The 72,089-nt window shown below is 39.1% G+C and overlaps 1 protein-coding gene across 1 annotated transcript; it reads right to left on the minus strand.

Annotated features, from left to right (window-relative positions):
• Positions 1-36,641: 36,641 nt before the first annotated feature.
• Positions 36,642-56,115, minus strand: MLYCD (malonyl-CoA decarboxylase). The gene is made up of 5 exons (XM_054389484.1): positions 55,567-56,115; positions 46,456-46,568; positions 46,182-46,338; positions 45,536-45,682; positions 36,642-37,199 (listed from the first exon to the last, which is right to left on the minus strand). The coding sequence occupies exons 1-5, from the start codon at positions 56,113-56,115 to the stop codon at positions 36,666-36,668; spliced, it is 1,500 nt and encodes a 499-aa protein (XP_054245459.1). The 3' UTR covers positions 36,642-36,665.
• Between the last annotated feature and the right edge of the window lie 15,974 nt (positions 56,116-72,089).

The following is a 72,089-nucleotide window of genomic DNA, read 5'->3' on the forward strand; positions in this document are numbered from 1 at the left end:
ATGAAGAGCTCAAAGAGGTCATTGAGACTTTCTGAGAACGTAAAGAAATTTTTCATCAAGTTCTTGAATGTTTTCCTTTGCTTTCTCCAAAATAAGGTCAAATTTTCTTCCAATGTTAAGTGATGAAGCTTCACTGAATCCTCTGGAAATGTACCATGTCATCTATAATGTTTCTACAGGAAGACCAGGCTGAAGCAAAATGTATCTATATGAAGGTTCCTCAGCTACATCACAAAAGAAATTTTATAATGATCATACTGATTTTTTTTCATCTTATGACATATCCAAGGTTCCATTCCATAGTAAATATCTTACATATAGCTGAAGATGCATTAATTATCCCTGCAGTTATTTGCTCTGTTTTAAAAGGAGTTTCAGCAAGGGCACCTTAGAAAATGGTTTAGAGATATTGTGAAATCTCTTGATTTAATGCATTACCACATCCCACTTGTGACTGCAACAGCTTTGTATCTTTGATTGTAAAGGAGACATGCAGCCTAATTGAATTCCTTTTAGAAAGAGTGTAGAACAAGCCAGATACAGTGGAGATGTTGTATTTTATAGTAGTATTGTAAAAATTTTTGAACAGTAGCTGAAACTAATTTCTACACTTTTGACTTAGCGAAAGAAAACACAGCCAAGGCTCCCAAGTATAATTAAATGGGTATTCATCATTCAGCAATAAAGAATACCATAGCACTGTGAAACAAAATTTCTTGCAGGGGGTCTTAACCCTTCTGCTGCAATTTCCTGAAGGCCAGGACAGTTGAAAGAAGATAAGCAAACATTTCTCCAGAAATGGGAAATAAGAATGTATTTCTGCCAAAAAAAAAAAAAAAAAAAAAAAGGGATAAGCAGTAGCATATCAATGAAATATTGAAATGCTTACTTTAGAGGGATGCTGTGAATTTTGGGAGATGAGGACCTTGCGTACAGGTGGATAAACTCCTTTTCTTTTGAGGAGCTAATCCAAATTCTACCAAAATACAGTAAAGGGACTGCAGTTCTGGGCATATAGATTTGATAACATTCCATGTGATCTGTGTCACCCAAACTATAGGACAACAGGCCACAAAAATCCTTGCAATATTTCCATATCATATATGGGAAAGCTTAAGCTACAGATATCTCTATGGGCCACAAGCACAACAGGAACTTCCTTGACACATTTAAATCATTGAAATAACTACAGAAGTGTTCCTCCAGAAAAACTCATGCCAGTAACAAAACCCTAGCAGTCTTAGAGCCAAGAAAGAGATCATATGACAAGGGAGTTGGCTTGTTTGCACAATCACTGTCATCCCTAAAAAGAAAAACAAACCACAAACCACTGCACTTCTTTGAGTAGAACTCCCTCATTAACAGGTAGGAGTTCTTACCGGATGGCTCCATATCACTGCACAATCTTGAGCCTAGTCTCTGAGCTTTAATAATGCTGAAGGCAGTGCTAGTAAGTGGTGTGTGTGCAGCATTATTACCTTCACTGCACCAAGTCTGCATGCATTAGCAAAGCAGAAGTTTTAATCATTCACGTAAATGTATGATGTAGCACTTTATGGCATATTAGTGTAGTATTGATTGCTGCTTGAGACTGGTGCTTAGGCATTCTGTGCTAATGAAATTTTGTACCAAAGACCGAATTGGACAGTGATGTCAATACACATACATATAAACAAGGGCTATTTTGCAATGGTTCAGTCTCCACAATTATTTTAAGTAGTTTTATGGGCATAAAAGCAGTAAGCAGTGAGCTAGTTCAACTATCCCCTAATGACCAATGAAAACAATCCAGATTTTCTCTTTTAAATGCTCATTTCACAACATAAGCATCAGCCAAGCTGCCTTTCCCAAATCTTTTCATTGTCAGAGTGTTTTGGCTCAAACTGAATGCACAAAGAGTGGCTCCTGAGACACACGCAAAGGCATCTGTTATACAGCATGTGGCATCCAAAAGCCACCTGTGTGTTCATAGATAATGCAAAGCATTCACATGTCAGAATGGATCCTTTGTGGGATTTTTCTGGTTATATCTAAATAAATTTCTTCTGCCAAGTACATTTGATGGGTTTTCCAACCAAATGATAACATGATTTTTCTGAGTCCCTATTAACTCGACTGCCTCAATGTGTGTTTTCCACCTGCCTATCTGCTTTGATTTGCATCACTGTTATTTTTTCCTTCTTGCTTCAGCCAGCCTATCTTATTTTGCTGACTCTCTTGCTGTTGCACAGAATTCACTTTCCAGTTCTCTCATGCTCACCTCTGAACAGGACCAGAATTCAGGTGGAGGAGATTCTCAGCTGATGCTGCTTTCACAGTCTGCATTACTCTTCAGTGTTGCCCCACAGTAAGACCAAAATAGCCAATACTTTGACATGACAGATGAAATTGTGGTTACTTTCCACCAGATTTAATAACAGAAGAGTTATGAGAATAAGGCTTCTAAAATTCTGGATTTCAGAGCTGAATTCAGTAACCATCCTTAGGTTTAAAAAAACCCAACCAACCAAACAAAAAAAAAAAAAAAAACCAACACCAAAAAACCCCACAATCCAACAGCAGTAAAAAATTCCAAGACAGAAATCCTGTGTCCTTGCTAACAAGGTACAGCCTTGTGACAAAGCTCAAGCATACTGCCAGACAGCATGTCGCAGTTCAGCATAAAGGACAATTTTCCAACAGAGCCATTTGCTTTCTGTGCTGACACTATTAATGATGATGCTAATGCCAATAACAGTTTTCATACAGTGGACACCTGTATGTTTGGAATAGGGTAGAGAATATCATCTCATTTCATTTTGGCTTGCAAATGGCTGCAGGTGACAAGGCTATTTGCTTGCTTGCAGCCCAGAATGGACTTCAAGTCCAAAGGAAAAGGCTTCGTTATTTCATGGCCCTCCTTCTGTCCCTTCCATATATGCTCATTTTGGATTTAAGAAGACCCATATATAAAATGCAATAGGTTCCTCAGAGAAAAAAGAAAATCCAAAGTGACTTTATACTATTCTGTAGATATTTTCAGGCCACAGAAATTGGAGGCCACGTGTTGTGTGTGTGTATGTGTACGACCACAGTCTGTCACAGCACAGTTCTAGAAATCACTGCACCAAATGTCACAGAGCCATCTTTACTGAAGCAGGAATGCTCCATTACTAATTAAATGGTAAAAGCATAGACAGGATCTGAATTCTGTTTCAGATTCATATGTGACTTCACAAAGATCAGTTAAACCCCCTATTATGATAGATTTGTTTGGCTACATTTCGTTTAAAAACTCGGGTGAAGAGTGGGGGTGGGAGGGAGTAGATATAGTTGGATTCTGATGGGAAGCTGAAAATGCTTTGAGGGTTTCAAGCATGGTGGGTGGGGAGATTTGCAGCACAGCCAAGAACCTGTGGCTCATGATAAGAATGTGAAGAGCAGATAATCACAACACAGAGAAAAAGGAAAAATATTTCTGGTGCCATAGGGAACAGAGTTTGCTGCATGTCAGAAACTCATTGAAGGAACCAAATGCAGGTTAATAGGAAAAAACACATCTGCCTGGACACAGTGGACAAAGAAGGCATCCTGTCTTCCCTCCATTTTTTAAAATGAGACAAACATATGAGTCTGAGAAAATAGGTGAAACACAGATTTTAAGAGGGGAAAAAAAAAGAAAAAAAAAGACAAACTCTAAAATTGAGCTATGTCCTAGGGAGGAAGGAAAAACAGCAAATTAAATTGAGTGGTAGGAATGAAAAAAGTGTCACAATATTCCTTTACAGTGATTTTCAGTGAATGGTCCCAGACAATATTCAAAATCATGGTTAGTGAAAATTTATCAGTCCAGGTTATTTCCTGATGCTTCATCTCAACCAACATTTTTGCAGCCACAACCAAATAGGCCTTTTATTTTATGACACACAGAGAAAAACAAGACAAGCAGGCTAAATGTAACAGAAACCCATTTTTGTCAATAAAGGAAGTAACTATGAACAGCAAGGCTTCCACTAGGACAGACACAACTCTACTCATCAACAATTACCTAACCTTGACTTTGAAGCTGCTATGGTCAATGAACATTTACTCCCCATTGTACTGTGCAGGCAGCTGCAAATGGAAGAAAAACAGGTTTGGAGAGGTGTCTGCAGTAAGACCCAGGAAAGCGCAATACAGCAAAAAGACACAGACAACACTCAGCATTTTCCATCTTAGCTCTAGGGGGCACAGTGGCAACTATAAAGAAAGCCTCAAGGACGCAAAGTGACAGTGGCACATGCAGAAATCAAGCATATGCTGAGGGAATCATCACAATACTGTCACTCAGCAAAGACAGAGACATCTACTTCTAAAAAGCAGTGAAGCAGAGATGCTGCCAGCCCTAAACCAACAACTTTACACAGTGCCTTTGCAAAAACCCAGGACAACATTTCACTCCAAACTGGGATTCTGGAGGGCAGCTTTCCACCCTGCAAACAGGTAATGCACCTGCTGAACTGTAGAAAATTTCTCAGAATAAGAGAAATTGATCTTCATATGTTAAATAATATGTTTTCTTTTTTGCTGTAAAGCTGGATGTCTCTAAAAATATCCTATTTTCTAAACAGTAGGCATGATTTTTCATGTCTTCCATATAATGAAGCCAAATCTCTAGAATGTTGTTCAACAAAATCATTATTTTGGCCCCTATTATTATGTAATCTTAATTAATTATACTTTCTAAGTTACTTTTCTCCTGCCTTATAACATGCAGAACTCTACTGTTTTTCTTGTTATATCTAAATTAACAGCATCCCCAAGCAGGTGGTACATTTGGAAAGCAGCATTTTGTAAGCAATTAGAGAATTGTATGTAAATACATAATTTGTCTGAGGAGAAGAAAGCTCTTTGGTGTGATTAAGTACCATTTAAAAATTTTGTGTTAAGAAAGGGTAAGCGACTTCCAGACTGGATGACTCAGGATTGGAAAACATGCTTCCCTGATGGATCAGCCCGAGGAGCGCACTGCTTGTCAGTCTCTAATCAGCTGGTAAAAGCTCAGGTCTGAGACGCATTTCAAAATCTTCATTCCCAAGAAAATCTACTCTTGAGGACCTAATTAATTACAACGTGATTATTTCTCCACTAGCTGCCCCTTAATAGAATGTGTATTTGTGGCACACACACATACACGTGTTCTTGGGATACTCTCACTGGATCAGGGTGAAGAAGACTGTGATAAGAAGCTTGAACAGACATGGAATGCACAAGCAAAGGTGGACAGACACATTCTGATTTTAGCTGAAACTCTACAGATGTTAAAACTGAGCCCATGTAGAGATACTTTTCCCAGTAAATTTTACCTAGAGTTTGGTCCTCTTATGGGATTTAAAACATCCTCAACTTGACAATACCCAGAAGGGAAAGTGACTTAGACTTTCAGAGTGTTGCAAACACCCAGTACCCACCTATGGATTTATATTTTAGATTATAGACTCTTCAGGATTATAAACTATTCAGAAAATATGTGAAGGGCCTTGTAAAACTCCTGCACTCCACAGCACTCCTGTGAGAATTAGTGAAATTATCCTTATTTTACGACCGGACAGACCATTATGAAGGAGATAAAAGGAGCAAGCATTCTCTCTGCCTGATTTTGGGTGTCCACTGCTTTCCAAATGAAGGAAAACACCCCCACCTTGATGGATCTCTCCTGTCAAATGGACACATTTTAACATGAAGCACAATGAGATAAGAGTGATTTTTATTCCTGTTTCTGCCACTAAGTATTGCAACATCACAGGGGCCGCGGAGAATTGCCACTTGCATTAGACCCTTGAGGCCCCAAGTGGTTGAAACCACTTACCAAGAATCCTGCACCAAATAAGCAGTAAAAGCAGAATAGTTGGTTTTTTTCCACCCCAGTTTTTATTGTCTATTAGGCATGCTGGTATACTGGTAACAATCTTCTTAATATCAGAACTTGAGACTTCCATCAGGGCTGAAGCTTCCCTCTCTCTGAAGTCAGAAATCTGTTAGGCTAGTGATCGCTACAGCTAACAACAGTGACCACAGCATAGCATAGCTATCAAAAAACATGACTACAGCTTGACCATAACCATAGCAGTAGAATGTGGCCTTGCATTGAAAGACTGACCACCCAACCAACGCAGCTCAGCCTGGGAGAATATCCTTCAAATCAATTTTACTTATTTTCAGGGCATATCGTTTAGATCAGTTTTCCTTTCTGTTTACCTGTCTTAAGTACAGATTGCCTCTTATAGAAAGAGTTGACATCCAAGAAGTGAGGTTTTCCTAGTGGAAAAGTATGAGATATGATTTCAGATCCATTTAAAATATGACATTTCAGGATTAAAAGTTCAATACTTGGTATTTTCATTACAGTGTGAGACAGAATAAGTTAGCTGAGGTTGTACACTATTGCAGCTGAAGTGCCTTTAGTATCTGACTTTATTCTTCTGAACTTAGCTTAGGTGTTTTTACTACACCACGCTTTGCAATGCAAATACACCCTGATCAGATTACATAGAAGTTGCTCTGCAAAGATATTCACTGACCCCATTAACAACAGGATTTGCACTTCTTTGCTGAAGGCAAAAATAAACCTACAAGTACTTCTATGGCCACCTCACAAGAAAATATAAATAATTCTACAGTAACTTAGGAGCAAATTGGTAAACTTGTAAAAGTCTCAGACATTCACACCTTCTCCCTGCCACCCATCACTTCAAGTGGTTTCTGCAACTAAGCTACAGCAGTGCTTCAGAGAGTATATAATGATATCACCTCAGTATTTGTGCTTGCCATGAAAACAGGCACTGGAAACTGTCACCTGCATGTCTGTTAAGAAGCTGGGGAGATGCAAGTCTGAAGAACTGCCAGCTCTGAACGTTGGCTGGAAAGGCTACTCTCCTACTCTCTCCTTGTACTTCGTAGCCCTAATTTTGCCTTGCCTTCATGGATTACAGTGTTGCACATGATGAATAGCATATAGCAAATTAATATTTAAGAATTCAGCACCAAGAGGTAATTACTCAGCTAGCACAGGCTCACATTATTGATGCTTGGCTCCTTAAGAGGTTTTTTTTTTTTTTTTGAGTGCCTATAAACTAAATTAAGACATTTAAAACATTATAGTAATACATATCATTAGTTTTCTGATCTGCATATTTTAGCAATTGTTTATGTTATGCAGCATGAAAAGCTGCTTACAAGTCATTTCTCAGAAAAGCTTGGATTCAATTAGCTGTTTGTAAATTTCTGATGAGAAAGTGTCCTCCATGTTACTGCAGTGGGTTGCAGGTTAAAGTAAACAGGACCTCCTTCATGTCCTCTAAAGATGCACACAAGCATAAATCTCTGAAGCTCTGGTTTTCCTATCACCACCACACCCAACTCCACCTCTCTTCAGCTCTTTAGAAAGCATCAGAGAATTTTTGTGGGATCTGTTACATGCACCAAAGGATAAGAACATGGTCCTGAATCAGGAACCTTTAGGCCTTAGCTTTAGTCAAAGACTGATTTGTCAAACTGCAGAATCTGAGGAGACCCAGAGTTTATCTTGCTAGGGCAAGAATGGAAGAAACCCATTACCATACTTCGGTTGATAGAGGAAGCTCACTATTATGGTCTAGTGTAAGACTTCAGACTTGTTTTCCACTGGATTTTTAGAAACACAGAAGTATGGATAAGTGTTTGAGGATTCCAGGAAGCAAGAATAGAGTCTGGTTAGACTGGAAGTATCTATGACATGTTCAATAGCCTGTGTCCAACATGAGTACCTGAGATTAAGCACCACAGTCAAACATCATTGCTTCTCTGACATTAAAAAAAATTGTTTATAATGATAACACATATCTTTGCAGAAAAATAAACTGTCCTAAAACCCTTGATTTTGCCTTCCTTCCTCCTCTCTCCCAAAGACCTAAAGAGCATGACAAATTCCAAGTCCTCCTCTGAGCAGTTTCATCCTGGCTTTCTCCACCTATGACATAATAGCTTCAAAATTATCAGGGGCCAAAATGGAGAAATAGTGTCACATAAAGACATTCAGGATTAGAGAACTTAAAAGTGTAAATCTCTGAAGAACTTGCACAATACAAGAGATTTGTACCAATTTTTGCAGAAGGCCACTGACAACTAGGAAAATGTTTGGATTTCCCTGCACGTACCATTGTATGTTGAACCAAAACCACACAGGCTCTGGTCATGGTTAGTTGAACAAGAGAATTGGGATCCTGAGGGCCTCATGTGGAGTGGTCTTGGGTTACAGCCAGGTAGATTTGGAATTACATTTGGGTCAATGCCACCGGGCAAGAGGACTGCACAAAAATAATTATACAAACAATATTTTGCACTGTTAAGCAACAAAGACATGGTTTTAAATGTATAATGTCCATTCACTTGTAATTGATCCAAATGGATCTCATTCTTCATAAAACAGGCTTGGAGAAGGGCCTGACAAATTGTCAGCTTTGTGCTGTACCTACATATGTTCCACAGCATACAGGGGTATAATCTTAAATTAATGCTTTTTATAACTTGGGAAAAATTCGTCTAGTTCTGTGGTGTAGAACTGAATGGCTGCACTTGGCAAGCATTTGTAAGCATTTAAGGCCTCTCTTTATAGGCAAAATAACAAGACTCATCAATCCCATATTGTGTTCTTTGCAAAAAAACAAAAAAACAAAAATTCTGGAATTGGAAATAACCATTTGTGAAGTAACCCTGCATTAAACAAAAGGCTTTAAATGGCCTTGTTAAATTTTATCTGAATAGCTGTGCAACCAATAATTCAGTACAAGTCTCTACATCAGCTATTAGACCTCACTCAGGCTATCAGTTTACCAAGTGCTGGTTTATTCTGTCTCCTGAGATTCAACTGAGAAAGTTTCTGTTGTCATGGTAGAGGGAAACTACTACTAATAAATTAGTCACCTACGCTTGACACTGGTGCTCAAACAAAAAGGTAAACGACCCGTGCGTCCGTTTGGTGTTAAAAGGTTTGCTGAAAGGCAGAGGCGGGTTCAGCGGGGAGAGGGGCAGGGGCTGCAGGACGGACTGGTGTATAACAGAGCCATCTACTGGAAAACCGCTGCTGGGTGCTCCTCTCCACAACCCTCACCTGCCTGCAGCCTCCTCAGAATTAACCCCGCAGCAATTACGACCATCTCTTATTTGCCGTCCTTCCTTGTGTGGTAAGGTACAAGTGAATGGAGCACCTCTGGTTTTAGCTGCCACCTATCTAGTACAGAAAAGAGTAAGAATCCCTGTGTTTCAGCTGTGTTTCCAGAGGAATAAGGTCCCTTGTCATTTGTGGCTTGTGGTTACTTCTCTACATGTCCTGCTGCTGGCCACACTTCAGTGAAGTTTAAGAAAAGGAAATCAAAGCAGGGTTTGTTGTATTGCAAAACTGTTGCTTGTTTCTACAGGGAAATGGAAAAGTTTACCTTGCTTTTACAACGCACTAAAACATTTTTCACAATGGTTTGATTCAACAGTGCTGAGAATCATTCTTCCTGCTTTGTCATAAGAAATACTGCGTCATCTGAGCTGCTTCTTTTTCCAGCCTTTTTTCCCCCCTTCTGTTATTTTTCGGGGCTTCTCCTCTTTTCTTTTTGAAAATTGTCTATCTAAATGAGAGCTCTTCCTGGGTACCACAGGATACTTTGTCCCCAGCAACTATTACATTTCCTGTACTAATTTTAAATGAGGTGTTAAATTAAGAGAGTTATGGTCAGCCACCATTTTAAAGATAGTCAAAGAGCTGCATTTGCTTCTGTCTTCATCAAGGTGCTTGCTAAATGAGCTGCATGCCTAATATGAAAGTGACTGCTTTTCATGTCCTGCAAAATTACTTGGACAGACACTAACTGAACAAATACTCTCTAATCTACTTTGGTAACACTTTTACATTTATATTTGAAGGAAAGTAAATGCCACCCCAGTATTCAAAAAGAGTAAGAAGGAGGACCTGGGTAACTATAGACTGGTCAGTCTCACCTCCAGACCTGGAAAGGTGATGGAGCAACTTAGTCTCAGTGCTATCTGTAGGCATATTGAGGACATAAGAAGGTTTAAACCAATACAAACAGAAAAAAAAAAAAAAAAGTGGAAGTTTCTCTAGATGAAACATAATTATTTATGTTCATTAGGAAGCTATTGTTGGACTCCACACTGACCATATGGACTTTGTGGGAGAGCACAAATCCAAAAGCCAGACTGGCATGAGCCCAGAGACTGAATTGATAATCCCAGGTACAGCTCAAATGACATCAAAACAAAGGAACACACACTATCAGTGAACACTTAATCTTTCTTTTTTGAAGATGCATCTTCAGAACAGTGTCAGTATCACACTGGAACTATACATACAAATCTCCTGACGGCTACCAATTGCCTGTGAAAGCTGTTTAATTTGCTAATTTCCTCTTGAATCTGACCCTTTTGAGTTGGCAAAACACTATCTGTCTTACCAAAACTATATGTGTTATCTTGTGCTTGAGGATTGGAGGCAGGACAGCCCTGCTATCAGATTTGCTTGTATGTCTTTGCCTCCAAGCAGCCATGAGAGCATGACAGTCAAACGGGTTGAAAACCAAGAGAACTAGGCTGAAAACTTAATTGCAGGAGTGGAGCAAGCTGTTCTGTGATGAGAGCCTGTCATTTGAGAAGTGGTAAGTGTTCCCCCACAGCACTGGGAAAGGGGGGTTACACTTCTGAGTATGGCTGACTATAAAGTTTAAAGAAATAGTAGCTGTCTTCCCTCCACTGAAGCAATGCTTCCCTCTGTCTTTTTGTCCTTCCTAAACTTGTTCTTCCCACAGATGATGTAGTTAGATAAAAGCTGTCAAACTTTCTAAATGAAAAATTCTTTTTTTCCCACCAAATCATTTCCTCTTCAAAAAAGCATGCTTACTTTCACTTCATAAAAGATTTTTCCTAAAACCATTTCACAAACATTGGGGGGGGGAGAAAAAAAAAAAGTATTTTATCTTTTTTTTTCTTCCCTTAAATCCTGAAATCATGATGAGCTTGTAATTAACCACAGTTTGTAGGGGATTTGTGAAACTATTATGCTGTAGTATAAGGACACACACTTTATCAAGGCTTGAGCATGGTCTAATTAATAGAGATCACATGCAGCCTATTAATTAACTCAACATGGTAATCAAACACCCAGAAGTACTGCCTAACTAACCTCTGGTGTACCCAAGGGCAGTGCATTTCCTGAAGATGTGGCATGTCCTATTGCTGCATGCAATACAACAGTGCTACCTCTGAGGGTGGGGTACTTGGGGTTAATTTGACAGAAACCACACAATAGCAAAGAATGTCTCTTTATGTGAATTTAAGTGCCCATGTTAAATACTGAATTAGCCTTAATGGAACATTAAAGATTTCCTGGGCAGCAACCTCTGCCTACTTGTCTTCTTGCTCTAATTATTCCCAACCATCTCCCTATCCTCCTGTCATGCCCTTGCAGCAGGGATTAGGGCAGTTCCCCAGTGATTCATGTCACAGCTCCACAAACAGCTGGTGCTGCTGAATAGGCAGCATGGAATGAGAAACCATAGGTAGAGAGAGAGGGCTGTTCATGCCAGCACTCAACACTTTCTTCTGTTGGAGTCTAAGAGTTAGGCACCTGTTTAGAACACCTCTGATAATATGTAGTAATACAGATATTTCTAGAAGTTATGTTAGCCCACCTGTCTCAGAAACTTATCTTAAGGATGATCATCTTTAGAAAGGCTTAATTCTTTCCACTGGACTGTAGAGAGAACCTATGTTCCTAAATTAGATCAGATTTGCCTCATGTGGGAAGATTCAATGATATAAATTCCTCCTGGAGTACCTAAATGTAACTCAACAGTGGCCACCTAGTAATCAAGAGGAACTATCATTATCTTCATGGAAATTACAGAAAAAAAAACGTTTTATGTTAATATTTAGGTCATCAATTTGTTGCCAAGTCCCTTGAATTTCCTTTGTCCCCTTAGCAGATTGCTGTTCCATTAATGATACATTTGAGTAAATCATGACTGTTTGCATAGGATCCCTTTCACTGGATGAAGGGCACCAGAAAGACAGAAGAAAACAAAAATAAGTGAGCTAATGAAAAAATTATTTCTAAAGCACTTTTTCCTGCCCTGATTCAATGTACTTATATTACTAAGCAAATCAAGTAGTAATAAAGCATTGTTCTCTGACATGAAATCACCATGCTGTAATTCTGCTTCCAATCATTTCTAGTGCTAGGAGACAGTGAATGCTATCTTTGCAGGCTCTGATCTCATTCAGCCTCATGGAATTTTTATACCAGAAGGGAATACTACATTTATCTGTTTGACTTTCAGTATAACCCAGGTCAGAATATGTCACTTGGTAACTCCTATACCTTGATCATATTTTGTGGTAGGAGTTAGGACAGATTTTTAGAAAGATAATAAAATGAAATAATGAAAACTCTTCTACAGCTTTCTGCAAATCATCCCAATGCTTGGTTACGTGCTGTGTGAAATTTTAGCACCTGAAGTCTGACCTGAATTGCTGCTGGCTCCAGCTGTCTGCCTCTTGGTCTCATCCTGGTTTCAGTTGCTAAGTTGTATTTTGGCTCAAAGTCAACACAGGTCAGATACTCTTCCACTGACCTACAGGGCATGATCTTCAGTTCAAATAAGTCACTACAATTTAAGCAAAGTTAACTGGATCTTATCCTGACTTTGCTTGCTAAATTAAGGAAATAAGTGCCTTATACAAACTGTTCCTTCACAAAGACTTTAATCAAAGTACATCAAAACCTTCATTTTAGTCAGATTAACACCTTGATTACCTTGAGTTTGTCCCATCAGATTCCTGTATGACTATTCTGAACCTTTCTAGAAAGGAAGTAGCTGTGGGTTGACCTCGGGCTGCATCCAGATACCTACCCAGACATGGTCTCACTCCCTGCCTCAGTGAGATGGAGAGGAGAAAATAATGACCTTGGGCTGCATCCCAAATGCCCACCCAGCCACATTCTCTCTCCCTGCCTCAGCAGGATGGGGAGGAGAAAATAAGACAGAAAACTCATTGGCCAGAGTAAAGACAGGCAGATCACTTACCAGTTACAAGCTAAAGAGAACTGACTTGGGGAAAACAAATTTATTGTCAATAAAAATAGATTTGGATGGTGAAAACGAGACAAAACTAAAACCTTACCTTCCATCTCTCTTTCTCTTTTGCCCAGGGTCCACCTCTCTCCTTCGCTTCCAGCTCCTCTGCCTTCTCTCCCCAAGCAGCACAAGGTGGGATAAAGAACACAGGTTATGGTCAGTACCTAATGGCTCTTCTCCACAGCTGCTTCCTCCTCATACTTCTCCCCTGTTCCAGCATGAGTCCTCTCCATGGGCTGCAGCTTTCTTCAGGACAGACCCACCTGCTCCTCTGTGGGGTCCTCTGAGGGCTGCTGGGAATCCCTGCTCCAGCATCTGGAGTCATTGGCCTCCTCCTCCTTCTTCTTCTTCTTCCTTCTCCTTCTTCTTCTTCTTCCTTCTCCTTCTTCTTCTTCTTCCTCCTCAGCCTCTGGGCCCACAGTACTCTCAGTTTTCCCCCTCAAGTCCAGAAATGTTTTGCCCCTTTCTCAGCTGTACCTCCACAGAGGCACCACCAGAGACGCTGATGGGCTCAGCTGTGCGCTGTGGTGGGGCAGGTGCAGAACCGGCTGGAACCGCCCAGAGTCACCCAGAACCAGCTGCGTCCAGCACGCGGCAGCCCTCCTCTCCTCACACAGCCCCTACAGCCCCACACACCATCAGCATGACCAGACTTTAAAGTGGAGAGGCATAGCTTCCAAGCACTGATAAGGTGTTCCCCTGCCAGCACACCAGCTCAGCCATTAGCACAGTAGTACAACCCACCTCAGCCTGCTTGTCTCCACTGTCACATAAGAGCCTTCTCCAATGCCACGTTACGCTGAGCAGTTGGGCACATGCAATGTTCCCCTGCCAGCAGACCAGCTCAGCCATTAGCACAGTAGTACAACCCACCTCAGCCTGCTTGTCTCCACTGTCACATAAGAGCCTTCTCCAATGCCATGTTACACTGAGCAGTTGGGCACATGCAATGTTCCCCTGCCAGCAGACCAGCTCAGCCATTAGCACAGTAGTACAACCCACCTCAGCCTGCTTGTCTCCACTGTCACATAAGAGCCTTCTCCACTGCCATGTTACACTGAGCAGTTGGGCACATGCAATGTCCTCCACACACCCAATTAATCCACTTCTGTTATGCAGCACTTATGGGAGAACTGCATCCTAAATTAGGAGCTTAGGTCTTCAGATAGATGTTGGACAACTTAAGAGCTACCACAAACCCCTGACTTCCTACTGAAATCAGCCCTTTGCCCAATCTATGCCAGCAGACCTTTGTTAGATGTTCTGTGCCAGACTCATGGCAAGACCCAGAAGAAGTGAAAACTTCCCCCAAGTGTTGATTCCTGATTCAAAGCTCCCATCTGCCAGCTACCGTCGAGACAGTTTGGGAGCCGTTTAATATGTACAACACCGATTTTGTATAGCGATAATTGTTTTTAATCAGAATGTTGTGCAGTACTAAGTCAAACACATTACAGAAGTCTAAATATATTATGTCAACACAGTGACTTTAAATTAAGCAGAGCTAGGCCCAGCTCAAAAGCTCCACGGAAAATCATGATTCATTAAGAAGGAATGTTGATTTAGTAGTAACTATCTTGCCCCAGAAGAACTGTTATCCTAATAATAGTTCTTGGGATGGAACTTCTGGGAAGGAAGGAGAAGAGGTTAAGGAACTGTAACCCCTCTATTCACTATGTGATGCAAGGTGCAGTCTTTCTGATGCAGTAAAAGATATAGCAGCATTTTGTGTGCATCGTAGCTACATCCAGTCCTCATGCTGTCAGTGTTATCTTTTCCATAGCATAGATAATCATCACCTTCAGTAATTAAACATCAAGGCACCTTTTCTAAGTGCAACCATGTTACTGGGGGAGAAAGTCTTAAAAGCTAGCCAGGAGTTAATTTTGTAGATATATTGCTTCTTAAAAAATGGTTCACAGAAACAGTTCGTAGAGACAATAATAGATTAATTTGTCAAGGGGCCTGATCGATGGAGGTAGTGTCAGAGCAGCAGAGATGGTACCAGCTTAAAAAAAATGGTCACCAAGCTGCTGCCTTCGCCTCTTCTCCTTGATGAGAAGCAACAGGACTAAAGAAAATGGTTACCAGCTGTGCCAGGGGAAGTTTAAGCTGGATGTTAGGAAATATTTCTTCACTGAAGGGGTTATCAAACATTGGAATGGTCTGCCCAGGGCAGTGGTGGAGTCACCATCCCTGGGGGTGTTCAAGAAATGTGTGGACCTGGCACTTAGGGACACAGTTTAGTGTTGATCCTTCAGTGATGGGTCGAGGGTTGGACTGGATGATCTTTGCAGTCTCTTCCAACCAGATATATTCTGTGATTCTGTTCCTCTGCCATGAAACAGTTCACTGCTTATACATTGCTGTGTCACTTCTGTGAAATCAATTCAAATGGGGCATTAAAAGTTGTAGATACTGTTCAGCATGCAGAAAACAGACACGGGGTAATGAAAAGGGGACATGGCATGAATAAACAGCTGCTGTCTCCAGCCCTTCCCTCTTCACAATGCCTTTTGTGGTCTCTTCAGGTAAAAAGTGAGGAAAAGAAAAGAAAGCCATTTTCTTCAGCTGGCAGGGGGGAATCAGGGACAAATTGTCCTTAAGCACCACTCTAAGTGAATTAAAGTAAGTAACTAACCTTAATGATTGCTTTGGAAGAGACAGAATCCTTCAGTGTTTTACAACTCCTTTAATTTTAAATGGAGGAACAAGCAAAATCTGCTTGTCCTCAGTGCCATCTTTTTCACTCTTTAGACCACAACTCTAATAATGCTGTATTTTAGCTCCCACATCCATGCCTGCGTGAGTCTGAAGCATGCATAGTCCATCACAATATGAGCATATTAAATATATCATTTTGGTTCCTAAGCATTTTAAAAGCTTTATATTTTCCCCTTTACAAAACCAATCCAAACCCTCCCCCAGCAAAATATACAATGTCTTTTTCAACAAAATAGAATAATGGGCATATTTAGACCACATAAATAATGGAAATGAACAAAAGAAATGGAAAATGGCAGCTTAAAAGCAATTTACAGATATTATTATGTTATACATTCATAAAGTAAAATTTCTCTTGGATTGTGAAGCCAAAGCCTAATGATATAGGTGTCTGAAAGAAATAGACCTACTAGAATGGAAAATTGTGTAGCTTGGCTCTAAAACAGAATTTTTACCTGTGATTAGCACTAATCTCCCAGAGCCAGCATCTCAATGGGAAGAACTCTCTCTAACCTTTCTCATACTTCCCACAGAGAACCTGATGATCCAAAAAGCGTAATGTAGTAAATTCCACGGCGTCCTTCATATAATGCTCTCTTTTCCTATTGCTACCTGCCCAAGGTGTCATTGCCCCTACCATGCCCAGCACTGGGCAGTGAAGGACAAGAGGACACTTTAGCAAAACGTGCACACACTGAGAGACAATCAGTGGCTGCTACATAAAGCTAACCACGTTACAGAAATGAACTTCCTTTAAGCCCAAGAGCATGTCTCCTTGCACAGTCATTTGCAGCCAGACCATTCAACATCATTATGGTTATGGTACATTTTCATTGAACTAGTATAGTTTTAAAGGAAAAAAAACAGAGGCTCCAAACAGTGTGAGAGGAGCTGACTCTCCATCACATTTACTCTCTGCAGAGGGAATCTTCATGGTTGGACTCAATGACCTTAACCAAAACAATCTATGATTCTGCGCATGAAAGAGAGACAAAAGAGAGTATTATATCCCACAGAGTTGCTCCCCCAACCACTCCTGGGTAGTGAAAGGCACAGTTTTAGCAAGCCAGTGGGTCCTACCTGCTGTACCACAGTCAACCTTTCAGAGAGGACTGTGGTTCATCAGGCAGGGAGCACTGTGAGCCTGCCAGCATCCTCTGTGCTCTCCTGCACAGAGCTGTGAAATCCAGCACACAAACCCCATTTCTCTCTGTGTCAGACCTTCCAGATCAGTAATCAAAAAACAGACTAGATTTGCCTGTTGTGTGACAACTGTTCAATATGCAAAGCTGGAGCTGTTAAAGGCTACTCACCATCATGTTCTCCCTATTCTCTGTGATCTTTTACAGTCTCTTTCTCTCATAGGCTCATATTTTTGGATGCAATCCAAGGTGCACTGTGTGTTGAGGCTTGTGCTGTTTTGAACAGTGAAGTAGAACCACCCACCACCCTGGCTAAAATTCAGATTAATTAGAACCCCTCCAGTCTCTTCTTTCTGATGATTAAAGGCTAGAGCTAGCCTGTAGAGAAGACACCTGTCAGCATGAGTTATGGAAATATATTAACCACACATTTAGTGTGGGCTGGTTTGTTTTTTAACTAAAAGAATCATTCTGTTTAATTCAAGAAGTTTAAGTACCACCAGCATAATTCTTCAGCATATGAAGTTATTACAAAGCTGTAACCCATTTTGAAAAAGGAAGACAGCAAGTCCAAATTAACTGGCAGATTCAGAAATTTAAATTCAGTGGCACTATACTTAGGTAAAAAAAACCCTTAATTCTGTTTTAAAGGCTCATTTTCCACAAAAGGCTGAGCTCTTTAAGTTAAAGTGAATAAATACCTAATGAGCCATTAGAGTCTATAAGACTGTATGGCCTCCAGGCACTGGTACCTGGCTTCAGCCAATTATAGTTCCATAAGATAAGATGAAGACATCAGGTTGTTATTGGAATATATAAAGGTTGAAGACATTGTTAATAAGTCACTACAGGATGTGATAAAAATTGTTTAAACTGTTTAAAACTCTCAATGTATTTTGCTAGACACATTTTTACTGCTAGCTTTTTTCCTCTTTTAAAGTCTAATCCTTTCTTTGCACAGCCTTGAGAACTACACTCTGCAATATTGCATTAATACCAAGAGGTGATTTGTTTCTACATTTCCATGTTTTTAGCACATACTCTAGAGGTTATGAAATATTAATGGTGGCAATTCCTCAACCATGGCATAGAGAAGGAAGGAAAAGAAATAAGGAAATACCATTAAAAAACCCCCAAACAAACAACAAAAAAACAATCCAACCCAAAGCAGCCATCCAAGAGAGGAGTCATAAATAGTGGAAGTTACATTTGCCTTTAAGCAATATCAGTCTTAGGAAAATTATTCATACATAACTCCTATACATCTTCTCTTAAATTTTTCCAAGCTGAAGAACTCAGCCTATTCATAATTAGAATTTACTACTGCTGAATCTGTTTATTAATCTTTAATTATTTCCCCCCACAGAGCTAAGAATATAAGATTGGACTATACAATCCACATACATAACAAGAAGCATGAAAAATCACCATGAACACACAGGCACCAGCCCTGCAAAGATTTGTGAGTATGCATAAATTTTTTCCCACTGGTTTAAGTTTGCCACAGGGAGCTTTAATTTGTCCTCCAACTGATTCAACCTTAAGACCTGTATTCTTCAAGTACCTCAGAAATAACTTATTTGTCTTCTTTTAAACCCTTCAGTAACAGTAAGCCTGCCAAAGACAGGCCTAGTTAGACTTTTGACTTTCAGAGTGACTATAATACTTTAGCACTTTAAATATGCTCTCTGAGTCTACTTCACTGGATCAGTCTGGTTTCTCTTGGCTTTATTTGGAAGACTTTTGGGGCAGATACTATCTTTTTTATTGCATGTCTATACAACATTTACTGCAATAGCATCCTGATTTCTCTCCAGGGCTCCTCGCTGTTACCAGCTTAACTAACTGATATTAAGGTAGGGTGTCAAGGGGGCTGTTAATGGGACAATTCACAGAGCCCAAGGTTAAGCATATGAATAAATACATACAGAGTAAGAGGCTGCCTGATGGAGGCTGAAACATTTCATTTGTTAAAGTCACAAAAGCTTTCAACATGAGAAAAATACCTCAGAACAATTTTCTTTATGACTTGCTCTCCCATGACTTAAGTATCAGTTATTTAAAAAATTGTGATTCAGTCCTAAGAACTACAACATAAAAGCCATAGACCATAGTATATTTTTACAAGCATGTAACAAACCTCCCAGACTGATCAAGGTTTCTGACAGACACATTTACACATTTTCATTACCCTACTATCTCACATAAATGTACTGAAGGTTAAAAGCACACAACATTGCTAGCAGAGCTTTATTTCCCAGCAGCATAACTTGCATAAAGACTTACATCCATGCCCTCAACTGGGAGCACCTCGCCTTATCCCCTCTTGTGCCCCGAGCAGAGCTTCAGGCCAGTGCTCCTGAATTATCACCTATGACTAATTCAGTTTCCCACTATCATAGTTCTATTCTGTTTTGACTCAAAGTCAGCAAAGAGGAATAATCTCTCCACTAACTTACAGGAGCAGATTCTGAGCTTGAGTAAGCTGTCATAATTCAAGTGACATCAACAGAAATAAGACATATTAACGCTACTTCAGGGGCCAGCCTGTGGGCCCTAAGGACAAAGCAGCACAGTTGTTGCACCTAATCATATAACTCTGCTGTTGCAGCATGAAATCTTGTTATTTATTTCCCACGCATGTCTTCCTTATCAGTTCTGCAAAAGGTGCCTAACTAAATTTACTCAAGCTTGCAGAACCTGGACTATCACAGTATAATAGAAATTCCAGGTCCCTCCGAGAGAGAACCTTTTCCTGCTCAGAGCTGTCTTGCCAAGGAATATATGTATATGGATGCCCCTGGTGGGAATTTAACGAAGCACTTTAGGAAGCATGCCACTCTTCATGGCTGTGCAAATGAAGGGTTTGATAGCACATCCTTGGAAAATACAGTGCCAATATTCGTCCTATAAGATGGCTTCATTGATTTGAAACTCCTGATTTTATACCTACCCCTCTCATTAATATCTTGTGAACTGAGTGTTTGACTTCACAGTGGGGTTTTACGACACTGCAGGCTTTCCTATAATGGCAGCTCACCAGCCTTGACTCTTCTATAGAACCAAAAAAAAAAAAAAAAAAAAGAGGAGGTGAAAAGAAGACATAGTTAAAGTTACACAACAAAGCAGACAAGGAAAGTGACTGTGTGAAAAATATATCCTAAAGTACAGCAATCATATCTCAGACAATAAAGAGAGGCTGAAATTTGGGGCATTTGACTACTTTCAAATGACTTTTGCACAAACTCTGCCTTTTTGTGTGTTAAAGATTCCTCAGAGCTGCAAATTAAATATTTCAGGTATTATGGATAATGGAGACCCAACACCTTAATGGCAATTGGAGTCATGACTATGTAATGCAATCTCCTTGAACTTATTTTCTTCTTTCTTGATTATATTTCGTGGTTATTTCTTTGCCTTTTATTTACTGTTATCATTGTATTTTATAAACATACTCTTAGCTAGAGGCCAAGAAAATAATTTAAAACCTTTTTTGAGCAGCTGTGTGCTTGTTGGCCTAAGACATAGTGTTTTATATGTCCCAGAGTATATTGAATATGTATAGGTGATGAGAAAAAAAGTCTGTCTTGGGTTTGGAACTGAATACTGGTAGGATGTGTAATTTTTTTTAAAGATGATTACAAGTATTTTTTTGTAATTTAAAGGGTAGATTACGCACAGGTCAGATGCAAGGGTAAATAAGATTTTATTATGATTATTTTTAGAAGGGTCTATGCTTTGCTTAGAACAAGTAGGATAACATAAGTGGCATTTAATAGCAACACAGTAAAATGCATGCTTAATGTTCCAAAAGAAAAGCAAGACTGTTTGTTTGTTTGTTTGCAGCTATGAGAAGAAATTCACAAGACTGCAAATGTAACAGTAATCTCATATAGTGTAAACTACAATTGCACCACCATCAGCAGAATGTAATGTGAGAACTACCTGGAAAGCCAAACTGAGCTGGCTAGGCAAAACTTCCCCATCTGGAATGGAAGCCAAAAGAAAATAAATACATAACTATCTGTACTAAACACTATACTGCAGATGAAGACCTCAAATTCTCATGCTTAAACTGTTACTCTGCTTGGATGAGGCACTGGAATATCATCAGGCTTGGAGCAATCTGCTAAGGCTTTAATACACCACCTCGACCTAGAATGCCTGAGTAAAACTCTTCTGTCTTCTGTCAGTCTCCAGCTTTAGTAGATTAATCCACACTTCATGATGCTGCTTCACTTTTAGCTTAACGACAATGTTTTGAAGTTATGTAGCAGCTTTCATCCCAGGATCGCAGTGTACCATCAAACAGCATTTATGTGAGTGAGAACAGAATGCTGCCCATTTTGCACAGGAGCCAAAACAGATTAACTTATTTCTGAAAAATCACTCAGCATATATTAGCCAGAAAGAATTGAGGAAATAAACACCCCCACACCAACCTGTGCCTGTAAGCCAAAGAACTCAGCAGTCATCATTTCCATGCTTATGTTCCTAAAACTGCATTTCACTGTTTAATATGTCCATGAAATGGGAGCTTCTGTTTGCTGGATGAAATGCCCAAGCAGCAATTTGGTGTTCATAGTGATTCTGTAGAACTGAGCCTTTAAGAATACCATGGGAAGAAAGGTCTTCAGTTATTTGCAGCATAATCAGGAGTGCCTGTCCTCAAATCCAGTACCACTGTAGAGCAAGCAGCTGTAAGTTTTCAAAGACCCAAAGGAATAGAAAATGACAACAGATTTAATCTCTTCAGATCTGAAGAGACACTGAAAAGACTTCTTAAGCTAACATTTTGATGTGTTATTTTGTGTTGTTTTGGGTTTTTTTCCTCTTTTTAAGACCCCCGAGAGAGCTCTCAAAGTATAATTTGTATTACTTGAAACCCTGTTTTCTTTAACATACACAAAAATTGGCCACTGTGTTTTGATGTTTACCAGATCGGGCAATGAGTAAGCCTAGATCTCAGCAGCAGGGTGGAATGGCTTGGGTGCCTAGAAGCAGGTAAAGTTCAGTGAGGTGTTACCTCACTGTGCCACTGACACACAGCACAAAAGATCAGTCTTGCACAGGAGTGTCACTTTAGCCTTGAATGAGGATGAATCATGTTCTGTGACTTCATTACTCACCTGGAGGAGCTCCCTGAGGGCTAAGAAGGATGGGGTAGCCTGCATTATCACTCTGTCCCTCCAACCTTCTGTTCAGTTGGACACAGACTATCTGCACAGACAAGGTTCCAGCAATTAGGATCTTGACAGTGCAGATCAAGATTCTCTGATCTCCATTTACCTGCCCTTAATTAATGAGACTCCCCAACTAACAACAAATAAAAGAGTTGGACCTACAGACCAAAAAACCAACACTGTATTTTCATATCATCTACACTTACAGAAGTCTTTCCTTCCAGCTAATGAACTAATGAAGAGGGTCACAAAGATATAGCTGAGGACTTTTCTTTTGTCCTTGGATTTGCTAAATTTGCTCAGATATGACAAAAGAATCTGCCCATCCAGCCATTTTTTCCAAATCTGTTTTAAGTAGAACCATCTCAGAAAGACAGAAAATAATATCATCATTTAACTTAGAGCCCATCAAATGCAATCCACTTAAAGCTGTGCAATGTTTCACAAGCTTTCAATAGACTGAACATTCCTTCTTTGGGAGTTAAATATTACAGCCATCTTACAAAAAGGTACATTGAGACATGCAGGGATTAAGACTAACAAAATGCTGATTTCTATGGCTCAGATGGTCTGCTTTTTGGGGACACCAAAAAAACACCTCTCTTCTTACACCAGTTTGAGTTATAGTCTCTCAGTGCTTTTGCTTTACAATCTGTTTGTTAAACTGGACATCTACAACTGGTTACTGGTGACTGAAGTTAATTGAGGAAGTGGGAGACTTCAGACTTGAATCTGATTTGGCTCCTACAATAATATCACAAAAAGGTCCGGGAGGCCCTCTGAACTTAAAATAAATAAGCCAAGGAGAAAAATTAATACACTTGAATTAAATATGGCAACAATAAATAAAAGAGCAGACAACTTGTTACATGCTCTGGATTGTGGAGGAAAGCATTATACCCGTTATTTCTTATTATTCTTCCAGGAAAGAAATTCATAGCCAAGGGAAAAAATGAAGTTAGCAATGATTTTTCACTCATGAACCAGTCTCCAAGGATGAGTTATAAAGGGGGGGGGGAAAGTCTAGAAGAAGAGAGAAAGCAGGGATTATCTGTGTTTATATATTTACTGAGACACTCTCGTGCAGATGTAGAAAAACAATTAAACAGCATTTGTTTGTGGTCCAAAATTTTGTCCTAATACATGAATGAACTCTTTAGTCAAGAAGTAGCAAGTTAACCTAAGTGTTATGGCTAAAAGTGCAGCAAGCAACAAGAGTATCCAGTGTGAGGTAATTCTTTCCAGAGTCTGAGCTTCTGCCATCTGCAAGCCAGGTGTTCATATCTGGGTTAATTCCTGGAGTGACTGTGCCTGCTCTGTGTATGACTTTCTCTTCCCAGGAGTTTATTTTTCCCACGCACAGTTTAAGGCAAATATCCAGGTAACCAGATTCTCTGTTGCTTGTATCTTATCTGGGGGAAGCTGAACACCAAGGCTTTCTAAACATATGCTGGTTCACAGAGGACCTGTAACACTAACTCCTATTATTTCTGTAATATGTGTATGGAACAGGCTGAGGTCTCCAAGAAAAGCAAGCAGATGGGAAGACAGACAGTAGTGAAGAGGTGTGCCATAATTAGAATAAGAGAAGTTTTCAAACACAGAGTGGCAGGGGAGGGAGTGCAATTAGAAAAGATTACAAAGTCTTGATTTTTAAATTAGTTCAGCAGTATTATAGAGTGGGAAGTCAAGAATGATGACAGCCTTTGGGGTGATAGATGTTAGATCAAAGGTAATATTACATGAAGTAAAGCATCATACACAAAAGTAGGTACTGAAATGCACATAATAAGTAAATAAAGACAAGGCCAGGGGAAATACAGAAAAGAAAGAATATGTGGAGTGAGGACACTACGCAGAGAGCAGAAGAACTAAAACCCCAACAGAAGCCAGTGCAAAATAAGGTTGCCATTTAATAAGTTTGCACCAGCTGTTCAGTGGAGGATGGAGGGATTATATTTGTTATTTTGTAAGCTCAATTGGCAAACCAAACCTTAGACTCTTCGGGTATGTTTGTCCACAGCAAACAAGGACTGTAGTAGATCTTTTGCAGAGGTACTGAAAATGAGCAAAATTCTGTTTTCTGCTTCTGAAGGTGTTTTTAAAAGGTGTGGATGAGAGGCCTTGGCACCTACCAGTGTAGAATCCTCTCAGTTTGCCAGCAGCCTAATCTTATACTTGGGTGACCAGTGTCAGCATATGTCCAGGTTATGCAAATGATGTGACACACAAACCTGAGCTCTTGCTTGAGTACACTTTGACTCTGGCTTGGTAGCTTGTCTCATCTGATCATCTTCCCTTTGCAGAGACAAGAGGAGCAGATATGCATTGCCTGTGTTATAATGGTGGAATGGTGGGCTTGAGCTCGCTCTGATCTGAAACTGTTCGCACACAAAGGTCCAAGCTTGTACCCAGGTTAGCTCATCACCAAAGCTTTTGAGCCTCAACCAATCATTTCATTTAATATGCCTGTATGGTTTCCAAAGTGGAGCTAGCTAACATCTGCCCAGCTTGGGGCACAGACAATAGAGGCTGGGTTTGTCTGATATGAGACAGAATGCTGATACGACCTGTAGTCCTAATTCATCAGGGTACATCAGTAATTGAGTCAAAAATAGAACCACTCACAGGCTTAAGCATCATCATACACTTACAGAGCTTCTTGCACAGAAACTGACAAAACAGACTCTGAAAGACTCTGTGACAGTGTGTTTAGTCTCACCTAGACCTCTTTGAGAGGTTTGTTTGGGAAATACCTTCTGTTGAATTATTGACCATATAAATAAACAGAGATGGAGAGAACTGGCATACTTCAAAGTGAAAATAAAATGAAAAAGAAGGAAATGGTATAGGAAAAGCTGAGGTGTGAGGCATAGGCATTAGCCATATTAAAGGATATTCATGTTGTTCTGTGACAGAATAACAACATTATGCCTTCTGGCTCCTGGGTAATATTTTGGTTAAATCCCTTAAATAGATTAAAAAGAATTACAGATCCTACTGGATGAAAAACCTACAAGCAGGTAGTGTGCATATTTTAGCACATAGAGCTTACAGAAAAGTACTGTCATGGTACAGAACTAAGAGGAGATAAAGACTGAGTTGGATTCATGAGGGGGAAATTAGGAATAAAAATGAAGCTTTGGAATTTCAAGCTTTACATGTTCCCTCCTGATGGTTTCCATGCTCAGCTGCTCCCCATCCCTTTGGACAAATTTCAAGATAAATGTCTTCTCTTATAAAACAGTAACCCCAAGCCACTTAAAGAAGGATTGCAAAAACAATCTTCATGCTGCTCTATTTCATATCTTCATGTGTCATATCTTCATGTGTCATAATGTGTTTTTTACACTTATTGAGTTATATTGTGTTGAGGATAAGCTGCAAAAGTCCTCCTGAATCAAAAAACAGCACTAATTTCTCTAAAGGTTCCTCTAATTTTCACTGTATAGCTGGGATTTTTACAAACTAAACATATTACATCTTTCCACACTTCTCCATTCGTAAGAAAGTCTTCAAAATATAACTCAGATCACTCCAATAATAATCTGTAATAAACATATAAGACCTGAACATGTACTCGTGCCCTCTCCAGAATCTTGGAGATGTGGATGGGTTTACCACAAAGCATTAAATGTTAGCATTCGAAAGATATATTTTGGTGGTGCATCCAGACATTTTTCATTTTCAAGCAATATTTATCAGACCTTCTCATGCTTCTTTAATTGGATTGTTTGCCCATTCAAAATACACAGCAGCATTCTACCAGGAGAACAATACATCCAGGCAAAACAACACCTTGTTTAAAAATACATAAGTAGAGTTCTTGTCTGAGCACAGACAAAAACAGTATTTAAAATTCCTCAAGAAAAACTTCAAGGACATCAGCAGATCCAGGGCTGACTGATACTGACCCAGCAGAAGTGAGACCTCTGCTAAGTTTCACTTTAATCAACTTTTCTCCTGCTCTGCTCTTACTCTGCTCCATCAATAACTTTGTTCTTATTTTGAAATTTGCTGCATCCTGAGGCTTCTCTACTCTCCAAGAAGCAAAAAAAAACACCTGAAGCCTAAGGCACCAAAGAAAACTGAAAATACACAAGCCAGTCTCATTATTCAGGGAGGTAAATACATCCTGATTAAATACAGCAAAGAATTTCCCAGAAGATGACACTCCAGCACTATTACACAGAAAAGATTTAATGTCTGAGTATTGTAAAGGAGAATTACCTAATCTAGGTGTAAGAGTAATAGCAGTACAGCATGTCACAGTGCACAGCAAAAACTGCATGTATGAGAGAACTGCAAAGGTGACCACAAGGACTGCAAACTAAAACAGGCTATAGACATCTTTTGAGGGCTTCAGTTAAGACAGCCTCTGTGAGCTTTGGGGTAGAACCACAGAGAACTGCAATGGAAAAATGAATATTGGTGTGAATGGAGGGCAGATGGGAATATCTGAATGTGGAGGCACCACAGAGAGCACACACCAGGTCTCAGCCTGTGTTCACGGCACGCAGATAAGCAGCTCGTCAGGGCTCCAAAAGACTTGAAAGAAGGTATATTCAAAACCTGCATGTGATGACCAGTCTAAGAGGCTCTCAGGAGACACAAAGTGGACTTGACAGCTGGTGCCTCCACATACATTTAAAATATTTTTTTTAATTTAAAAATAAATACATTAAATGTTGTTGTTGTATGTTTAATTACTCCTCTCCTCCTGTATTCTGGCACAGGTATTTGCTGCACTCCTGATAAAATGTTGCAAGAGTATTTCCTACAGAATTCATGAAAGAAGACCTGGATTTGGACTTTAGCCTTATTAGTGATTATGACTATTTTTCTGATTTACCTGGACTAGTTATTCTGCAGATTTTCCCCTCAAGATGCCTTGATACCTTTTATTAACAGTACCTGTATGACCACTTTAGGAGAGTCTGTTACTCACCAAACAAGCTTAAGAAATTTGCTTGCTGTGTACAGACATGCCCTAGAGAGAGGGAAGGTAAATATGATTTTTCTTTTCTTGTTTCTCCTTTAAAAGGGCAGCTCCCTGGACATTTGCAGTAGTGTGCCATAGTTCTGCATGAAGACCTCACCTGAGACTGTAGTGCAAGTGTCAGTCACTTGACTGGCAGCATATGAGGAAAGGTGATTTTTTTTTCTCCCTCACCCCAAAGAAATTTTGATGACAAATTTGTGCTTATGAAGCCAGACACCGGTAGTTAGTCCTCAAAATCAAACATTTTGAAGACACACATTGACTCCCCCCACAAGAAAAACTAACAGAATCTAATCTGGAGATACCTTCCTGTGAACACCCAGAACTTCACAGGCCTTTTTTGTGTGGCACAGCACTGTGAGAAATGTCCCTTTGGTAATGGCTCCTGAGGACTTTTGGATCATTCTTAATGTAACAGCTACCCAGTCTGCGAGATGACACTGGGTTCTAGACATGAAGCCTGACTTTCTTTGCATTTGTTCAGATACTCCTAAAGGACTGACCTGTAGATGGGTGGGTACCTAAGCAAAGTACTGGTAATTCCTCAGTGTGTGAGGACCTGGATGCACACAGACTTCAGAAATCCAGGTGATAATTGACTGGAGAGGAGTAGCAAACACTTTGGGACAATCAGTAACAGCAGCACCAGAAGGAATCAATCAGGCAAGGCAAACCTGAATTTGATTCTGCATACATGATGCTCAGCTTGACTTCAGAAAAGCCCTAGTGGACACAGACCATGTCTTCTGCTCTGTGTGAAGTTAGGATTTGATCCACAGGTACAGGTTCATCTGAAGACAATAATAAGACTTTTATTGCTCCAGCTCTTCCGGCTAAAGAGGTTATCTTGAAGCCCTCCACTGCATGAGGCATCCTCTTGCTGGAGGTTGGGACTCTTTCTCACATGACATCTGAGATGCTTTTCTCACACTGAACATTGGGTTGAATAGTTTAAGTGCCAGCGAGGTCTTCAGAGCCCTGAAATATGTTTGTGAATATTCCTGTCAGCCCTTGAACTGGAAGGTCTTAGGAGGAAGTACCTGCATGAAGTGATGAGTATGTGGGTGGGTAGCACCTCAAGGGAAGAGAGTTGGCATGCAAGTTGTTGGGGAATGTCACATTCCATTAAGGTTTAAGGCAACAATTTTAGGTCCAGCTGTAAATGTCATTCGAACACAACATTCTAGCATTTCCCTTTTCAGTTTTACTGCTCGTCTGTATGATCCTGTGAGTGTGAGAAGCAACATATGAATAGGAATAGGAATAGGAATTAATCACTGTTAAAATAAATGCACAATACCCAGGCCCTATTGAAATTAATATCAAAGCACTTTGACAAAAGGGCAGGACTTCACTTACTGGATGTACTCTGGCATAAAGCCAGTGGTAGTAATCAGTGCCAGAGTAGCTACAAATGACTGCTCTGGCAGTGATGGAGCACAGGCACTTTCTAGTTTTTAGTTTCCTTATTTCTTTTAATACATGCAAATGATGTGCGTTTCTGGCTCTTTTTTGCTTTAGAAACCGCAGTTAACTCCCTGCTAACAGAATTTTTCAGTCATCTTCAGCAGACACTTATTTAGTCTTTCTTTTATCTTTTGAGGTAGAAGGAAGAGAGAGCATCACACAGTGATGGAGAGAGATCAAGAATGGCAGAATAAAGCACAGGAATGAATACTGAAGCTACCTCATTCTTATATTGTAAACCTGGTCAGAAGCAATGGACTAAGATGTACAGTACAGAAGCATTCAAATAGAGCTGTTTGTAAACTCCTGAATACATTTGTCAGGTAATTCTCTACTGTGCTGCATTTGTAGATGGATCCTCATAACTGTTTCAGAACAATGGCCTTTACATATGCCACAACTATGTTTTGAACATATTTTTCAGACATATGCCATTCAGTGGTGGTTGTTAAATGCTCCATCCATAAACCATTATGCTCTTCTATATTGAGGTTTCACTTCAACAGGCAGCTGTGTGACAGAGAATAAACTCCTGGGGACAGCAGCAAATCAAATTAAATATATCTCCACAGAGCTATCATAGAGGGTTGCATGGCTTGATGGGCTGCATCAAGAACAAGAAGCACACAAAGGAAGAGCAAACCTGAGATAAATCAAGATAGACCAAATGAGCAAGCAGACAGACAAATCACTATTGGCTCATTAGGAGTTTTAATGTTGATTTCAATACACACTATATCAGCTGTCTATCTGTGAGCAGGAAGTTTTAATCCTATAAAAGTCAGAGAGATTATCTAATTATTGGTCTTTTCTCACTCACTTTTATAAGCTTGGTTATGGGAAATGATACCCACTGAAATGCCAATAAATAAGATCACTCAGGAAAAAAAAAACAAACAACAAACAAAGTGAAACATGCTAGTAGGGAAGACTTTGTTCACTCTCTTTCCTAATATTTATTTTCTCATATAAACCTATAACCAAACTAGAGTTGAGCAGGGGCTAAAGAAAGACAATGGTGAGATTACTTCAAGGGACAGACCCAAACATGTGTTTGGCTTAAACACTGAAATATTCTCATAAACAACTTTTCTACAAACAAAGTGTTTTCTTTCCTCCTACATTTCTGTTATGTATGCCTCAAAGCCTATCAAATACATACTGGTAGTATATACACTCTGTTAGGAAGGGAGAAGAAACACCTAGAGAAGTGTCAACATATTAAATTAATTCTCTTAATAAATCCCATTACATCAGTAACAGCCTAAGCACTGAAGTGTGCACTTCGGAGAAGTGCAAAGTGCTCACATGATATCTTAATTCAATATATTTTATATCAAACCCCTGCTCTTTAAATACTCTCTTTCTCAGCCACTTGTTTCAGCCTGAATATATTGAACTCCTCAGAATCATTTCCTTCTGGAAAAGAAATGGTCAGTCTATGAAGAAGTGAGAACAGCATTTAAAAGCATTCACTCCCACATCATTCACACTGTTAATGCTCTTTCTCAACTAGCATTTCACAGGTTCCTGATCACACTGTGCAACTGGAGTTTACAACAATAGCCTTTCTTGGTTTTATGACTTTTGTGACTGATCTTACCTTAATCTGATGCATGATGAAAAACAGAGAAATGCACCTATGTGGCTCCAACTCAGAATAATTTCTTATCATCATATATAACCTGTGTTTTTCCACAATGGATCTGTCAAGCATCCCTGACCACAGGCTGGCTGGAAAAAGGCAGGATGTAAGCAACAGACTGATGTCTTGGGGGTGGCTGAGAAGCTCAACATGAGCCACCAGTGTGCACTTGTAGCCCAGAAAGCCAATCACATCCTGGGCTGCATCAAGAGAAGCAAAGCCAGCAGGCCAGGTGGTTCTCCCCCTCTACTCTACTCTGGTGAGACCCCACCTGGAGTACTGTGTCCAGTTCTGGAGCTCCTAGTACAAGAAGGATCTGGATGTTCTGGAACATGTCCAGAGAAGGGCCATGAGGATGATCAGAGGGCTGGAGCTCCTCTCCTGTGAGGACAGACTGAGAGAGTTGGGGCTATTCAGTTTGGAGAAGAGCAGGCTCTGAGAAGACCTTATTGTGGCTTTCTGTATCTTAAGGGGGCTACAAGAAAGCTGGGGGGGGGGACTTTTTAGGATATCAGGTAATGATAGGACTAGGAGGAATGGAACAAAAATAGAAATGGGTAGATTCAGATTGGATGTTAGGAAGAAATTCTTCACTATGAGGGTGGTGAGACACTGGAACAGGTTGCCCAGGGAGGTGATAGAAGCCCCATCCCTGGAGGTTTTTAAGGTCAGGCTGGATGTGGCTCTGAGCAACCTGATCTAGTGTGAGGTGTCCCTGCCCATGGCAGGGGGGTTGGAACTAGATGATCCTTGAGGTCCCTTCCAACCCTAACAATTCTGATTCTATGATTCTATGTCCTTAATTAGGCTAGTCCAGGATTATTTTTAAAATACTGTACATTTATTTGCCTGAGTCCAAGCCAAGTCTCTGTGCAGCTCCACTATTATCACTGCTACTAAAAGTTTTCAATAGAAGCCTTAGATATTTCTTTCAGAACAAAGGTACAAACACCAGGTGCATTTTTGCTTATGTCTATTACCACTACTTCACAGAGATGGTTTAACACCTTCCCATCACAGCACTCTGCTGATGAAATGGGGAGATCACCTTGTTTAAGGAAGATGGAGAAATGTGTCCTGATTTTAAGCCTCTCAAAGTCTTTGCTTGTGTGGACTCAGGGCAAAAATAATCAGACCAGCTAAACTGTCTGAAGCATTTAGCTGTTCTCAGCATGGTCCATTACTTGGGACTCTAGGGTCTGAGCAGGAATTCCCCCTACAGCTGTGTACCTGGCATCCAGATCAGGGTGCAGCACTGGGCACTTCAACTGGATGAAAGCAAATTCTCCCCTGCAATATCAGTTCTGCTGCTGGTCACCAAAATCAAAAAAGGTGGGAGTAGGAGCCTAATGAAATCAAAGCAGGAAGTAAAATGGTGCTGTTAAGGGGGTCAATGGGCAGCTGAGAAGCAGAGATCTGATTTCCACCCACACAGCTGAATTTTACTGGAGCATCTTCCTGTATCTTCTCTAAAATTCTGAAGAACTAGCACTAAACCCAGCTTTTGCAGGCACAGGGGTATTCCATTGTTTTTGAGTGTCAAGCTGAGTCCTAATTTGTAAAGTTGCCAAACAGAGCAGACTACAGTCAACAAAAAAACCCCTCCACTTTGTACTGATAATGTGCTACAAAAGTACCAGTTACATCAGTGGCAGCCATCTCACCTTGGGCTCTCAGAATTAGTGGGACAGTTCTGTCAGACATGGCTCTGTAGCAGTTGTCCCACTGCTGCTGCAGCAGGGCTAACAACCCTGTCAAGCACCGCAGTGACACACATCTCATGGCACAATCTGCAACTGTCAGGGGAAAGAAAGGCTTGAGTAGTCTGCCATAAATAAAGCATAGAGCTTCAGAGACTGGGTACAAGATCAAAGGTCTATGGTGGAATATATATTTCAAACACAGAACTATCTGAGGTTTGGTTAGAACTCAGAAGATGATTATTAAAAAATCCAATTAAAACTTTATCCTTTCCCTAAAGGCATCCTCTTGACTTTAAGATAACTTGTTATGAGAGCTTTACTTGCAGTATGTGAACTTGAAAAGCCATCTTGGCAGAAGAACATTATCTGGAAAAAAAACCCAAACAAACAAACATAACAACATTTATTTAAAAAATGTAAGCAAACATACCTTAGTATTTTAGTTGCACTCTAAATACTGTTCTGGAACATAAAGCCCCTCTAAGTATGTATTTAGGCAGACTTTAATAACTTAATGATGTCTTCACTATTTGAAGTTCTTGCATCATTTTCTTTTTTTTTTTTTTTGGTTGTAATTAAGCAGAAATAACCTAGGTCATTTTTGTCATTTTAATTCTCATTCTTCCCCTTTCTCTACCACTCCCCCCCAAATCTCCCAAATCCTAGCTCTGGTTAAGATTCAGTAAATCATTCCAGCCTAATTCCCAGTAATTCTTTTGTGCTTCCTGTTCTTCCAAAAAAAGGATCTGTTAATTCAAACAATTGTAGTAAAAATTGGGTTTTTAGTGCCATTTCTTAAAAATTGAAGAAGAATATCTTGTATTTCCTCAGGATCCTAACCCAACACCTACCTAAGTTATCTCTTCCAGCTCCTAGTTGCAGGTGCTGCCTGTAAAACATTACACTTGTTAATTCTACCAACAATTAAGATAGGCATTGATAAATACGAGATAGAATACAAAACTGCAATACAGCCTTCTGCTGTTTCTCAGTAGGTGAGCTAATGCAGTGAGCTAATGCACCCTGCAAGGAGTTACAGCATCTCCAGAAACAGCCACATGGAAAATGAATGCAACTCTGTTAAAAAACATATAAATCTGTATTTGCACATGTTCACTCTAGACTTGGCAGCAGAGAGGTCTGGAGTTTGCACTTGTCACTGTGACAAAACAATCAATACAACCCAAATCCCATGCTTTTTAAGAAAACAGATCTCCCACTGACTTCAGCAATGGTAGCACTTCAGCAAGATCAGCAGATTCCTGCATTTAGCAAACCAAACTAAAAGGGAACTTCTGAACCTCAGCTCAAGCAGTCCACATAGACATCTGGAGCTGATACCAGACTTCAATGCTTGTTAGTAAGAAGAGGGAAGCTGGCAAAAATGCCACAAAACTGGCAAGAACTGGCCCAAAGTCTTTCCAGTATTAGTTAATGAGTAGGCAGATACTGAATCCAAAGCCCATGAACTGTGACAGCTTCAGCAGAGTTTGACATGTGCTGCAAGGTTTATCAGGTGGGTAATGGCTTCCAGACATTGCCGTAATAGACCACTGCTGAAAACAGTGGCTGGGAGACATAACACACATTAAGCTGTCCTCAGGCTTTCAGCTACAATCTGAGTATAAGGTTTAATAACTCATCCAGCATGTCAGATTACATAGTGCTGTATCTCAACATTCTCCAAGCACTTACCAGTCCTGCTACATATTAAGAAGAATGAGTACATTTATTGGATATAATGTAGCAATATAATGTAGCAACAAGTTCTCTTTTTCTGTAGAGTTTCAGGTACCCTCAATAAAAAACAAAACTTACCTGACTACAAAATGCCTTGAATTCAACCCACTTATGCTGCACTTAGTTCCCAAACTATAAGCATCTAGCTCGGAGGTGACACATCCAGGCAATTCAGCTTGTCTTAGTATCCTGTGCACTATGTAGTTGATGCCTTGATGGAAGACTTATGGCAGCTGCATGTGCAAGAATATGAACCACCAGACAGTAACCTGCGTAAGTACAGGAACAAATCTGAACAGGCTTATGACACAGGACTTCCCTTTAGGTCCACTATGAGTTCGATCTCTACTGAAGACACGTATTAAATGGTGACAAACACCTATACAGCATCCTAGCAGTTAGCACATTTGTCTGAGAATCATTTGTGGCTTTCACCTCTGAGTGATACTAACATAGTCCTTTTTTTCCACCTGATCTTTGCTGTGCTTGGTCATGAGTATCTTTGAGATATCTGCTGTTCTACTAAATCTGCTGAAAATTCAAATGCTTTTGGAAGCAGTCAAATACACAGTAAGTGATTGCTTATTCCTTATTTTCTGAAGAAAACAATGCTAAAAAATGTGAACTGCTCCTGGCATGCTGACCATAATCCTGACCTCTCTCTTTCTAGTGGAGTTTCCTTATCAAGAGGCTGAAGAATCAGATTACCATTATCTAACTCTCCCCTGTTTAATAAATCAGGAGGCATATTTTGTAGGTTATGACAGCCAATAACTAAAATAAACTCCAGTGATATATAAGGTGGAAAGGTTGTCTGATTCAAGAAGCACTTACTCCTTTCTTTTAACAGGGCTTTGTGATGGCTCAACATCTGCAAATAAACTGAATATCCTCCCTTCATCAACACTTTGGCCTCTCATTAATCATCCAGGGCACAAGTTGCAACACAGGCCTTACTCAACTCCATACAACTTGTACAAAGGCAAGGCCTACTCCTGTGACAAGAAAAATGGTGTAAATTGATCATAAAACAACCAGAAGTGACAAAGTAACATCATTTCTATCGATTTGCTTTCAAAAGCAGGATGCAGCTGTGAAACTGTGATGCTTTTGCATGCAGCACCTAACAGCACAGCAGCTACCAGTGCTTACTGAGGAAGACAGCCACTGCAATCAGCCACTGCTTTTTCTGTCCAGACACACGGTAACAGAAGGCATCCTGACAAAGTCAGGGATGGAGGTTGAAGGGGCAGGGTTGTTGGCAAAGCGTACTGACAAAATCTGTGCTTTGAACTAGGCAATCATAATCACTGCATTGTAGAGGGGTTTCTATCAGGAGCTGCAGTGTTTCTCCAAGGAACTAAGAGCAGTGTAACTTAGGAGTATTTTGTTTGCTACCCATTACACTGAGTAAGGCAGCAGAGAAAATAAACAATGGTAGAAAACAAAATCAATACACGAGCAGGAACTCTAGCACTTTCAATTCCTCTATACAATTCTTTTCTTGAGAACAGGACAGAAATTTGACCAGACACATAATAAATCAGAAATTACAACAGTATGAAATTCTGTTCAGATGGCTCTTCTGCTGTGGTGACACTGTTATCAAGGAGCGCTGTTAAGTGAAGGAAGATACATACTGAAATACACAAGATATGAGTTATTGAGAAAGTTCATTTATTGGTTTACAGGTCACACCTACGTCTTTATTAAAAAAGGCCTTTATTAACTTCAAAAATTACTAGAAAAAATATAATATGCATATTTGCAACCTTCTCAACTGATCCCGTACCAGTCTCTCTTAGTCTGCTCTCCCTTACAGAATCATAGAATAATTTGGCTTGGAAAGGACCTTTAAAGGTCATCTAGTCCAATCCCTCTGCAGCAAGCAGGAACATCTTCAACTAGATCAGGTTGGTCAGAGCCCCAGCCTGACCTGGAATGCTTACAGGGATGAAGCATCTACCGCCTTTCTGGGCAACCAGGCCAGGGTCTCACCACCCTCAGTGTAAAACATTTCTTTCTATCGAGTCTAATCTCCCTCTTTTAGTTTAAAATCATCATGCTTTGACCTATCACAACAGACCCTGATAAACAGTCCATCTCCATCTTTCTTACAGACCCCCTTTAACTGCTGAAAGGCCACTATAAGGTCTCCTGGAGCCTTCTCTTCTCCAGGTGGAATGACCCCAACTCTCTCAGCCTTCCATCATAGCAGAGTGGTTCTGCAGCACTGCACAGTTCTGTCTTGCTCATTACATGTGAGCAGACAAAAGTGCAAATACCAACAGTGCACACCTGCTGCACTGAGACCCTGATTCTTCACTTCAACGCAAGGCTTTACCGTGCTTCAGCACATTAAGAACCTGATGAGATTTTTAATGGGTTTGAAAACAGACAATACCAAGAGGTTTTACATGAGTTTGTGGAGGGTGAAAATTATTCAAATCGATTTGTGGATTACTGTTTAATTAATATATTTGACCAAAAATCTACCTTTGTTCAGCACTTCTTTCCACACCCTTTGGTACTGAACTATCTATGGTGGTATCATATCATGAGAAAGAAGTGTGAATCCTTTCAAAGACAGAGTTTATACAGGTTTATTATCAACTGAATAATGGTATAGCTCAAGTATTTTCCATTTACGTTACCAGTGAGTTGTAACTGATTGAGAGGATTTTACTTGCCCTTTAATACGTATCTCTAACCCACTTGTACATAACAATTTGCAGTTGACTAATCACAGCCCATCAGGTTATGAATACATGGCAATCTACTCAAGAGAACCTAGGTATTTGTGTGTTGTACTGCACTGAGTAAATTTGTTTTACAAGGAACGTTCTCTTAAATGTAGACACTGCAAAGTATCACAGCTCTTTAGAGCTGAGGACCACTTGTCCTTAGTTTTCACAATACTTAATTAAAGCTTACTATTTTGCTGGAACTGAGACACCAAGGAAAGAACCTGCTCTGAGGCTTGGATTTGCTGAGTCCCCAGGTATGCTGCGCTGTTACTGGCAGTGTCCTCTAGGAAATAGCGGTAGTTTACCATCATGCCACAAGAAGTACCAATGCCTCGAGGGCTTGTGTCTGCCATCCAGTTTATCCTCCACATCACAGAGCCATTCTGGAGATGAAAATTTGCTACTGGATTAAGAGCATAGCCACGATGTTTCTCCCCATACAAGTACCAGGCACAGAGTCTCATAAAAGGTGAGTGGAGCACTTTAATTAATTTTTCTGATCTCACCCACTCGTTGTTATTTAAGAGTTTCTTTAGTGTTTCAGTAGATGAGTCTCCTGTGATCTCAGAGATTTCTTGCCATTCTGATTCTGTAAAAAGTTTATTTCTTTCCAGTTCTTTTGTTTGTGAGGAGAGGACACCAACAAGCCATTTTGTGAATCCTGGGATAGGTGAAAGAGTAGAAAAAGCTTTTATCTGAGGAAGTTCTTTCTGCAGACAAAAGAAGATAAAAATAAATAAAAATAAATTCATGAGTTTTGTGATGACTGACAATGAGAAGTTTGAGTAAAAGAACAACTGATATCCTTTACCTGATGTCAAGTGAAGACTCAGGATTCTGAGAATTAACTGATATGCACAGACAAAAATAAAAAAAAATCACCATGCCAAAAATAGGTCATAGAGCACAAAGAAAATTTAAACACTGACTGAATTGCAGCCCACACACCCCATCTATATAAAAATACTTACGCAGTGCTTACCAACACTGCATAGTGGTGTATCAGTTTATAGACATAAATAAACAAATACAATCACGTGCAATCAAGACATTATTGTGAGGAATATCTTTCTTTAAAAATAAACATACAAGTTTTCAAAACTTTTATTTTTTTACATGTAACTATTTTTTTTTAAATCAAGGGCAGTTTTTAATTTCAGTCTCTTGTAAAATCAAGAAAGGTATGACTTCTATATTTTACTAGAAAGAAGTATTAAAGTTTTGAAAGAGATTCTTTATGCAGGCCAGCTACTTTTCATGGTATTCCCAAACTATAAATTACCTTGATAAAATAGCAACATAAGAAATGCATCCTTGCAGCAAAAAAAATATTGATCACAAAATTCAATACTTGTTTAAATTATTCTGTATATCTACTGTTTAACAGTAAAAGCTGTTAACTATGTAATCATGTAAAGCAAACCACCCAAGAGGAAAACTGTGTGTTAGTTCTATGGGACACCAACACAAAAAATAGAGAAGGTTGTTAAAACTCACTGCCATCTAGAATTCACAAAAATTGTATCAGTAAACATTGCTGAAGGAGTAGGGGGGCAAGGAATAGAAAAAAGATAGAGTTGAAGTGAAACAACCACAGTGTTGTTTTAATTACTGCTCATATAGGAAGAAGTGGTGAGAACCAAGACATTTATCAACATTACAGAAGAATCTTAATGTCAACAGAAAATTGTCTTTAAATGACTACAAAGTGCACTTTTCTACCTTGAGTATAACCATTAAAAAGTCATCACTGCTCAGATGCCACCTTTCCTGGCAAAGACTAATGGAAGGCGTGCTGCTAGGTTGCCTGAACTGCACCTGTGCCATTGCCTCCTTGGGCACCACTGCACTGCCACCTGCACTTGTTTTGTGAGGATGCAGAAGGCAGGGAACACAGGCCTGGCATACCTCCCTTGCAGGCTGCAGCCAAGCACCACCTCTATTACCTTCCATGACTGGAGTAATTTACATCTTTTTCCTTTGCAAACAGCTCATTGTTGTTCTGCTGGCTACCAGCACTACGATGAACCAGCCAGCTCAAATCTACCACCTCTTCAGTGTGTGACTGATAACTGCATAAACTGGAATGCCTCACGGGTTCCCCTTATCTGAAGTTCTTTAACTATTACACAGATACATAGGCCAAAGAATTCTCCTAGGACCAAAGAGAAATAAGAATGTCAGACCAAGTTACAGAGAGAGACTTCATTTCATAGAATCATAGAATCAAGAAGGCTGGAAGAGACCTCAAAGATCATCGAGTCCAACCTGTCACCCTAAACCTCATGACTATCTAAACCATGGCACCAAGTGCCACTTCCAATCCCCTCTTGAACACCTCCAGGGATGGTGACTCCACCACCTCCCTGGGCAGCCCATTCCAAATAGAATCATAGAATCATCTCCTTTGAGAGCCAAATAAAGAAAAAAATGCAAATTATTTTATAAAAACACTCATTTCTGTGTCTTGTGTACCTAATCATCACATCTGGAATCCACTACCTTTAAAGCAGCAGGATCTTAACTAGTATGGCAGAGGACAGTCATGTTCTGATGGCCCCTTGTCAGCTACACTTTCCTTGATTGAACACTAGCTCCCACCAAAGACAACACTACTAGCATAAACCCACAGATCTCCTGGAAAGTAAGAAGGGACAAAGATAACGCAGAATTCAATTTTTAAAGGCTACTGGAAAACTGACTTCAAGATGTTTGTTCCTGGAGAAAAAGCTGCTTGCTTTCGGTTTTGCCAAGACAGTAAGGAGCAGCACCACTTGCTACCTTCATTCCTCCCTCAGCATGCTGAAAGCACCAGACGTGCTCTCACTGGCTGTAGCTTAGCTGCCAAGACAGTCTGCTATCAAGTCATCTGACCTTCTGCATGTCAGCTCTTACTGTGGCTAGATGAATTTCTGTCCAAAGGGAGGGCCACAACTCCCTTTTGAAGATCAATGACCCAGTACCCTTCTGCCAGTCAATGCAGTAATGATGGCTGACAACTCATCAACTGTCTAGGATGTGATAGAGCTATAAATGAACCTTAAGGTACAGAAACACAAACCTGTAATCTGTAATGAGAAGTACCCTTTTCATGTCTGCATGAAAAGCAGCAGCGAGATCCCCCTGAAACAGACAGGATTTCCAAACAGGGTTTTGTTCTTCTATGTCTTCATCATGCTTTAAAGTTCCTCTTTAGTCCATAACACAGAGAACACAGAGATGGGGATAAAATGGTGACATTTTTCAAAGAATCACAGAATGTTAGGGGTTGGCAGGGACCTCAAAAGATCCTCTAGTCCAATCTACCCTGCCAGAGCAAGATCACCTAGAGTAGGTCATAAAGGAACACATCCCAGCAGGTTTTCAGTGTCTCCAGTGAATGAGACCCTGCAACCTCTCTGGGCAGCTTATCCCAGTGCTCTGTCATCCTCACAGTGAAAAAGTTTTTCCTTATGTTCACATGGAACCTCCTATGCTCCAGCTTGCACCCATTGCCTCTTGTCCTACCACTGGGCATCACTGACAAGAGCCTGGCTTCATCCTCCTGACACTTGTTCTTCACCTATTTATAAACATGAATGAGGTCACCTCTAAGTCTCCTCTTCTCTAAACTAAGGAGACCGAGCTCCTTCAGCAGATGTTCCATTCTCTTCATCTTTGTAGCTCTGCCATGATCTATCAATGAGAAATCCTGGCTGTGCTGCTAGAGGGAACACAGATGTTACTAGTGTGCAGTGGGGCTGAAAAAGAAAAAAATGATGGAGAAAAAGGTTGTCAAAGCCTAAGTAGAGATTCAAGGAATACAGGATGTGTTTAGTTTTTCACTCAAAGGTGGGATTACATTCCTTAAACGTTTTCCTTTTTTTTTTTTTTCTCCTAACTATACTAGTTATCCTACAAAAGATAATGCCTTTGAGAACACATTGCTTGGGTCTCTTTTATGAATTCTTCACAAATATTTGGGGGTTAAAACCTGAGAGAGGAAGGAGGAGAGTAATGTTGCAATTTGAGAAGCAGAAATTCTTTGAGGTAGAAGGAAAAAAATGACTAGACCAAGAGAAAGGGCTGCTGATCACCAAGTCTGGAAATCTTCTGCACCATCTCTGCTAAGAAAGCACACTATTTGAAAATGCTGGTTTGCTACTGAAAAGAGCTAACAAACAGGGCTTTTCACACAGGAGCTGAGCCATGCCAGAGGCTAAAAAATCCAACCGCATCTCCCAGCTTGCAAAGCCAAGAGGGCAACTACGTGCCAGCCACAATGACGAAACTGAGAATGAACCATTTCTTCCCATATTGGTGTATTAGTAACAACCAATGCAAAGTTCCTCATTAAGTAACTGACATTTTTCTTCCTTGTGATGTTGACTGCTCTTTGTTTATTATTCATTTTCAGCAGAGACCAGTTCACCAGAACTAACCCAAAATTTAGTAGCTCCTATTCTATTAATAAAAACAAAATGGAAAATGCTGCATATTTTTTACTTCTTAGGACAGATAAGACATAGGAAAGTGACCCCATTTTGAAGCTACAGTGGAGACTATTATGTATGTAATAAATGTTTGAATTTAGGAGCTTATCTGAGGCAGCCATTTCTTGTACAAAAACAAATAGATGCGGCAAAGTGTGCACATTTATGTTGTTGCTAAATTGATGTGCTAGTTTCTAAGGCTATTGGTGGAGATCCATTAATGTTTATTTTCTTGTCAGAAAACCACACACCATTAAGAAACAGCTGCTTATTTTGTTTTGGGGTAGATTTCTAGTTTTTGTCATCTTTTAGTTTTGTTGGAGTTTTTTTTATTGCAGAAGGGTGCAGATTTCTGCTATTGTCCATATCTCATCTGAAACTGCCTTGCACTCTAAAAGCTGTAGTCCAAGGTCACATTTTTCATCAATGAAAGCAAAGCCTGTTTTGGAAATTATGATCTCCCCAGGTCACCTACATCAAATTAAGGTAGCAATTATCAACAGCCCAACCAGAAAGCTAAAATCTGCCACCAATTGTTAAGTATTCTATTGAGCCACACAGTAGCTATCAGTTTTCTCCCACAAATGCCACAGGCTATAAAATTCTAAGCAGTTTTCTCAAAGACTTCACCACAGTTATCTGTGTCTGTCATCTGCAGACTGAATTGCTATGATGTACCTTCTGTGGAGCTACAGACCATTTAGAGTGGCTATAAACACATTCTGAATTAAATGTCTGTCTAATGAGAAATCTCTCTCTCTGTCTATGCATCCACCAGCACCTATCAGCCTGCCGGAAATGCATCTGCCTGCTTGTCCTCCAGCACCCAATTTGAAGTTTGTTTTCTTACCAGTTGTCAGAAATTGTTTCAAAATCCAATTCATCTCTGAGAACGATACAAGCTTAAATTTAAGAAATACAAGAGATTATTTCTGTTTTCTGTTCCCTACTTTATGTACATTAATATAACCAAGGGACTACACAGAACACAGAGGTAGCCTATTTTTTGATTTGCACATGAAGAACTGGGACCAAGTAATATCAGCAGTCTAATGAATTCATCCCACTGCTTACCCAAAATAATCCAAACATAATAATGCTCAGATAACAATAGAAGCACATTTACAAAACCCTTCCATATTATTTGTGCAGGAAGCTTTTGTCAAGCAACTTCCAAAACCAGAAACGTCCTCTATTCTGAGCAGCACACCTTCCAGTCTGCCCAATGCATGTGGCACAAGTTACGTCCCCCTGGGTCCTGTCTTGATCTCTGTCATATCCCTTCCTTTCACCCAACTATATTACTATACCTGTGAAAAATACCAAATCATAAGGTCTAGGTAGAGATTAAGGAAACTGCTGACTGTGCACATATAAAAAGATGAAACCGAGCACCCATTTCTATGACTCAACCTCATCCATCCTCCATCTGCTTAAACTAGTGACCAGCCATTAACTTCCACGCAGTGCTTCAAACTAACAGTGCTTAACACTGAGGGTTGTAATCTTTGCCAGAGCCTCTGCTGCTGCACTTTCTCTAACAGATCTAATAAAATCCCATTTGCAAGACACACTTCCATGAGGGAATTAAAGTGTTTGAAGGTGAGAAGTGCTATGCTACACATGTTCATGTTTCACAGTGTATGTGACCAGGTCAGCAAGTTAGCAAGATTTCTGAAATAATAAGCTCTATCTTAATGGTCCATTGATAAGGTTTTAAGGATTCTGGTACCAACTGAATTTATAAGGTGTGACTTTATCTTGTAGATACCTGCTAGACCACTGATTCAGAATAGTTTTTGTAAAATCTTGCCAAAAAAAAAAAAGGCTCCAATGGTGGGGGAAAATTTATAAGAGTGGCTATTACCATTTTCCTAACTTAGTGCGTATATTTCTCTGATCTAATGATAGACAGTCATGACAGGAATTTGGAGTTTTCCTTATGAAGAATGACAGCTGAGAATTCAGTTTTGAGGTTACAATGGTACTTACAAGTAGAAGTGTCAGAGCAGGTTAAGTTAAGGCAAAGTCAGATAAGGCATTTTTACTAGGGGATAAAAAGAAGTTGTAAGAGTCTGCAGTGCCTTAGGAAAATATGAATGAAGTAACGATCCGGGGATCAGGCAGATGTCCACAAAAGTAAACTCAAATAAGCAGCAAGTTATAAAAGCAATCAGCAATTCAAATACAATAAGAAACAAAATCCTCAGCCCCTTCGAATGGTCTCTTCTTCCCAAAGCATTTTATTATCAGTTAAAGACAGTTTCTGCTTTTGCAACCTGGAGCACTTGGTGATTTAGCAGCACTTCAAATAAAGATTTCTTTACTGCACAGCCATTCAAAGGTTATAGAAAAAAATCCTCTTCCTATCAGAGTTCCCAACTATCTATTTTTAAAACGGCTGCTGGTTGCTTGCTTAATGAGATGTAATTTTTGACCCACGATTTTTTTGCTGAGGCTGTATTGTTTCAGCTGCTGCCACCAAGTCAACTCAGCACTACTGCTTTAAAGTAAGTGACTATAATGCTGCTCCAAGAATTATGTCCAGCTCGAACACAGACAACCTTGGAAAGTCCTCTGCTTGCACATGACCAGAGCTTCTCTAAGCTGAAAGGTGAAGCTCAGAGATGTGAGTCACAACATTTACACCAAAAGCTTAATAAGCAGGCATTATAGACCCATCCAGTAATTCTGATACCATCAGTATGATGATTCACAGATGTAAAATACGTAATGGGCGATGGTTCTTGCAGAATTCAAGGCAACAAATTCAAGAGCAGCACTTCCAAACAAAGAAGATGAAAACATGAAAGAGTAGAAAGAAAGTGGGAAGCAGAGAAAAGAAAAAAAATATTAACACTGAAAAGCGGAAGAAAAACTATTAAGAGAACCACATCCATCATGGATAAACACTCCTGGATTATCCTTCACATATTGTTAGCTCTACAGTAGTACCCTAACAAGGGTACCCATCAAGAAAAGGAATGGTGCAAAGGTAATACATGGAGGTTACTGTGCCCTTGACAGATACAGAATAAATATAAATAAACAGTTCACCTGCATAGTCAGCTAGGTATATGTCAAATTTGCCATATAAAAACTTACTAATAACAGTATGGTTTTCATAGCATTTTAAAGCAGGGCATGAAATTTAAGTAGAGGGGAAGACCTCCATCTTTGGCATTGTATGGAAAGCATTTGTCTTTCAATATCAAAAGTTATTTAAGCTTGAGGCATTAATTTTGGGATTAGGATGTATTTAAAGGTACCTCAGCCAAATGGGTTCCCATTTCACAAACACTGGGGAAGAGCTGGATTTTACAACACAAAAAGTAGAAACTTTGTCATTACTATAAATAAGAAACGCCTTCTCCTGCTGGACACACCAAATGTTAGAACTTGCACATAGGTTATCTAAGTATGGTATGTCTATTTTTCCTTATAACTCACTGGTAACTCTTCCAAGTGTTCTAAGCAATTAGTGACAGACAAATATGTTGACAAAAGGGTTATTTTATGACAGCAACTCAATTTTTCAGATCTGAAGTTATTTTTCAGATTTGAAAGGAGATAACTGCATAAATTTATTCCAATTTCCCCACAGCCAAGATCAGACAGATAGCTTGGCCTAATTACACCTGGACCACTACATTTCCAAAAGTAAGAAGCAACAAAACTCACCCAAAAAGATCAATTAAAAATAAAACAACAAACTTCAGGGCAGCCAGAAATGATTCATTAGTTGATTAATCAATCATTTTATATAATTAAAAATATGATGCATCCAATTTTAATTTTTTTTTCTAAGTAGAACCGAAGTTTTAAATCACAGACAGTTTTCCAGACATTGTTACTAATCCAGATGTTGGAACAAGGAAAATAAACACAAGTAGTGATCATCACTTTTAAGAGGTAGCTTTGTTAATGATTTCAGTAGTAAAGACCATAAAATAAAACAATGTACTAAAGACAGAAATGTAACTGTCTCTTTCACACCACTCTGCACATAAAGCTCTAAAACTATTACCAGCAATTCTATAGCATTCAATGATATTACACAAATTCGGAGAATTGACTTGCATGAATTAATTGATCCCTGTGACTTTCAAATGTTAAAGACATTTTCTTTACAATATTGCAAGAAACACCATGGGAAAGAAATGTCACAAACATACATTAACAATGCCCTGTTCACTCAACTGAGAGACAGTAGAGAACACCATGTAACACACTACATTGCAAAACACAGATATATTAAAGCTTGCATTCAGTAGAAACGTAGAAATTTAATTTTTAGGCAACATATGCACAGAATCGGGCAAACACAAGCAATTCCCACAGTATATATCAACTACGTAACAGTATCTACATCTGGCACACATTAACCAATAGCAGAAATGTTCTTCCAACTCTTTACACATCCTCAAAGGTTGATCTGGTAAAAAAGCTACAAGTGCAAGTGCAGACGTAGCAGCTCCCTGCCTCGAACACTGACACAAAATGGGAACCAAAGCAGGAATATAAGAGAAGCATATTGGCCAAACAGCATCTTAAGTGCACCCTGTCACACCTACCTGCAGCTCTTTTACAACCCGCTTGATGAGGTAAGTCCCAAGTTCTACGCCTTGCAGTCCCTGCTGAGTCAAACTGATGGAGTAGAAAATTGCTGTTGTAATTTTATCTGCCTCTTCTGTTTCTAAAGGTACTTCTTTCACTATGTCCTGGGAAAATAAAAAAAAAAAATCAAAACCAAAACGGTTTATAGCAGCTACCATCACCATTATGGGGGAGAAAGTCTTACTTTTTAACTTTCAAGTGTGTTAACACTTTTCCCCACTGTTTTATTCATTACTCTCTGTGAGAAACGACAGGAAACTAATCAAAAAAGTTGAAAGAAGAGCTGTTTATCCACTGGCAAATGCAGGAAATTACATGGTTTAAAAATTTCAGAAGTAATCACAACAGCTTTGAAGTTTTAATCTCATTTGCTATCTTCTCATATATTTTTCTTATTATTCTTGAACTTGAGCAAAACATTTCAACTTAGGTAATACAGCAGATACACAGAATAGCCCTGTAGTTTTTAAATGCTAAATCTCTCATCCCTTAAAACATGAAACCAAACCAAATATTCCCGAATTATAAGGAAATACAGATTTCAAGAGAAGTACATTGCAATTTGAGCACTTTGCTGTGCACTAAACGCATCAATAACTGTACCTGGATGTTGCTGGAGATATCACTGGTTAGTGCAACATGCAAGACTATCAATGGTTCTCCTGGGATTGCACAGTGAGAAAAAAAGTAGCATCTTCTATATGGCCCAACTCGACGCTTCATATCAACCCAGTTTCGAACAGGATGCACAGCTTCAGAACTCAATGAGGAAAGAGAAAACAAAATTACGTTCATTTTTTTAATTTAAAAATAGAGATCAGCTGCCAACCCCAGAAGCTCAGTACATTTCCCAGTGATGAAAACTTTTAGCACTTACTCACTGATTTTCTGGAGTACTTCACAAGGTGATTGCCAAGTGACCCGTTCCAAGTTTAGGAATCCTGTCGAGAACCACTCTGAAAGCATGTTCTTGAGAACTCCATTCATTTCCTGCAAGCAGAAGAAAGATGAACTTATTGGCTAAGTAAGATAGGTAGAACATACAAATGTGAGCAAATATAACCCTGATTATTTCACACTACAACACTGGGAAGTTCAATGAAATTATTGCGTAAGTTCTCAAAGGTCAGTCACATAATAGTTCAAGCTTCCTCCCACAGGACTAGAACAACGGAAGTGTTCAAAGACACTTGTCTGCAGCAAACTGCAGAGAGAGAAATAGAAGAGAATGGAAAACAATGTTAGATGAAAAGCAGACTGGAAGTATTTAAGCAGTCTTGACTCAAGGTCACAGGTGCTCAGAAAAAAAACAACATGGGAAATTTGATGAAAATAAGGACATGAATTTAGCTCTCATTTTCTGCATCTCAGCAGTTCCTGTCTTACAAAGATTTGTACTACTGGCTTATTAATGTAAGAAAGCAACTCACCAAACTGAAATTTTCCAGGTTCTTACCATATTCTTCTATTAGTCATCTCTACTAACATTTTTTACATTGCTCTTTAGGAGAAAGATCCAGAGCAGGTATTTAGTCCTACACATTCACCACCATGTCCCACACATGGAACTTTCTGCTTTTGACAGATCTCCAAGGAACATACAGATCTGCTGGAGGTGACTGGAACCCATACATGCACATCCAATTTGGAATTCAGCATGAATTGAACAACCCAGCACAGGAGCTGCACATGACCACTCAGGATGAGAAATTACAAAATTAGTATCCTTGACTGGGATGCAGATAAAATAATAGGTTTTACAGGACTTTTCTTCTTTAGAGAAATTAGCAATTTTGAGCAAGAAGCAGCACAGAACACAAAAATCACAGCACATTTGGAACAGTGTGATACAGAATTAAAGCCAACTGTAATACCAAATACTTTCAGGAACATTCATTGTCATGAATAATGAATTTTATATTTCCTACTAATTTCCTACTGTCTATATTATTAAAGATTTTGCTGCCTAAAATTCTTTGAGTTCAGAAAGTATTATTGAACTCAGCACAGTATGGATATATTCCTTAAAGAGATTATAGAGCTTATTTTTCTTTCTTACATTTGCTTTGTTTACAGGACACAGCGTGATCCCAGCATCAACTCACAAACAGCCTGATCAGAAATATAGGCTTACCTGAAACTAACTTAACTCTCCCATTCAGAATATTAAATAGTCACTGCTGTAAATAAAATTTTTAAAAAATATGCTATAACATACCTCAGATTGCTTCATTTAAGCTAAATAACAGAATATAAAAAATATCTCCAGAAAATGCTTACTACTTGTAACATCTTCCCAACGCTAAGATGTAGTTTCAAGACATCCACAAAAAAGATTTCCTATTGTAACCTAAAATGAAGGTTCTAGACAGCCTTGTCAAGAGCCACATATCAAAGAAAGTTCCTGTCGGCCAAAGTAACTGCTATAGGTATTCCAAGATTGGGGAGGGGGGAGGGGGGGGAGGGGGGGGAGGAGGGAAGTTGGTTTATACTTTAATTCAACATACTTAAAAAAAAAAAAAAAAAAAGTTTCCTGCCCTGACCATGCTTGCAGCTAGCTGTGATCAGGTATTTCAACCTACATCAAACCACTCAAAGTCATACTTAACTCCTCCTGTAATATTCAGAGTAAAGTTGACTGTGATGACCAGTCATGGAGTTTCCTGGCTCTTTACCATAGCTGAAGTGTAGAGTTAAGCTTTCCTTCAGCCTCCCTATTTCCTATCTGTTTCTATGCTTACAAAACTGTGTTAGTAAAACACAGAGGCTTTGGTTTGGTATCTGTCCTTCCTTAGGCAGAAATGGCTGCTATGGGAACCACTAAAGAAAACAGCCATTCATCTATATTGAACAATTCGTTCATGCATGAATATGTTATGTTATCTGTATTTTTTTTTCAGTAGCATACTCAAATATAAAAGAAAATAAGATCTTACTTATTGAAGCATAAATTGACATATGCTTCAAACAGCAAAAATGTCAGTTGCGTTGATCCAAACACAGGGAGGATCTATGAGGTCAGCTCTCCAAGCTTTGTGCATCAGTTTTCTGTTAGCCTTTCTCAGTAGAGCTCTTTTTCAGTTATACAACACACCATGCTTAAAGTCTTCTACCAAATTGTACTTCCACCTGCACTTGTACTCCAAAGCTGAACAAAGCTTGTATACACTAGTAAACAGGAAGTTGCTAAATTAATATGACACTGAAATAATACAAACAAAATTCACCTTACCTACATTTACAGGGTAAGCAATCTCCACTGGAAAACAATGGAAGCCACGTAATGCATAGCATCAATATAAATAGAAACCTCTCAAGAAAATACAGAAACGCAACTATCTGGAGAAAGCACTGAAGAATTAAGAGACATGAGGGGTCACACAACAAAACCCACCCTAGGAATAGCCACCCTTCACCATTTTTCACTGACAGTTTGCTTAAAATGCTCCTGCCTTCTCTGGCTCACAGGAACATTATCCTACACAACACTAGCAGGGAGAGGAAGTAACATAATAGGTGACATTAAAAACGACCAGATTAGCTATGCCAACACTTTGTAACCAGAATAATTAAGAGGGATATAAGCAGTATACCTTCCCCGGATCTAGTGCATATTTGTAGCCAGCCTGATGATTTTAGGGGGCTTTAGCAGCCATGTATGTTAAAGCTGTGCTGCCTTGCTACCTCAAAGGAGCAGATTATTTCTACAATATGACATTATTGTGGAAAATGCATAATTACTGTTGGCTCAGGGCACATAAACACTTGACACACTCTGACAATACATCAGTCAACTGCACTTACTGAGTAGCTGTAATCTGTACTCGCAAAACTGGTTTTAGTGATGCTTCTAGGCTAGTGGATTAAAGAGAAAGCAGCAGGTAAAACAAACTGTACTGAGAAGAGCCCAGAATTGTCTGCAGAAGAGCCTCTATGAAAAAAAGGATCTTTCTGGCATTGCTAAGTCAGGAAGGGACTGCAGCTCCTGGGCAGTACAACTGAGCAGGCACTGGCCTGCAAACTCAGCAAGGCTTGCATCAGCAACTGTTTTAATGGGAAAGGCTGAACTATAGTCCAAGTACCCCCCCCCACCTGCAAAGAGTTTTGGTTTGGTTTTCATTTTATTGTTTGGTTTTTTTTTTTCCTCCCTCTTTAGCTGTAGAGGCATAAGTGTCCTAAACAAGTATATTCTGACTGTTTTGTTTATTCTGGCTTTAGATACTTCCCTTGTGAATCCTTGTTTCTGCAGAGCTCTAAGTTTTTGGAAAATAACTACAAATCATTTTGGTCAAATATCCCTTCCCATAGTTAAAGTCTCTAGGTATTTCAGGACTGTTTGTTTTATCCTTTTTGTAAGGACATGCTGTAAGCCAGAAAAATAAGCTAGAGTTGTCAGATGTGGGGTCAAACTAACAGATTCCTACAGCTCTCTTGCCATCCATCTGCTTTTGGAACACCATTTCAAGCTGCAATCCAGAAACTAGGAAGGAAAACTGCTGATGGCTGCACTCCTGCTAGTCATTATTTTGAACACATCGCTCTGCACCTACTGGCACTAACAAGGCTCAGAAGGCAATGAGTGACTTGGGAGAAAGCCAGTTATACTACATGGAAACTGGTAGAAGTGGAAAACACAAGAATCATGCATTTTGCTGCTTTGAAGCACCCACAGGTTTAGCAAGCACAGCCCATAGGATGGTACATTACAATGTCCAGCTGAACTGAAGGCTACTCTGCATGAACACACTAGAGAGCTATTTCAGGTCTAAAAGCAATGCAACTGTAAATAAAGAAAGTGAAGATATGCCTTCAGTAATGATTCTGGAAGAAAGCAATATTGTTTATGGGGCATTACAAGTCAATTAAAATAATCTGCCAATTGTAAATAATGCTGCTTTCTAACTCAACAGGGCAGCATGCAGGCCAAAGGATAAGAATAGTTCCAGCTGGAAGGGACCCCTTCAACAATCATTTAGTCCAAATACAACTGTCTACGCTGAAAAAACTTCTCACTGCAGAAAGACATAGAACACTTTAGCCCAAAATGTGCTTAATTCAAGTCAACTCAGCAAAATTCTGAGTTGTGTTTAATATCACTGTATATACTAAGCTTCTGAAAGGCTTGACTCCAACAGCCTCAAGTTAGGTTTGCTTACTTAGTAAATTTAGTGGTAGGGAAATTCTTATTTTCCTTTTATAGGCCTTTTTAGTCATAAAATTACACATCCAACATTTCATTAAAAGGAAAAATGCACATACTCATTATCCAGCATCCCAATTTTAAATTTCAGCAACAAGACATACTCAGATTACCACTTAAAATCATCAGCTATACTTCAGTTTCTATTAGTAGAATATAATCAATTATGAAAATTATTTATTTAATTCTGTGTTCTTGATACATGACAGCAAATTACAGGCTTTTCATCTCCACATCAGGTCCCTATTTATTGCACAATCAATGGGAAAAGCCTTATGAAAAAACTTCAACTTTTTAATTAGGAAAAGCTGCCTTTCTGATGACGAAAATACTTCAATTTCCCTCTCAAACTACTAAAAAGTAAAATACCCCTTACAATAGAGAATAAAACAAGATCCAATAGTGTCACACAAAAGGGTACTGGTTTTCTGCTGTTTTCTTGCTAATCGTAATTATTGTAGTGCTGAAAACTTTTCTGGCTCTTGTATTTTATATTGTTTGATGTCTTAACAGAAAAATTTCCCCTTTTTCCCCCATGTTTCCTCATTTAGACAATGAGTAAAGTCTGCACAAGCATTTTTAAGTGACATAGTCACGTTGTTATTTTACTGCAATCTCTTTAACAAACACTAAAAAGAAATGCTTCATCAACCCATATCTAACAGTCCAAGCTGCTTCTCTGTTGATATGTTACGAAGAAATAGAAAAATATTTTGTATTTACATCCCAGCAGTGGGTAATCCTTGTTTTAACAGGTCTTTCAAAATGCAGAGTGAAAACTAGGGACTGTTTAAGAAATATTCGAGACAGTTTGGGCAAAACCAAAATCTCAGTAGGCCATATAATGTATTCTGTAATTTTCCTCCAGCATCATGAAGATCCATTTAATTTTATTTCCACATTTCCTTTTCAGTGCAGCTACAAATACACAGAAGTTATAAAACTCCTGTGGTGCCTTTCTCTTCATGTATGGTTAGAATTTAAATCAAACTACAATAATGAAATGGCTACACAGGACTTTCAATAGGCAAACACCAAGCACTTCTTTTAATAGAAAAACTTCTCATTTTCATTTGTTTCTTTAGTTAAAGGCTTCTTACATCTTTGAAGTAAACTGTTTCAATATCAGATTCTCCACATAGCCCTGTTCCATCTGAATGAACAGATACTCTAAGCCACTGATGAATCATCAGCAATGAGACCAGTCTTTCAAGGCAGCACAGCCTGATGAAATAAATACATCCTTCTGTGAACGTTTATAGGCAAGACATCCACCACCACAAAATATTCCCCTCCCCAAAAAGCCATGTACATCAAGACTACAGATACACTCCAAAAACTGCTTAATTATGGAAGCAGGTTTGTTTATTAATCAATTTGACAAAAATGCTCTTTTTCATTATCTTTTGCCAGCAATTTGAAACTTTGACATTTGACTTTTTCTAAACCATGGAAAGATGAAGAATATTTTAAAAGGAATAGCTGAACAATTTGGTTTGCATTTTTCACCAGAGTCCATATTTCAAATGCTGAAACTGACTAAGCAAGTAAAATATTAAAAAAAAATCTCAAGAGAAAAATGCTGGCACAGAAAAAGAAGTACTGCTGGTGACAGTAAGAGGAAGAGCAACACTGAGGAAACAGATTTTCAGCAAATTTCACTCTATGCATTGCAAGGGCTCACCAGAACACCAACTGATTTACAAAGACACTGGAAAATGTGTGTCCTTCAGTGTAAGGAACAGAACACAGCGACAGAAAATGAGAGAGTGGGAAAAAAAAAAAATCAAACAGCATCATTCAACAGGCCCAGCTTTATTGTAATTTAATTGTTCAAATAACTTCTTATGTGCTAGTACTGTTTTGGTTTTTTTTAATGGTCATTTTGACATTATCCATAAGGCTTACAACAACAAAAATCGATTCATATGGTTAACAGGTAAGAAAATCCACGTCTGGGACAGATTGTGAAGAGAACTTTCTCTATACAGTATGTCCTGTACACATTGTTGGTGGACTCTTTGGGGGAAAAAAAGGTGTATAGCTTCATCAATACAGTTTACTGCTGAATTTTGCCATTTGATTATCATGAAACTTGTGTCAAGAGTACTCAACATCTTTTAAACATCCACAGAATGACATTTACTGTGTCATAACAACTTGTCACTGAAGATACCTTCAATTTTTCTGTCTTGTCTTCTAATAACTAACTTAAATATAAACTAAACCTTATTTGTACCATGTTTCTTCTCTCTGCACAATTCATCACTTTAAGCACTTCCAATGCATTTTTAAGAGTCTGTGTTCAAGATCTATGGAATTCTTCCGGTAAGGCAGTCACCATTCTTTTCAATTTCTCCTAAGTCAGCTTTTTCAACTTAATTTGCCATACACTGGTTCCTGACAGCCAGGGCACTATGACTTCTGATTTAATGGACATGGCTACAATAGTTCAGTGGCTTCAGTGCTCAGAATCTTTCACAAGTCTGATAATGAGACACATTTTGGAGTGCAGTGCAGCCAGGCACATGTCATGAAGTACACAAAATCAGAGTAAGGTAAGCATTCACATTTTTTATTTTTAATTTAATCATCAGTTCAACTTGAGAGGTGATTTATAAGAAACAACTGAGGGTATTATGAAGATGTATATACTTGGGAGTGACTGAAGACAACACTGCATTGGTTTGCAAGTGCATCATCTATTGTGTTAATGATTCAGGAACAGTGAAACCAATGGAGAAACAAGCATCAGGTAATTTGCTTCTGCTTGTTTTACAATAATATCTTAAGACAAGAATTCATCATATAACAGTGAGTCCTGACATGTAACATCCATACCAAGTGCCACGGCTTTTCTATAGTATTTTTCATCTCTTTCCTGCAGTTAGGGAAACCAACAAAGAACCATGTTCTGAAACTGTCCATTAAAAGATCCCAATATATATTTCATATCATAAGAACTTCAACAACCCCTCTAGCCCCAAATCCATAGGCTGGATATTCTGCCATACAGTTCTCTCTGCCCTTGACATTTAGCCTCAGAACAGGTAACACAGTATCTCACACCTATGTCTTAAGGCACCAAATTAAATACAGCAACTCATCACAAACCACCTGCACCAGCTAGTAATTGCCTCCATTGCATTATATAATTGCACTTGCATTAAGATTTCCTGCGGTTGGGCTTCCCCTAGGGTTTGTAGTTATTCTGACACTTAGTTGCAATCAAAGCAAAGAGATCTTAAAACGCCAAGCAAGATGCTTATTTCAGAAGATAGATGTAATGCCTTTCCCAAACATGCTTGCAAGAACACTGGAACAGTATATAGTTCTAGGTCTTGGTTGCTTTGAAAAACAGATGAGAATGACCATAATGAAATTCCAAACTGAAAAGAAACAGTATCCAGAGTCAGTTCTTACAGCAAATATAGCCAGAAACAAAACCAATCAAAAAAAAAAAAAAACAAAAAACAAACAAAAAAAAAACCACCAAACCACCACAAAAACACAACAAAAAAAACTACCAAAACAAAACAAAACAAAACAAAAACAAAAACAAAAACAAAAAAAAAAAAAAAAAAAAAAAAAAAAAAAAACAACAAACCAATGCAGCCAATACAGACGAGTTCTCTCTTAATCGTTCCTGGCTAATGTGCTCTTTATCACCAAATCTCATTTTTCAAGAATACCAGATTTGAAAAATAAAACTGATCAACCAGCACAAAAAAGACTGCAAGAACAGATATGTGGAACTAGGCTCACTCATACCATGAGCCCAAAGAGTAAAAAAACATATTCTGAGAAAACATAACAGAATGCTTATGACAGCCCTTTTATTGAAGTTGTAGTTTTGTAGACAGTATTTTCCTACTTTCAAATGTTTGTTTCTGAACATATTGTATTATCTAATGCATGTACATCCAGCTTGTTTAAATATTTCTATCCCACCAATTTTGCAATTTTAGTCTGTTTTTACTTAAGATGATACAATGGATGTGAAACATTATAAATGCTGTTGCTACTTCAGTTGTGATGAGCATGGTTTATTGACAGCACTGACATTAAAGCCATTCTCTTTATGTCAAACTTAATTTGGATCTGAATATTGACAAACAAGTTGTGGTCAGGGCAGCTGACCAACATGCTGTCATTCTTCATTGCCTTCCGGGAAGTCCTGCCACTGTAACGTACTACATCAGTCCTTCCTCCACTGCCATGTCACTTTACTATACCATGTAACCACTGGGGAAGTTCCACCTCACCTATTTTGTAGACACTACTGAGCTAAGTCTTGAGGTCTCCTTTCTCTTGTTGATACGCTTTACCATGCACATGATGTGGCTGCTACGACACTTGAGGCCATGTATTGAACTCCTACATGTCACTTCTGCAGTGAGGTTAGGATGCAGCTTGATAGCCCCAACACTAGCTCCATTTTGTCAAGTTGTGTCAGTGGCACTTCCCCCACTGCCTTAAAGCCATCCTTTTACAGCTCAGCCTGCCACTGCCACCTCAGTTTGGAAACCCCATTGCTTCACACCGTGGGCCACTCCCTTCCTGAGCTGTCAGCAAAGCCAGCTCCCCCTGGTGCCACAGAATGAGGGAGGGGGCTTCACTTACGTCACACTATAAAGGCCCCAACAGTGAATCATATTCATGGGACACTTTCCAGCTCAATGTGGAGGATTCACGAGTAGCACTGTGAGCAGGAAGCTCCAAACTACATCCCACCTGGCGTCCCCCCGACTCCCTTTCAGAGCCACCCACCCGTAACTAAGCCCTCACCTTGACATGAGGCCCGTCCACCGCCTTGGTCGCCAGCCCCTCCACCAGGTCGCCCCTCAGCTCCACCAGGAAGCGCAGCCCGCCCTCCAGGCGGCCCAGGTGCTGAAAGAGACCCCGGTACTGGGGGCTGAGGTAATAACGGAGGCGGTCCTCGGCCTGCAGCAGGGCCCCCAGCTCCCTCTGCTGCTCCCGGGCCTGCAGCACCTTGGTGCTGAACTCCGCCACCCGGCCGTGGTCCACGCCGAAGTCGCGGGCCAAGCGGGTTAGCAGCTCGGCCCTGGGCGGCCCGGCCTCCAGGCCGCGGTAGTACCGCATGAACTCTGCGCTGCGCAGCTCCGCTGGCCGCGGAGCCTTCTCCCTGGTCTCGTAGGGCGGCAGCGGCGGGACGGAGCGACTCAGAAGCTCCTCTATGTTTGCGACAGAGGCAGTGCCGGAGCCCGCCGGGCTCTGGCGCAGACCGGACGCCACCGAGAAGCGACGCACCCGCCGCGACACTGCCCAGGACCCAAGGAAGGGCCGCGGGCTCAAACACGGGCCCAGGCGACTCATGCCGCGCCTCGGCTCTTCCGATATCGTTCCTCAACCTGAAGCAGGGCCAGGCCGCAGCACCGCCTCCAGCGCCGCAGCAGCCGGGACGATTGGTTTGGAACATAGACTGCCAGTCTCCCTTGCCAATCGAAAGCGGGAAGAGTGTGGCACGGTTGGCGTGGTGTCGGGCGCCATCTTGAGCGTGGCGCGCAGACGGTGGGGTCACTGTGCTGCCTCACAGTGGGCGCGCCTTAGCCCAGGGTGGCTGCTGCGCCCAGAGGCGTAACTGGCGATTGTAGGTCGAGATTTTCCCTCCCTGAGTGCACCTTTCACTAGCCGTTACTGTACAAGCCATTGCGGTCTGTATCTTTCTCACCTGTCACTCCCCGATTTCCCGTACCTGCCCATCTTCTCCTCACAGCCCAGCTACATCTGAGGGGAAGGCAACGTATTAAGTTTCGGAAATTCACTGATAAAAACGCTGTAACTTCATTTTCAGCAAAAATGAAAACCCTGAAAATTTGGCTGGCTAGTCCTTCTGCATCACCACTACAGGAAATGGGCTGTCAAAGAAAGCTGCTGTGTCAGATTCCCAAACTCATATTTTTGGAGATTGAGGATGCATAAGAGATATTTGTATGTGTGCTCAATAGGCAGCAATGCTGCAGCTTTAAATAGGCATCCATTAGCCAAGTACTCCTTCGACTTAAAACATTTTTTAACAGTGCTTCATAACAAGAGCTGGACAGACTTGTGGAGGTTTTTTTCAATAAAAGGTAGCTAGAAGTTGAACTCTTCCTTCTATATATTTACTAATGAATTTTAATCTGCTGTATTTGTCAAACTTCTTTACAACCCAAGATGCAGATTTGGTTCATGTAAGCCCAAGCATTGTGCTAAAAGTCTCCAGGAGCCTAGTTAATCTTTGGCAGTTTTGGTTGTGCGTGCCCGCTTCTGAAACCATTAGGACAAAGCAGGTGCTTTTGACTCATGGGCCAGAAAGCACAGATACTGTTATGCAGATACATGTACATAAGAAATAAATCATTAAGGCATTTATAGAAATACTAGTAGAAACCACTGTGCACCATTTCAGTTTCTGTATGATCTGGAGATTCCTGGAAATTTCAAGAAGCCCAAGACTGAGATGTTAGTACAGGGAGAGTGGTGATGGCTTGAAGGCTTATGGCTTCCCAGGAAATGGTCGGCATTTCTCAGGATCAAATTATTTAAAAAATCCTACATAGAAATCACTTCTTTTCATTTTGATAGCCCTCTCTGGTTGGCCTTGGTTACAATTCTTCCAATAACATAGTTCACTTGTATAACCCACAGGCCATAAAAACTAGCTACCTGTATTGTTCATCAACAAAAAAACATTGTGGTTCTCAGTTACAAGGCCTTGTAAAGTAAGATGTTTCTTTTGAAATCTTCTATTGCTTCTTTTTTCCCCCCTAGGGAAAAGTTATCTGCTTCAGCTGCTGCTTGAAAAATGAAAACACGTCTCTTTCTGTCAGGACCTGAGGGCATTAACAAATGTTAACAACCCTCACCAGATTCATCTAGAGTCTTCTCTCACACCCACCTGTGGGCCCAGGAGCCTCATGTCAGCTCAGCCTGGGAGCTCTCACTCCCTTGCTGGGCTGTGTTGTAGGAGTGTCTTCAGTTCAGCTGTGCTTGGCTGTGGGTGTCTTTGATCCCAGGCTGCCAGACTTGCTTCCTTGCCTGGTTTGGATTTCCCTTAACGCTGTGGCCATGCCTAGTGATTACAAGGCTGTGCCTATCATTGAGCCTGATCCTAGCTGATGTTCCTGGCTTGACCTTACACCACAGAGTTGCTTGTTGACTTGGATTCTTGGTTGAACCTGTCTGCTACCCAGGCCTGCCCTTCTAACCTTGCCTAGGTGTGTTATTGTCCTCATCTCCTTGTCCTGTAGGGAGCAGCCAGTCCTGCTCCCTGACGCTTCCCATGGAGATGAGATCTAAATGAGTAAATTAAGATAAGCAAGTCACTCTGGTCCAAGAACTTTCCTTGAAATAACAGGCCTTCCTGTGCTTCAGAAATGGATTTATTATATTCTTCTAACATGAAAATTTTCGGGGCTTTTTAAAAAATGAATGTTCTAAGAAAACTGGAGATTGAAGGAGACTGATTATACTTCAGTCATTGTAACTTTTGTCTCCAAGCAAGAAGAGAAGTGTATAAAAGATGGAGAGTCAATGTGATTTTTTTCTTTTCCTATTTAGTCTGTTCAAACATTAAGTAAAAATAAAATGCATGTCCTGAATTATTCTCTGCTCAGTAATTTTCACTGTAATGAAGACAGACTAATTTATGCTTGATATGAATGTAGGCCTTTGGCTTGGGTTTTGGATTTTTTATGTTTTGGGTGTTTTTTTAGCATTTGGATTTCTGTATAGAGTGCCATATGAATGTATGTAGGACAAGAGTCTTAAACGAGGAACAGACTGTGCTACTTATTAAGAGTAACAGAACTTCAATTAACTTCAAAGGGAACAAGATGGAGCCTTGCATTTCCAATAAAGTCTGTGTTTGTGCCTGTATAGTGTTCATCCTAGGGCGATTTATAAGGAAGCATTACTCCCCACCTATCACAAAGGTGGAGAGTAATGACTAAGATTTTATTCTTCTGTGTAATCATGGAGTGTATACACAAATACTCTTTTTTTGAAGGGTAGTTCTCATACTGAGGTATTTTTAAATATCTATTAAAATATTACAAAGACCTCTGTATTTAATTGCAAAGCAGCCCTTTTCAGGTGGTTGTTAGGAAAAAGTCTGAGAGATGATGAAAGGCCTCTTCTCCTGTTTTTCTTTCAAGGTTGGCGATTTAGCAGTGCTTACAGTGTCAGAGCACAGTGGTAAGCTGCATTGCAAGTTCTAAATATGTTTTGTAATAGCTTGGAAAAGAGTTTGTAAAATTACTTTAAACGAGTGAATATCCCATTTTGGAGATTTCATAAATCTCATAAGGTACTGAAAAAAGAAAATCTGCTGTAGTAACTTAATAAAAAAACAGGGTCTTTGCAGCTTTCACACTAGCTCTTCAATTATTTAGACCCTCCAGATAGGCAATTCTATGTGGCAATTCTGAAGCTTGTTTTGTTGCAACTCCCAAAGCTGTGTGTTTAAAATTAGATAGCAGTGTTTGATTGTCAGAGCTGTAGACAGTGTTTAGCTTTTAATCCTAATTTTAGATAAATATGGTATTGTTTTACAGAATTATCTGGCTTTAAGCACATGAAGCGTGTACGCAGAAGATAGAGTAAATTTTATGCTCTCAACAGAACAATTTTGTTAGAGTTCTGTTGTAAGGCTAGCTAGATTCAGTGTTTCCTTCCTGATTCTTCAGATCTTCAAGTGCTTGTTTAATTTGCCTGCAGTGAATTGGAAGGTAATGAAAAGAAGTACTGTACAGGATAGGCATCTGTCTCTGAGATCAGATCATGGTAAGATTTGTTTCAAGTGATTAATTCTGTATTGAGTAGAAATTTGAAATAACGGTTATGAGGCTTATTTTAGGTATCTGGAGAATCAAAACTTTTATGATAAAACTCTGGTTTATGTGTGTTACATTTTTTACCAACTTTAAGAATATCCATAATGGACAGTGAACTGAGTCTGTTTCTCAGACTCAAATGTTTTATCTTTTATTAAAAAAATTAAATAAACGCTCTTGCAGATTTTAATAAATGTTTTCAAGATTTCAGTGTCTAGTTAAAATGAATCATACTTTATTTTCAGTTGTGAGTCCAAAGTGCAATGTTGGAAGTTGCTAGTGTTCTTTGAACGTTGATTTACTTTTCTTTACTGTCTGATACTTGAATTTTCTTTTACAGGGTTTGATAGTAAATAAGTAAAATATAGTAAATGGGTTTATATTTAAATGTACTTCATACTTGTTACCACAGAATCTTTATAATTATCATGGATCTTGGCAGCATACAGGCTTCAAGGTGCTCTTTCCCCAGCTCTTTGTTGGGCTCATGAGAAACAGCTACAAAACTCTATCTTCTATTTTAATATGAAACATAGAAGGTCAATGTTAGGCAAAATTGGTCCTCCACCTTTACAAATAGCCCTTTCCTTTTTTGCTTATTTTCTCTTTTCCTCACTTGAAGAAGTTTTAGTTGATGGGTTATTCCTAGATAAACCTTCTATTAATATTTACCCAGTTCATTCAGTTCCTTGATATTAATTCTTGTTAAGACTCAGATGGCACATTAGAGATCAATGAGGCCAAAGATTTAAGCAAATACTTTTAATTATGGCTGCTGTAGTGTAAGGTGGACAGAATCTTACAGGACAGCATAGAAGGCTCATCTTTCTGCACAAAACTTTCACGCTTATACCACACATGAAACAGTGTAGTAGCAAATTCTTCCTTTATAATAGTTATTTCTAAGCAGATGTTTGTAACTTTCTCCTTCATTGATGATCCACGTTTTTACACTTGCATGAATTTAAACGTCAAAACAGTACATTCTTAATTAAATTACCTGCTAGCCTGCAGAAATGAAGCTGAATGGAAGAATAAGAAGCTATCTCCCCATTTTTCCTGCTTGCAGTAAAAATTGCTGGAGTCTTAAACAAGAAGGAAGAGGAACAGTGTTTGTCAGGAAGCAGCATGATTTAAATGTGGTGGGAATGTGAGAAGTAGTTTGTATTTTACTTATGCATTTAGTCATGGAAGTCAAAAGAGACATTTAATGCAGCACTTATGATTCTTTGGAGAGGAACACAGAAATCTTCCTCTGTCATGACAGGGTTAGAGATGTTGGGTGGAACTCACCTGTGCTCTAACTTACATTGTGAACGGTACAGAATACTATGTGAACTTCCTGGACTTCATGGCTTGCTTTTGTTTTTTTCTTCTCTATCACAGAAGATTAGATGAATAGCTCAATACAGCCCAATGAGTCAGAGCTATGCAGTGCTCAGGGGAATAAATGACCTGAAGAACAATCCAAGTCTTTTATTGAAGTAGAGTCCTGATCTCTTGTAACTGGATTATGTGGGAAGTGTTATGTTGTCCATGGGTGACCTTGGCATTGCCCTGGACGACCAGCCTCTCTCTCTGTAGTTATAGAGGGTTTTTCCAGCCTGCTCCAATTCAGCTTCAGGCATTTACTGGAGCATATGAGGAGTTTGGGATGCAGCCTTGATGTTTACTGTGTGAATATTGCTTCTTTTACAGTTAGCATTTAAGTCTACAGGGATGAGTGTAGACTGGCTGTTATATTCCTGTGCAAATTTATGTTATCTCTTACATGCTAAAAACATTCATTAATTTAAATAAAATAATGCAAGGATTGGGAAATTGAGAGATGTGATAATTGCTTTGCACAGCATGGAACTTATTATTCAGGAAACAAATTATTTTAAAATCTTTCATTCTACTGGCAGTGAGAATAGTGTTTTTATATTGTTGTCTTCAGCAGACCGATAATTTTGCTGGAGTTTCCTTGAGGAAATGATTTTTAAAATTTATCATAGAATTATAGAATGGTTTAGGTTGAAATGGACCCCCAAAGGTCATCTAATCCAACACCCTCTACAGTAAGCAGGGGCATCATCAAGTAGATCAGGTTGCCCAGAGCTTTGTTGAGCCTCACCTTGAATAAATATCTCCAGGAATGGGGCCTCAACTACCTTCCTGGGCAACCTGTTCCAGTGTTCCACTGCCCTCGTGGTAAAGAACTTGTTCCTAACATTATCTGTTGGAATAGTTGTGATGCTTGGATCTGGGTCTCTTTTGCACACTGACTTGGCTCTATGACATGGAAATATCAAATGGTCTTTTTGTCATAAAGTCACCAGCAGTCTGATGACATGTGTGATGCTGCAGCTGATACACTGAAGTGTTTACAGCGTTCAGTTTGTGTATAAAACCAACAATAACAGAATTGCAGAAATGTCAAAATTTATGACACCAATCTCTTAATCTGTCACCAGTTCTAACGGCCTCCTAAAAGCTCAATTACCACTGAGTTGTCTCCATATTATTCCCAGTTACTTGCATATGAATCCCCAGTGAGGAAAAAGTGATGCTTATTTCAGGCATTTCTGTTGATTCTGTGCATTTACTACATACTATTTGCTTAGTTTCTTACATTTCTCCAACTAGGAATTAAAAAATAAATTAATGCTTTGCCAACCAGTTGATCTGTTTGAAGTGTTAACAAAGGAGCTGTTACTGGTGAGTGGGAAATACACACAGATTAGTTTGTGTTCTGCTGCTGTTCTCACTAGGTTAGTCCATAGTTCATGGGAGGAGAGATTCTTCTGGAAGATAACTAAATGTGTTCATCTGTCTCTATTGACTGTAAAGAGATCCTGGTGTCTGTACTCAATGTTACCCAAGCAAACTAGCTAGCATTTATTCTCCTTATGCCTTCAGATCACAGGGCAGAGATGTCCTATAAAATTCCTAAATATCATGAATAGGCCACCATCAGGCCTCATGGACAGTGAGGCTTTGTCAGGAAGCCAGGGAACGTTCAGCTTCGGCAGTACTGGACCTGTCAGCCAGGGCCCGGGGGGCACTGGGGTAGTTATTACTTAACTTCTAAATCTTTCTTAGTAGTTTTGTTTTCCTTGCCAGAAATGGGTCTTGTTCTAGTTTATGTACTAATAAAATGCATCCTGGAGATTAAAAGTGCTTTAGTGTGCTTACTTCCAAGAGTTACAAATTTTAATTTCAGGCTTGAGCCAATATTTTCCCATCACAGAAGCTCACTACAGTAGTTCAGGACAGCAGATGTCAGTGGCTTGTCCTTACTACCCTTTTTGTACCCAAATGTGAAGCATACTTAATGCAGGGAGCCCCTTCAGAATTCAGTTCTGGCTATGATCTAGTCTTGTTCCTAGGCTTGAATTTTTAAGCCTTGCTGCATGCAGCTGATGCAGTTATGGTATACTCATGAGGCTTGTGAGCAGAAATTGAAATATAAATGTCTGTGTCCAGTTTTAGAAGGGGAGGCAGGGACGGAGGTAGTATTTTCTGAATTCTCTACGAACATGTATGAAGTGCTGTGTTGCCATTGCTTAGAGATCTAAATGTAGCTGCAGTATAGTTCATCGTTTTCATTTAAACTTTTATTGATTACTGACCCCAAAGACATCACCCACAAACTGGAACATGAAAACCTCTGCTGTGCAGAGGTGTATTTCATTTACTGTAACAGTAAATATGGTTATACAAGAGGGAGAAGAGTCTTAGGGAGACTTCTGCCAAGGCCACAACCTCAATTTACAGCATAAGAAAATTAAAAATTGAAAGGATTTGGGGGGAATGCACCTCTTAGAAAGAAATTGTGATTTTTGTGTCTCTTGCTGTGCCCCTGTGTCTTTGCCCTTGTGATGGAGTGCAATACTGAGGATATACAATGTTTCTGGGCTTTCACATTGTCAGGGACTGGGGCTAAAGGATTTTTCTGAATTTTACAGTTATGGTGCAGATTTTAAATGTAGATCTGCCCGGTCACATGCCTAGAACTGATTCTATGGTAGTGCGGAGTGTGTACATACTGAATTCATGATAACGTGGTGTGTTCAAAGGACTTGAGCATGTACTAGGTACTGACATTGATAACTGAATGATCTTCATGCCTGCTTATGTAGTATCCACCTGCAATCACTAACCTTTGATGTACGTGCATCAATGTGCTCATATGCTCTGGTTACAAGTGCTGGGTAATAAAGAAACTAGAAAATAATCTTATTTTACATGCTAATTGCTCTACTGTTTGATGTTTTCTTTAAAGTAGAAGCTTATATCACCAGTTGAAGTTGAATTTGTATGGATTAATGATGATTAGCATAGGAATTTAAAAAAAATATATAAATGAACCATAATACTTGATATAATATTCATTCAGGACAAGAAAACAGCTAAAGATTAAGTTGCAGAATAACAACTGTATGATAATTTCATAATTAATAGAATTAACTTTTATCTTAAAAAAGTACTTAAGAAGCAAATGTCTACACTATAGAGGGGTTGTAGGAGGAACAGCTGATTCTGGTAGCTACATAGTATTCTGACTGGGATCAGCACATAGAAATATGGGGTCCTTGTTAGGATGCAGTGTGCCTCTGTAATTTCTGAAGATGTTTGAAAGTGACATTCAGGGTGTGTAATTATTTGAGTGAAACCAAAGAAGAAAGAAGGCTTAGTGTTGTGATTCTTTCATGGATGTTTTGTTGCTGCTTATTGGAAGTGTTTGTTATATTCTTCTAATTTCCTTTCTTTGACTGTGAATCCATTGCCCACAAGTTGAAGTGTAATTTATTCCATGATTACTCTCTTTTCTCGTGGATGCTAAGGAAGAGATGTGTAGGAGCAGACAAATTCACTTAATGTTGGCTGGTTGGGTCATCTGTGTCACTGAACAAAGACAATACAGGTAGTAATATAATTTATCTTTTTTTCTGACTGTAGGACTTGCTCTTTATACAAACTTCCTACCTTGGCTACTGTTGTGCCTCCTTTAATGAGGTATTCGTTTGAAGCCCCTTTCCCATTTGATTTTTTTACTTGCATCCTAACAAGATGTGACGGGGGTAGCAGACTGGTAAAGCATGAAGACCTGTAAATAAAGGAGCTGTTCCATCTTATTAAATCTGTAGAAAAAATACATAAAATTAAAAAAAAAAAAAAGAGAGAAAGAGAGAGAACAGTTCTATATGCTATTAGATTCTTTACTTGCAGCCACAGGTATTTGGATGAGTGCTTCAGATTTGGTGTATTTTTAATGTATCAAACATAATTCTCTTCTATAGCTTTACCAGTCACTCTTTTTAAAATGAACTAAAGGTTTCTCTTTTGCTTTTTAATTCTTCTACAGATTAATATTGTAAATGGGCTCATTTCTATAGTTCAAATTAAGCTAGTTGTTTCAGCTTTTTCTCAATTACTCCTGTAATTAAGACCCATAAACCCACAGCAGAGAATAAAATAGTAAAAGAAAATAATAACAAAAATTGAAAGAGTGAGGAGAGCTTCTGTTTGGTTTCCTTCATAATAAATTGCTTAAAACTCTCTAAAACAGCCACTACAAGGGAAATTATTAAGGAACCTGACAGCCTATATGTAGTTTTGAAAAGAACATAAAGTTTTCAGACAGTAGTCTCATCAGGGATCCCAGTTGTAAGCAGTCTGGAGTGTACCCACTTAATTATATGAAAATCTGGCATGGTGCTCTGGGGAAGAATTAAAAAATGCTAAACCTGCATTCCCCACTGAAGTGGAATATTTAATCAAGTCAAAAGCTTCATTGCACCCTATAGCAAGCCAAGTTATATCTAGGCTGTTAAATATTTTATTAGTGTTGATGTTCATTTCTGCCATATATCAGATCATGGTAACAACAACAGAAGTATTTCTTTCACTTAGAGAGTGTGGGATGATGATGTGTAATTTTCCTTGACACTTCTGATGGTTACTGTGGAAAGTGGCCTCAAGGAGAGCTGTGCTTGAGATATGAAGTGGCCCAGGCTGAAATGTGTTAAGATGGTCTGGATGCCATAGAGGAAAGATCAATTCATAAATGTGTACCATCTTTTTTATTGTTTTTACACTGCCAGGCACCATTAAATACATGAATATAAAAAAATGAGGCTATAGTAGTAACTCACTGACATACACTGTTTTTTTTACTCAAGCCTAAGGACACACCTAAAGAGCAACAACAACAACAAAGTAAAACACATTCTTTTCTTCAGAGCAAGCCCATATACCTGAAAAATGTAGATCTCCTTGTATGAAAGTTGTGAAGTCGCTCATGTTAAAATTATTTATTTATTTGCACCACTTTTAGCAATCTTTCAGCATGCACTTGGATAAAAAAGGAGATTTCAGCTATAGTTTGGGTCAACACTTACCTTTATTGGCTATAAATTTTTTGTTAGATATTCAGTGGTTTATGATGCTTGCACTGGAGGGGCACCATAAAAACAGTTATACACAGAGTATGTCAGAAATCCATTTTTCATACTTTTGAGGTCTTCTAGGACACTGCTGGGGATTAATGCATGACTGTGCCATAAAGTGAAATGATAAGTATCATCTTCCTAAAATGTTTATTTTAAAATGCACTGAATTCAGGTCAGAATATTTCTAGAAACTAATGATCATTACAAAGCTGTCATTGTCTTTGACAGCTTACTGCAGATAAGCTTTAAATGGGAAAGTAATAGTGTTGGGTTGGTTGGTTGGGTTTTTTTAATAGTTGCTTAAACTAAGCTCTTGTGAGATGCTGCATGTACTGATATTATACTTAGATTTCTAGTGACTTTCACAGTTATTATGACATTCACCTTAAGTAAACAGCAGTGCTTTAGAAATGCCAGTTAATTGAAAGTGCAATTAAGCTGAAAACAGATAGCTGAAAACAGTGCAGACCTAAATCCCAGTTTGGCATTTTACTGTTATCTGATTCGCCTTCCTACAAGCCCAGCTTTGAGTTGGGGCCAAGAATTAACACAGGACTTCCTCTTCTGCCCACAGTCATTTAATTTACTAAAACAGACTTCGGCTTGCCTTCTGAAGAAGCAAATCAATAAAGTTTTATTATCATCCTGTCATTTGGTGCCTTTAGAAACCACCTTCTTGTTCCAATGTTCTGCAGTAATGAAGCCTCCAGTGTCACTCCTTTATACATTTGTAACCTTTTTGAACTGAAAATGACCTCTTGTTTATTGTACTCTACAGAATAAAAGCAAATACAGAGGTGGGGGGGGAAAAATTACTTCCTCTTGATAGTTATGAATTGCACACTAAGTCTCTCTCTGACTTTTTTAATTTCAAGGATTAATTGTTCAAATTATCACCTCTGAAGTGTGTCCACGTGACATGTGTAGCTGAATTTCCTGACTCCAAAATTGTGTTTTGCAGTCCAAGTGATATCTAAATACAGAGCTGGTGTATCTCCCAGCCCCAAAACTTTGACATTTAGCCCCTCAATTGTATAACTATTTGCCCTTCTGTTATTTTGTAGTTGTTAATACCATAACTTTAAAATTCTATTGCACTTCTGACCTTCTTTATGTTGCCTTTGACATTTAATTGATTTCCTTGTGTACAGTTTAAATTCATAAAGCAAAACTATTGTGGAGAATGCATGGAGTGACAACTCTAACATTCGTATTAGTGTAGGCTGGTTCGACTCTATCAGATATTGCTTGAGTTACTGTAATTGCATTTAAATTATATACTTTTCATATTAATTTACTCCTTCAGAGTCTGAAAAACTGTTTCTCTTTGAAGACAGGTTATACTGTTAAATAGTGACAAGTGTTTAAGCCAACTTTTGTATGCTGCTTAGTGGTGTTGTGTAAAAGGTTTTTATAAATAAAACTGATGAATTTCTTGGAGCTTTAAGTTAAAAGAACAACTAAAACTTCCCTTTTGCATACTATGCATTTCATCTCCTGTTGTAGTCTTCACTGAAAACACCTTTTCACCAAAATCCTTTATTTAAAAACAGTTAATTCTGTGCATATGACCTGCAGAAGAACATGTATAAATTGACAAGAAACAACCTTTTTCTGCTTGTACAGTCAAATATATAAACTCTTGTCTTAATCAGGTTGTGATAAGCATAGTTAGGTTGTTTTTTAATAACAGTAAGTTGTGAGACGACAGAAATGAAGTTCTGAAAGTAGGTCTGTTCCTGACAATGAGCATATACTTAATTTCATGTAGGTATCCCATGAGGCTATAGTCTGATGTCCTTATATTTATTTTGACCTCTCTTGTTTGCGATAGAATTTGCATTTTTCCCTTTTTTTTTTTTTTTTTGGTTTGTGTAGGCACTAGATAACTTGTCAGGTTGATAGAATGCACTCTGACATCTTTCAGTCACTGACTGAAGTGCAGTACTGTTTGGCTTCACTGGGGAATAAATGCATGATTATTGCTACCAGCTTGAGCTTTTTCTGCTACACATAAGGAAACCAGCACTGGGCTGCAGGCAAGCTAGTCCCTGTGCTTATGGATAGCTGTGCTACAAAACTTTACATTTAAAGGAAGCATCTGTTTGCCATGAATATACTATCAGTATGTTAAGACAGTAGATATTCAGAGGCAGTTAAGAAATGAGAATGAAGTCTTTCTAAGGGAGCATTTCTGATCAAATAACAGTTCCTTCATTATTGGAGCTGGAATCTTTAGCATGTAAGCACTTCTGCCTGCCGAGATGTGAGAAAATAAACTCTGTTTCAAACTGTATTATCCATTCATGTAGGAAATTTGGGGTTGGTTTTCTGGTATACATTGCAATTGTTTTCCTAACTAGAAGCAAACAAATAGCTAAGCCAGAAGATTACCTTAAAGTCATGAAAAGCTGGATTCCTTCAATCATCTCTATGGCCATGGACATTATTCCTCTGGATAAGTACTTGAAGGATAAGGCCCTGTAATCCTTTGGAACAATTTTTCTCTGCCCACGCAAATGATTGACAACAATTTCACTGCTGTAGGTCATTGTGATTCTTGTGTATTCATTTATGCAGAGGAAATAAGTTCCTGATAAGCAGGTTTGTATCTTTTATGAGCAAACACGGTGTTGGCTGAATTGGGAGTTTCCTGCAAAATTGTCATTTTGATCTGTGAATCTTTGCTGTAACGAGAGCAGAGAATAAAGCCACCACAAGAAAGAAACTAATGAAAACAAAATCCATCTGTAATAAAAGACCAGTAAGAAGAACAGGCTTTAGATAATTCTGGCTTCAAATAGATGACAGTTTAATTAAAATTCTTATTGGGAACACTAGGTAATATAGCTTTGTATTTAAGAGGAATATTTTGCAAAACAAGTATGTGACTATGATTCAAAATATAAATTAATTGGTTACTGGCTAGACGAATGACTGAGATTAGTTGGCATTTGGGCCATCATCCTGCACTATGTCATGTCTTGCCATGATACAGGTGGCCAGATTTTACATGACCACTGTTGCAAAATTGAGCTGTTTAGATATATTTTTAGGACTTTTGGATGCTACTGAAACAAGTTTGAAGCAATGCATACTTCTGGTTAAGTCTAGGGCCTTGTATCATGAAAGGAGGAGGAAAAAATGGTTTATTGTCTTAAATATTTTCAATAAAAAATGGTAGGATAGTTTTGGAATGTAAAATGAAAAACTTTTTGAATAAGAATATTGATAGTTTCCTTGCAAACCTCATAGACAGCTGTTTCTAAGCTTATCTTTGCAAAGTTCATGCAAAGCCTGGTATGTCTTGCTTATCTCTTGCATGTTGTGGTGTTTCAGAATTCTGCATGACAATAATTTATTTTACACCAGTATGAGTGGGTAAGAATTAATCCAGCTTTACAGCTAGGCTGAAAGAACAGAGGCTAAGTGATTTGCTCAAGGTCATCCAGAGGATTATTGGCAGAGCCAGGATTAAAACTTACTTTTTAAATCCTAAAAGATGAGAATTTGTAACAGGGCCTGAAGGGAGGGAAGTGTCTCATGGATTTTAGCAAATTGAAACCCTTTCTTGTGAGCTTGCTTCTGCCCATGGTAAACCATGTAGGTATAGAAGAAAAGAAACATAGTTTTCCTTCTCTTTTGGCTTTCCTCTTTAATTTATGGTTCTTGGGGTTAACTGTTAGGACCAAAATCTTAAAAGCTTCCTTTCTTATGCCCCTGGAAGGTAGATCCCCTTAGAATCTGTGTTTGCATGAATGAGAAATACAAAAATTCGAGTCTGAATCAAAAGATGCATTTATGTATGTTTTATTTTTAACCCTCATATAAAGTTCTACTGTAAGAAGATTAAAGTCAAAGTGGAAATTTGAGAGTTTTAAGCAGTTTCTGTCTATATGTCTGTTTTGAGAATTTTAATCGACTCTTAATATTGTTTCTGCTCATCAACTGCTTCTAAACAAAATCTAAGCAGCCCTAAAGAAATCCACAACTCTGAAAGGGATACATATCACTAGTAGGATGATAGTTGTTATGCCACAGTGGTTAAATGCCAGTGATTCTTTGGGAGGTTACTAGAGTGTGGTGGTTTCTATTTATACTGTAAAGTATGTCAGAGGAGCAGGAAGCTAAATGAAGGGAGAATCTTAATTAGCACTTATTATCTCTGCTTTACCCCTGTTTCTCCATTCAGGCACAAAACAATCTCTTGGCTGGTTCAGGGATCAAGCAGAACTCCTGATTAAAAAAAAAGGCAATATAAAAACTAAAAGAGTGTTGAGATGATTGTTACAAAGTTGAGCGTGCCAAGTATCACGTCATCTTTAGAATCCTTATAGCTGGGGAAGCAAGGACAAAGCAATGGTACTTGGGCTATTTTGCTTTAAAATTTTACTGCACTTATGGACACTTATGTTTTGCTAAAAGCACACTTCAGGTTCCAATTGTAAAGCATTTTGTAATAAATACATCTTGAGCAAATCTTTGGGACAGATTCCTTGATTTGGCTGTTTAAAAGCTTTTATGAACAGACTCCTTTTCAGTCTCCAGTGTTTATTTTAGTTAACTGCTTCATAATGCATTTTTGACCTTTTGTGCAAAAGGAGCCCTGGAGCACAGATTCTTCATCATGATTCTGAAAGTAAAGCTCAGGTTTGTGTTGCTAACGGAATTCATTGGTTGTTTTCTTGCTGTGCCATGCCTCAAAAGCTCCCTTCTTAGATAAACAAAAGGCAACCTGTAGTTCTAAATATCATTCAGAAATAAATGAGTAGTTGATCACTCTTGTTCAGAATACCAGCACCATGACAATATGAGACTGTTTTTAGTAGTAGCCCTCTTGTGAAGTAGCTTGAAGATTATTATTGCACGTTGGAGCCAAAGTTCAACTTAGGCACTAAAACATCTATTTATTCATGGAACTTGTAGGTCACAGTGGCCTTAAGGTATTGAAATAATGCAGGAACCCATCCTGAAAAAATGAATATTTCTCTACAAGTAAAGGGCTGTATGGAATGTCTGTTTGTCAATTGCTTCAATTTGCTGTGATTGAATACTTAAAATTTTTCATAAAGTTAACCCCAGGGGAAACTATTAATCTTCAGACTGATCTTTTCATTATAATTTTCTGTGTATAGAAACTCTATTAGTTCACAAATACAATAGGATCAGAAAAGCCTGGTGATGCCAATAACTTCCTGGGGATTCCACAACAGCAAGCTAATTAAAGGGGAGGTGATTTGAGGATTTGGCATAAAAATACTGCAGAGTGAGCTGAATCTGTAAATTTTTGAGCAATGTGTTACTGCAAGTTGCTGGACTTGAACAGACTGCTCATGACTTCAGATGAGAGCTTGTCTCCTTCTGGATAAGTTATTAAAATGACAACTTGAGGCATAGCCATGCTGTGCAATTGGGCAGAGATGATGACAGAGCAGTGTTTCCATAATTTTGGGTGGGATATTCTGGCTGTTCTTCTGATGATGCTTTGGGAACTGCAATGATTTGGGAAGTGTCTCAAAAGTATTTACTGCACTTGTGACCTTTAACCATGGATGATTATGATTACTTATTTGATGAAATTGAAAGTTCAAGGTCCAGTAAAAATTACTCTGGACCACACCTCATTTTGCTGAAGCTGATGTGTCATGCTTGAATTTCACACAGCAGGACTTTGCATCTATAGAGCTTGAATGAGCTGTACTGTAACCTTTCAGCTGCCCATGATATCTCAAAGTGGTTTTAGAGTAAAGGGATTGTTTCCTGAGATCTGAAAACAAAATCAAATTGAGGAGCCAACAGTAAAGCCTGTATCTCAACAAGTCTTTAGATGTATCAGAAGTTGTCTGATTTCTACTTGGAGCAGAAACCCTGGTTAAGGCATAGAAAAAATTGGACAAAAAATAAGAAAATAAATCTACTGAGACACTTTTCTGCATTAAAAGCTGTATTTATTCACCAGTGTGATTATGTACTATTTACTGTATTTGTGTACTCATAAGCCATCTTCTCCTACCTCCTAAGAGAAACGTAGCCTTTC

This window comes from Indicator indicator, chromosome 19, assembly GCF_027791375.1.
Source record: "Indicator indicator isolate 239-I01 chromosome 19, UM_Iind_1.1, whole genome shotgun sequence".
NCBI classification, from domain to species: domain Eukaryota; kingdom Metazoa; phylum Chordata; class Aves; order Piciformes; family Indicatoridae; genus Indicator; species Indicator indicator.

Coding starts and splice junctions, on each gene's coding strand:
- MLYCD (XM_054389484.1), bottom strand. CDS start 56,115: ATGAGTCGCCTGGGCCCGTGTTTGAGCCCGCGGCCCTTCCTTGGGTCC. Junction 46,339..46,455: donor GTACTCCAGAAAATCAGTGA/GTAAGTGCTAAA, acceptor TTCCTCATTGAG/TTCTGAAGCTGTGCATCCTG. Junction 45,683..46,181: donor ATATCTCCAGCAACATCCAG/GTACAGTTATTG, acceptor TTATTTTCCCAG/GACATAGTGAAAGAAGTACC.